Genomic DNA, 62,662 nt, shown 5'->3' on the forward strand with positions numbered 1-62,662 from the left:
TCAGCAGTACTAGCTTATGCTGTAACAGTTATATGAATATTATTCAGTCTTACAAATTGACCGCATTCATGTTTCTATTCCACGGATGTAATTTGCTATTATTGCCACTTATTTCGATACAGTCACATGTTTCATCTATTAAATCTGTCCATACTCAACTCTATAGGTTTATGGTTAAAAATAACTTCTTGAGCTCGTACTAGAGCAGTTTTCGCAAACGTTATATTCAGCTGAAACTACTTGTATAGGTTTTACAGATATAGAATTCGAGGGACCATAATAATATGGATCATGCAAAGTATACGGCGGCAACTGTGTTGATAGATCTTCGTTTTAGGCGTTCAATACAGTTAGCCATGATTTACTTTTGAGAATCTGCATAGTTATGGTGTCGCAGTTGGTGAAATGAAATGGTTTAAGGACTAATTATCAAAGCAATTGGTTGACTAGTTAAATCCCCTTTCTGCTCCACTATTATTAAACTCTGGTGTCCCGCAGGGGTCGATTTTGGGACATATTTTGTTTGTCATATTCGATATGCCAAAATTTGTGAACTCTTGCTCAATATTGATTTAACTGTGCTATCATTTTATAGCTTTGAAGGCAATTTTTGAATCCCATCGCTCACGCCCGAGTAATTACTTACACATTTCCGCCAGTTAAACAAAAATACACAAAAATCTCATCCTTCGCACGGTTATATTTGACCCACAACTTCACATTTTGCAGTCAAATATTACAATTATACTAATTGCTCTTTTTAGCTGTTTTGATTTATTTCCTTCTTTTCGCTTAGAACATGAGTTCGTCCATTATGAAAGTTTTCCATTGTATATCAAAAGCGCCAGAAAGTGATTAGGATGACACATCCTTGCATGTTCATTAAACCAGTTAAAAAGCTAAAGAATCTTTAATCGCATATGAGAATCAAACGAAAATCAATCACTTCAATACTCCGAGAGATATGTCAGGTAAAATAATAGTAAGTAATAAACGTAAAAATAAAGCAATTGAAAGTCTAATGGTTGCAGCCCTATTTTTTATTCAAGTTGAAATCCAGTTCTACAATTTAAGAACACCATAAATAGTACACATAATATATATGACATTCGTCGATTGTTCTATAACTACTTTCAACTTGAAAACAAACTTAGAACCTAAAAAAAAGTAGGGAAGAAAATTCATCAAAATTCAAAAAAAAAACAACGGAAGAAGGTAACAGCTAAAAGGTTTTATTAATTGATAATCATTTTCATGTTGGTTTTCATGAATTTAGACGGTAGTGTATTTAAACGATCAAAATAAAATGTTTCATATAAAAATGGCACTCCTGATTCGAGATGAATGCGATAATTTTGTGCATAATATGCCTTAGGCTCTTAATCTTCCATTCTTATCGTATCATAAATATTGTAGAAGAACGCCAGTCAAGAGTTATATTGATATGATGAATCACATACCCTTATTTTACGTATAGCCCGCATATGTTTGAGAAGTGTATCTCTTATCTCCCTCTATATACCTATCATTCTATCGCATGTCGTTACACCAAACTTAGCTTACCTATCCCACATCTTAGCCTCTGCAGTGGCAGCATTGTCCTCCGGGTAAACACATATGCGGGAAGGCCTCTGCACAAATGGAATGCTCATTGCAGGTTGGACTATTGTAATAGAAAGGAATACAAAATCCACCATTTATTTCGCAATCAGTTGTTCCTGTAAGAAATTAATGTTTTAAAATTAGTTATGCCTGCTGTAGCAGATGCACACTGATTTGTGCTCTAACAGAAAAATATATTTTCTATTTTCTGAAAACTTTATAATTATGACAAATACTTACGATGCCTTTCTTCATTACGGTTCTCACGTTCTGCCACTTTTCCACATGTTAGTTCAAAAATCACGAGAAACAAACAGATTATAAATATACCTTTCATGACGATCTAAAAGATAACCACCACCGAAGTCAATTACTTGCCGCGCTAGAGACGCAAACCGCATTATTGAGATCCCGTTTTGTGCGGTATAAGACTAGCAGCATTTTCAGAATTTATTTTGCACTGTTTAGGTACGGGGATACCTTGCTTAATAACTTTAAAACAAAATTAGGGTAAATTTTTCTATAATATATTTATATTTCAAATAATTACGTCCATGCCAAATGCGTCCTGTTAACAAAGTCATGCAGGGATGAGGCAAAAAGGAATGCATGCACTGCTTCAAATCCAACGTCTTTTCGCTATACTTACGGATCACAACATTATTACATATACTTTTTCTGAGATGAAAAAAACACATTGAAATTTACTCATATATATTATTTCTAGTGAAATCCCTTCGTAGTAAAATGTAATCTATTTACTTTCACGTCCATAATTGCGTTGAAGGAATATTACACAACATAGGTAGACTTATCCATGCATGTGGCAGCCAAGATGGATGAAAATATCAACCAATATAAATAGAAACTTTACTCACATTTCCTTTTAGTTTCTTTTATTGGTTCCGTCTTTAGTAAAAGCCTTCGTGCAGCCTGTGAAGTGAAGTGAACAGAATTAAACCTTGCAGGTTTCCTCAGCTATATATATAATCGTTGCAAGGTTAAAAAAATATCATAAATTTGCCCCGCCGTCATTGAATATGACATCTTTGCGTTGAGTCAAAGCTCGAGAACAGTCTGTCTATTCTTAGCGTGTTTAACTAAATATAGGAAAATATCGGTATAGCGATGTATTAATTAAGCCGAATGACTAACTAACTAAGAAGAGAGATTTAATTTATCGCAATAAAAGGTTATTGCATGAATTTGTGGTCTAAAACACAGATTTTCTCATCAACAAAATAAAATAAAAATAAGTAAAGTCTTATTTTGGCCTAAATGAATTCCCCGCCAACACTTATGTCGTATATTCGACCACTAAACAACAGAAGCGCACTTAACTTGTCCATCAAAATAATGGGAATCGACCTCCCGTATTGTTGAAACTAAAAATACGAATGACCGTTATATCTTTGCAGAAGTCCATTTTAAAAGGTTATTATAATGTAGCTGCGGTATTATAACACAAGGTGACCTTTGAAATTGATATTCGCCACAGTAGCATAACAAAACCCCAGTCATTTATTGTCCTACTATGTTAACATTCATTTACTGTGAGAACACGAATTTCTAAAAGAACGAATAGTTGAAATACCCTTAAATGAGTGCGTATAGTGATTCAAGATTGTTGGGCTCGCTACGTTACTAATTCGAGGATAATGCTACCTAGGTTGTACAACAATCACTGTTTACTCAAATACCACAGTTTCATCATTTCGCACCGCACATAGTTAGGACCTTGTAAACAACGTTTACATCGATTTTCATTTTTGTGAATTGAAAATAAACATAACTGAGTGTCATCACATATATGAAAATACGAATGACCATTATATCTTTGCAGGGGTGCATTTTAAATTCAAGGTTATTAATAATTACGGTATTATAACACAAAGGGACCTATGAAATTGATATTCGCCACAGTAGCGTAACAAAACCCCAAATCAATTATTGTCCAACTATATGTTAATATTCATTGACTGTGTGAAAAATAGGTACGCAGCGCGTACATGTGACTACCGCTCTGTCTTTGTCATCTGAGTGGTATGATGGATTTGGCTGGCAGAATAACTAGTGCTAATACTGAGTTGTACCCGTTTGTCTTGCATTTGGAGTTCGAAGTCGCACCATTCAGTTTACCTTTTTTCAAAGATGACAGGTTGTGTATGTAGCCAATAACGGCCGGATTATTTCTTCTCGAAGCCATGGATATCGTCTGATTAAACTGATTCACTGAATCAGCACGGTAAACTGGGTGTGACTTTTTATACTAATACGCTTGGTTGACACTACTGTACAAGGTTTCTCCAAAAAAAACGCGATCACTTAAATATGCAAGAATATTAATATTGTTCGGTTTTGCACCATAGTTCATCTAAAATGACTTTATCAGCATTTTAAATGAAGGATTAAGAGCCATTTTCAATTCCCAGAGGTGCGTATCTATTGCGCTTTAGAGCTGTATTGATGTTCTGCATATTTAAGTGATTGCGTTTTTTTTAAGACACCCTGTAGTCCAAAGAATGGGCCATGTCATTACCGGAGGTCATTGGTGCATGTGTAAAATCCTTTGTCAGTCAGAGAAGAATACAATGGATCAGTGAGGATCGGCATATTATTATCACTTTTCATTGCTGATGATTAATGAAGGGGCTCATTCTTTCCTAAATAAGCAGGCTATTTTACTCATTATGCCAATAATTACCACATTCATTGATCATATTCAATGATGGCAGTAAAGCTAATGCTGAAGTGAATGACGATGCGTGACGATGTATAAAATGATTGGGATCACGTTCAGACCTGTTCAGCCGAAGCATAATTTTAGATAGAATGACACGGCCTTTTATTTTGCGTTCCTGCCTCTACTTATGTTTACAGAAACTGTGCATGTGAGCTATATGCTAAAGTTTCAGCAGACAACAATCACATCTACAAATATTACATGTCACTATTAAAGTATAGAAAGTGCATTTGGTTTTGCAACGCATCTGCCGTATTGATTAACTCCAAATTTCATAAAATATGAGCGATTAGCCGTTTTCACATCAGAAGACGAACAAATCGTCTATAGACAAACAAATCGCCTGCTGTAGGCGGTCTGCAGGTGTTCTCTAAATACTGTAGCTGTTTTCACACTAGAAGACCATATGTGTCGTTTAAATATTGATTATTATATTTGAGTAAGACGTGCAAAGTTCAAACAGCTCAAAAATGTAAGCAAAACAACGTACGTATAGAAAAGCTGTGTTGATACTAAAATAATTTGCATTTGAATTGCATATTTGATTGCACCGGAAGCGTTGGCGATAAATGGGGATAAATGGCGAAAACTGCCGAGTGTGACGTAGTGCTGAGTGTGACGTCATGGTCCAAGACAAGCATTCAAGAAAGCAAGCAAGCAAGCAAGCAAGCAAGCAAGCAAGCAAGCAAGCAAGCAAGCAAGCAAGCAAGCAAGCAAGCAAGCAAGCAAGCAAGCAAGCAAGCAAGCAAGCAAGCAAGCAAGCAAGCAAGCAAGCAAGCAAGCCTTTGACATAGTGGCTACCGCTTACGCGGTAGTCACAAAAATGAATTTCTAAAGAAACGAATAGTTGTAATAGCCTTAAATGAACGCGTACAGCGATTCAAGATTGTCTGGCTGGCTATAACTACTAATTCGAGAATAATGCTACCTAGCTTGTACAACAACCACTGTTTACTCAAAGACTACAATTTTTGCCGTCATTTTGCACGGCACATAGTTACAGTGTAGGACCTTGTAAACCTTGTAAACGTTTACATCGAGTTCCATTTTTGTGAAATGAAAATAAACATAACTGAGCGTCATCCCATAAAATTACATAAAAATACGAACGATCATTATATCTTTGCCAAGGACAAGGTGCATTTTAAATCCAGGTTATTAATAGCTGCGGCATTATAACACAAGGTGACCTTTGAAATTGATATTCGCCACAGTAGCATAACAAACCCAAATCATATATTGTCCTACTATGTTAATATTCATTGACTGTGAGAACAAAGAATTTCTAAAGAACGAATAGTTGTAATAGCCTTAAATGAGTGCGTATAGCGATTCAAGATTGTCGGCCTGGCTAACTACTGATTCCATTAATACCTAAAGCAATTAGCGCACCCGAAAACCATCCGCAAACCAGGGAATTACTTGCCTCTCGAGACGAAATCCCCATGAAAGCTATCAGCACACGAGAGAAGCTTACAGAACTAACAGCCTCGCGAGGTCTTTAGTTCAGCTAATTACCTAATAGCTCCTGTTTGTGGTGGACTTAATAAATATTTTTACGCCAGACCACCGAATATATGGCGATATGTATACACAAAATGTTTAATTAAACTTTTTAAAAAATAATTGAAAACATACCAAATCGCGATATACATTTATATCAAATATAGTTTTAAACCTGTAATAACCGCATAGTATAAGAAACATGTTAAAAAGTTTAGGAACTATATTTAAATACCACTCTTTGCAACATCGTTTCCCGTGCATGTTATGACATCTACTCATCAAGCGAAAACTCGAGAATAATCTAACACGCAATATTGTTACGTGTAATTTATGCAGAATAGCTGAGGAGTGTGGAGAAAAATGTTTTAATTAATTGAAACGAAAAGCTACTAAATAAATTTGCCAGCAAGAACACGAATAAATCTTTTCGACAAAATAAATTTAAGTCTTATTAGATCATGACAAATCTCTTTCCAACTTCCTCTCTCAAAAGAAACCTTTATGTTGAATACAATTGATAAAAATTAATGTCCGTGTATTCGAGCACAAGTCGACAGAAGCGCAGTCATCCCTTTTTCGATCAGAGTGATATGAATCGAACTTCCGTACCATTCACATTAAAAGGAAAAAAAGTCTTAAAAACAGTGTATGATTAATGTTGGCAAATATTCAATAGAGGTGAAAAGATTTAAAACAACAGGCAAATAATTCCTACACATAGCATTTTGGCGAAAAATTCATCAAGTTGATCTTCGCTATGGCTACTGCATGTTCGCGATTGATACACTGTAACTCATGCAGAGGAACTTTCACACTGAATAAGAAACCATGCATTTATCACTGGTTAAGAAGCGCAAAAGAATGCATAATTCAGCAGACCATTGCAGCATATGCAAGCTGAAGCCTTATCACGACGCTGATCACTTTGATCGAAAAAGTGAATTCTGCCGTTTGTGGCAGAATATTGCTACGACATTGACGGATTTTCTGTATTAAAGATCTTTAGTAGCTGGAAAGAGTTTTGTTCGTCTCTGTTATAAGACCTACATTTATTCCATTGATAAGAATTTTCATGTTTTATCCGGCAAATTATATGCTGATTTATGTTTCACTTAATTAAAAATATTTCCCTCATTCGTCGGCTTTCCTGCATATTTTTACTCGTCACTACCATTCCTGTTTTCGATTAATATTCTTCTTGTGTTTTCGCTGGATGAGTAGATGTCATAACAATTATGTTCTTTCAAGAGAGGACAATATTTTGGATAGGCAAGTTCAATGTAAGAGATTTCTTCATCATTAAATTTTTTTATAGTTAAAGCAAAAATTAATCATGCGCTAAGAGTTCAAAATACTTCGCAAACGAAAGTTCAATGTTGTTGATTATAATATTTTTGGTCTCGCGTGGAAAAGTTTTATTACTGCATGACTGGTCCATGCTTTAGACCATCCATAACATGAATGCTTATCGTTTTCATATTATTTTCCTTAATTAAGTCCATGTTTTACTATCAATACGAGTTACGCAACGATGCTACTAACCAAGTCCATGTTTTGCAAATGCATGCATGTGTCAAGTGCATGTAGCTAAGGAACTTAAAAATTGACGTGGCATTTACATTAAATAGTCTGGATTGTGTATCATTGTCATAAGGCTTCAGCTTGCGTATGCAGTACACGTCTGTTGAATTGTACATTGCAACAACCTTTCACTTTTCTTAACCAATGATCAATGCATTGTTTCTTATTAAGTGTGAAAGTTCTTCTGCATTAGTTACAGTTGTATAAACTATCCTGAACATAGCGATTGCGAAGATCGATTTTAGTCTCAATGAGATGTGTAGGAATTGAGTCCCTCGCTTTTTTGATGCAACTCAGAAACTATTTTGCATCAATATTTAAATATAAAATTATACCGTTTTTAAGATGCTTTTTTCCTACTAATCAAAATTGTACAGAAGGTCGATTCGGTAAAGATAAATGTTGGTATACTAAAGTCGGGTCGGTTTTGTTGTGCTCTAATACGACTTTAATTTATTTTAACGATAAGACTATATTTGTGTTTAGCCATATAATAATTCTTGGAGGACTTGCTCTTAGAGGACTTGATCTTTAGCCGCAAAATACGAGGACAAGTCAAGATGCCCAAGTATTTTTCCGCCAAAAAATAGTAATTTTTACGATTGAAGTTGCATAAGAAACTATATACTCCAGGGATATTAAGTATACCTTACTGTTCCAATTACTGCTTGTTGCTGGCAGGCATCGGCAAATGTACACGTCAGAGCTGATTCATAAAGATCCTAGCTTTATTTACATCGTATTTTAGACGTTTAAAAATAGGATTAAATGTTGTCCCTAATGCGATGCGGTACATCAATTTCGTAGATTGATTTTTGATCACCGTTATTTTCTATTATCTTCTCCTCTGATACAAGCGGCACTGATCTAAAATAATGAACTGAAAACCTAACCGCATAGGCCCTAGCACCTCACGCTTACCCGCCTGCATTTCTGGCCATGCGTGTCAAATGCATGTAACTAAGAAACCTATATTTTGACTTGGCATTTACATTATTTATCATGGATTGTTTACCAGCATCACAAAGCTTTCAGCTTGCATATCTTGCACATGCCTCCAGAATTGTGCATTCAAACATTATTTTTACTTTTCTTAACAAGTGATCAATCCATGGTTCCTTGTTCAGTGTGAAAGTGTTTCTGTATGGGTGAGAGTATAAAGTAAACTAATATTAATAGCGATTACAAAGTCAACTTGGTAGATTTATACGGTTATTATAGCTGAAATTTCAATGACATGTGTAGGTATTAATTGCCTTACATTTTAGATGCAACTCAGAACCTATCATGCAGCAAAATTTGTACACATGCTGTTATCAAAGACGCTTTTTCATGATCAGTTCTGATGTATGTAAACACAACGCAAGATCGATTTTTATCACTTTGATCGACAAGGTGAAGAACACGCTTCTGTCGTTTGTGGTAGAATATTGCTACGACATTGATGAATTTTTTGTATTCAATTACAGGTCTTTAAGTAGCTTGAAAGAGTTTTGTTCGTCTCTGTTTTAAGACCTACATTTATTTCATAAATAAAAATTTTCGTGTTTTATCGGGAAAATTTATGTTTCATTTATTTAAAAATATTTTCCTCATTCGTCAGCTTTCCTGCATAATTCACTCGTCACCACCATTCCTGTTTTAGATTAATATTGTTCTTGCGTTTTCGCTGGATGAGTAGATGTCATAACACGCAGCTATTATGTCCTTCCAAAAAATAGAAAATAATTTGGGAAGTCAAGTTCAATGTAACAGGTTTTTTTATCATTATATTTTTTTATAGTTAACGCAAAAATTAATGATGCGCCATACTAAAATACTTCGCAAATTAAGGAAATTTAAATGTTGTTGTAACATCATAATTAATATTATATATAATGTTTTTGTTTAATTAAAGACAAAATTAATCCTGAAGCAAATAGTGATTTATCGACATGGCTTAATTGGTGTTTTACTTCTTTAAATAATGTACATGCAAAACCGAGACTCTAAAACTTTGTTAACGGGTTCCATTTACTATGTGGTTATAATAGGTTAAAATATTCGTCAAAATTATGGCGATGTTCAGTGGTCTGGCGTGGAAAAGTTATTATTACTGCATTACTGGTCCTTCCTTTAAGCTATCCATAACCATGCTTATCGCTTTCATCTGATTTTCCCTACTCAAGTCTATGTTTTACTATCACAAAAAGCAATGCACTGATGTTACTAACAAAGTCCATGTTTTGCTAATGCATGTGTCGAGTGCATGTAGCTAAGACACTTAAAAATTGACGTGGCATTTACAAATATCATGTGACTCATGGAGAAGAACTTTCGCATTTAATAAGGAACTTGCCCTTGAAGGAGTTGATCTTTAACCGTGCACAAAATATGAGGACAAGTCGAGATGCCCCAGTATTTTCCCGCAAATAAATATTAATTTTTAGGTTTGAAATTGTAAAGGAAACTGCATACTCCAGGCATTTTGGGTGTGACTTAGTGTTCCAATTTCTGCTTGTTCGCTGGCAGGCATCGGCAAATGTCCGCTTCAGAGCTGATTCATAAAGACCTCAGCTATTTTACATCGCATTTTAGAAGTTTAAAAATACAAGTAAATGTGCTCCTATAACACGTTGAGGTATTTTTTCGTCTTGGTTATTGTGTTGTCCTTCTCGGCTGTTCGTAATAAATTATTTCGTTCTGAAGCGAATGCTATCTGGAATGATATTTTTCCCTTGCGGTTTTCCGCAGTTTTTATCGGTCGACCGTTGGTGTTCGTTGATTGTGAAAACAATAAATTTCTAAAGAAATTAGTAATGATAAAATTTGCTTAGCATGACTAAGTTGTTAGTCTGGCTACGCCACTGCCGTAACCGAAACCCAACCGCAGATGCTCCTCTCAAAATTTATGCTTAAACACTGAGCCATGCTGTATCCTTTTTTTTGCTACATCGTAATGGCTAATATAGATATGGTAGCTAAATAAATATTGTACCTAAATGACTTCACAGCGAGTTGGAAAATAATGCTTATAATATAGCATACATTCCCAAATTATTCCAACATAAGTGGGATTTTTAATTATTTTTTTCACGAAAATTTATACACATAAAGATGTTTCCTTTGAAAATTAATTGTTCTGATGCAGTTTTCAATGAATGAGTACATAATTATGTGTTGCCACTCAGTTATGTTCATTTTCAATTCACATAAATGAAACTCAATGTAAACGTTGTTTAGAAGGTCCTAACTATGTGCCCTGCAAAATGATGAAACTGTGGTATTTGAGTAAACAGTGATTGTTGTACAACCTAGGCAGCATTATCCTCGAATCAGTAGCGTAGACAGCCCGACAATCTTGAATCGCTATACGCACCTATTTAAGGGTGTTACAACAATTCGTTCATTTAGAAATTCATTGCTCTCACTGTCAAAGAATATTAACACAGTGGGAGAATAAATGATCGGGGTGCTGTTACGTTACTGTGGTGAATATCAATTTCCTAGGTCACCTTGTGTTATATTACCGCCGCTATCAATAGCCAGGAATTTAAAATGCACCTCTGAAAAGATATAATGGTCATTCCTATTTTTATATATTTGATGATACTCAGTTATGTTTATTTTCAATTCACAAAAATGAAACTCGATGTAAACGTTGTTTACAAGGTTCTAACTATGTGCCGCGTGCAAAACGATCAAATTGTGGTATTTGAAGAAACAGTGTTTGTTGTACAACCTAGGTAGCATTATCCTCGAATCAGTAGCGTAGCCTGCCCGACAATCTTGAATCGCTATACGCACTCATTTAAGGGTATTACAACTATTCGTTCTTTTAGAAATTCATTGTTCTTACAGTAAATGAATGTTAACATATTAGGACAATAAATGATTTGGGTTTGTTACGATACTGTGTCGAATATCAATTTCAAAGGTCACCTTGTGTTATAATACCGCAGCTATTAATAACCTGGAATTTAAAATGCACCTCTGCAAAGATATAATGGTCGTTCGTATTTTTATATAATTTTGTTATGACACTCAGTTATTTTTATTTTCAATTCACCTAGGTAGCATTATCCTCGAATCAGTAGCGTAGCAAGTCCGACAATTTTAAATCCCTATACGCACCTCTTAAGGGTGTTACAACAATTCGTTCATTTAGAAATTCATTGTTCTCATGCACAGTCAAAGAATATTAACGTAATAGGAGAATATATGATCAGGGTGTTGTTACGCTACTGTGGCGAATATCAATTTCATAGGTCACCTTGTGTTATATTACCGCTGCTATTAATAACCAGGAATTTAAAATGCACCTCTGCAAAGATATAATGGTCATTCGTATTTTTATATATGTGATGATACTCAGTTATGTTTATTTTCAATTCACAAAAATGAAACTTGATGTAAACGTTGTTTACAAGGTCCTAACTATGTGCCGCGTGCAAAATGATCAAATTGTGGTATTTGAAGAAACAGTGATTAATTTTTGTACAACCTAGGTAGCAATATCCTCGAATCAGTAGCGTAGCCTGCCCGACAATCTTGAATCGCTATACGCACTCATTTAAGGGTATTACAACTATTCGTTCTTTTAGAAATTCATTGTTCTCACAATCAATAAATGTTAACATATTAGGACAATAAATGATTTGGGTTTGTTACGCTACTGTGTCGAATATCAATTTCAAAGGTCACCTTGTGTTATAATACCGCAGCTATTAATAACCTGGAATTTGAAATGAACCTCTGCAAAGATATAATGGTCGTTCGTATTTTTATATAATTTTATGCGATGACACTCAGTAATGTTTATTTTTAAATCACAAAAATGAAATTTGATGTAAACATTGTTTACAAGGTCCTATATAACTACGTGCTGTGCAAATTGATGAAATAAAATATTGTGGTGTTCTAGTAATCAGTGATTGTTGTACAACCTAGGTAGCATTATCCTCGAATCAGTAGCGTAGCAAGTCCGACAATCTTAAATCCCTATACGCACTAATTTAAGGGTATTACAACAATTCGTTCTTTTAGAAATTAATTGTTCTCACAGTCAATGACTGTTAACATAATAGGACAATAAATGATGGGAGGGGTTTTTACGCTACTCTGGCGAATATCAATTCCATAGGTCACCTTGTGTTATAATACCGCCGTAATTAATAACCTGGAATTTAAAACGCACCTCTGCAAAATATAATGGTCATTCGTATTTTCATATATGTGATGACACTCAGTTATGTTTATTTTCAATTCACAAAAATGAAACTCGATGTAAACGTTTTTTACAAGGTCCTAACTATGTGCCGTGCAAAATGATGAAACTGTGGTATTTGAGTAAACAGTGATTGTTGTACAACCTAGGTAACATTATCCTCGAATTAGTAACGTAGCCAGCCTGACAATCTTGAATCGCTATATATATACGCACTCATTTAAGAGTATTACAAGTTTTCGTTCTTTTGGAAATTCATTATTTTCACACTCAATGAACGTTACTATAGTAGGATAGTAAATTATTGGGGTTTTGTTACGCTAGTGTGGCGAATATCAATTTCAAAGGTCACCTTGTGTTATAGCTAATACCGCAGCTATTATAATAACCTGAAATTTAAAATGCTCTTCTGCAACGATATGCGCTCATTCGTATTTTTAGTTTCAACAATACGGGAGATCGATTCCCATTATATTGATGGACAAGTTAAGTGCGCTTCTGTTGTTTAGTTGTCGAATATACGACATGCGTGTTGGCGGGGAATTAATTTAGGCTAAAATAGGACTTTACTTATTTTTATTTTATTTTGTTGATGAGAAAATCTGTGTTTTGGACCACAAATTCATGGAATAACCTTTTATTGCGATAAATTAAATCTTTAGTTAGTCATTCGGCTTAATTAATACATCGCTATACCGATATTTTCCTATATTTAGTTAAACACGCTAAGAATAGACAGACTGTTCTCGAGCTTTGACTGAATGCAAAGATGTCATATTCAATGACGGCGAGGCAAATTTATGATATTTTTTTTAACCTCGCAACGATTGTATATATAGCTGAGGAAACCTGCAAGGTTTAATTCGGTTCCCTTCACTTTACAGGCTGCACGAAGGCTTTACTGAATAGGAGACCATCAACAGAAACTGCAAGGAAATGTGAGTAAATTTTCTATCTATTGGTTGATATTTCATTTATCTTCGCTCCCACATGCATGCATGCATAAGTCTACCTATGTTGTGTAATACTCACGCCAATATGAACGTTAGTAAATAAATTGGATTTCACTAGAAATAATATATGAATAAATTTCCAACTTCTTATTGTACATTACAAGTTAAGTAATATATTGACTTGCATGATTTTGTGCTTAATGTGTTTTGTTATCTCAGCAAAAGTATATAAAATAATGTTCTAAGCTCAACTCATGTTCTAAGCGAAAAGAAGGAAATAAATCAAAACAGCTAAAAAGAGCTAGTATTCTAATTGCAATGTTTGACTGTAAAATGTGAAGTGGTACAGAAAATATAAACATGCGAAGAAGGCGATTTTTTATTTTTGTTTTACGGGTGAAAATGTGTAACTATAGCTAATTACTCGGGCGTGAGCGATGGGATTCAAAAATTGCCTTCAAAGCTATAAAATAGTTACAGTTAAAAATAGTTACAAATAGCACAGTTAAATCAGTATTGAGCAAGAGTTCACAAATTTTGGCAAATCGAAAATGAAAACAAAATAGGTCCCAAAATCGACCCCTGCGGGACATCCGAGTTTAATAATAGTGGAGCAGAATGGGTATTAAACTAGTCAACCAATTGCTTTGATACTTTAGTCCTTAAACCATTTCATTTCACCAACTGCGACACCATAACTATGCAAATTTTAAAAAGTAAGTCATAGCTGACTGTATCGAACGCCTTATACGAAGATCAACACAGTTGCCGCCGTAAGCATACTTCTAAAATGAAGATTTAGTGGGTATTGAGGATGACGATGATGTAACTAGTATTTTGTGAATGACACAGCAATCTCCGAAATTATTAATGCAAAAAATCATACGTCTGGTGATGACATTGGTATAATTCTTCGAGAAGTGTGTGAAGTTCTTCCCAAAGTTTTAAAGTCATACGGTATACAAGTTCTAATGAAATGAGAAACTTTTAAATCGCTGTTATCAGGCAAGTCCTCGAATATGGTGCGCAAGTGTGGCATGCAGGAATAACAAAGGACCAATGTAAACAAATTGAAAATATATACAAAAACGCGCACTGAAAATTATCTATAAATGCGATTACCACGAGAAAAATCTCCAAACTGCAAAGATAGAAAAGTTAGACAGTCGACGAGATCGCCTGTGTGGTGAATTAATGAAGGATATGACGAATGTGGACGATAAATTGCAAAAAGAAATTGCCGCAAAGACTGAGAAAGTTAGATCGAGGGAAACTAGATAAAAAAGTTAATGTTCTATACCAATGTTCAAATGTTCTATAATTAGCAACATGTAGAGACAATTGACTAAGATATTTTCATCCCGCAATTACAGAGCTTGTTTATTCCTGTTGATAAAAAAACACATATTCATGGTTTCAAAAATGAGGAGAAAACTATATTATAATAGTCATCACGTGAAGAGTTTACTGTAGATATACAGGGTGTCTCAAAAAAACGCAACCACTTAAATATGCAAGAACATTAACACTGCTCTAAAGCGCAATAGATAAGCAAATCTGGGAATTGAGCATTCTCTTAATCCTAAAATGCTGAAAGTCATTTTAGCAGAACTATGGTGCAAACCCGAACAATATTAATATTCTTGCATATTTAAGTGGTTGCAAGCGTTTTACCCGAAAACTATTGAAATCACTCATTGTTAAAATTTGAATGCCGTGTTCACGAAATTTAGCCCATGCATGGGGATTTAATGCAACTTATAACATGCTAAATACAAAAAAATTGAAATTGTGAATATGATTAAATTTAAACAAGACGCCTATTCGGGCGTTAACTCCGGCGCACGTGCCAGTCTTTAATATAGAGCTTGTGAACATAAACAATACAGTTCATATTCGCATTTAGATGTCTTGCAAACCTAAATGTTCTATCGCGAAATTCAGAAGCGCATCGCTCTTTAAAAAGCATAGAAGTTCAATTGTTCAAAAATGTAAATAAACCAGGCGCATGATATACATTTGCTTTGTCTTACACTTTGGCTTTGGAATTCGTGCTTATATAGTTATATTAAATCTTCAATCCTGTGCAAACTACAACGTGTCAACGCGCCCATACACGACCACATCATCTTGTTAAACGCCGAAATAGCAGCCATATTATTAAAACAGGACAAGAATCTACATGTATTAAATATATTCTTACCTCAATTCAATCTAAACTTAATCGAACAGCATGAAAACCACGGTTTATATGTTCTTCTTGGATGAATTGCCGTATCATGCGAGCGAAATCGAATCGCGCATCGGAAAATTAGCCAAAGCTGTGCACCACAACTCTTGGGAGATAAAACTGGGACGTAATTACAATAATAGATAATTACGATTACATACACATTTCAAATAGTAGAAAGTTTCGCACCATTTCAGACTTGCGACGACGAAAAATAAAAAAAAACCAAAAAAAACCGGGGAGAATTTTCAACTCCGTCGCTGGCGCCGGAGTAATTAGCCTTGTTATTGCTTCGAAAGAAAATGGTACAGCTGACCGCAGAACAACGAGTGTTTATTGTGATATTATCCCAAAAGAGTGCTTAGGCATTCAAACTCTAACATTTACATTATTATTGGTGATTTCAATAGTTTTCTTTTTATGAGACACCTTGTAGTTTTATTATAATACTAATATAATGGTTCAGTTGTTTTGCTTATCGCTAATTCCCTCTACCTGGAGGAGGGATAGATGGGTATTTCATCGCAAAAATCGGTCAAATTAAATGACATGACACCAACGCACAAATCCTCGATCGTTTACAGTAATTTTAAGGTATTATCGTGCGCACCTGTTTGCGTTAAAATATCAATTTCCTGTCTGCTGTAAATAACACTAAGCGGTCGCATCCACGTCGTGGATTATAGACTGATGCAATTTAAACTTGCTATTGTGAATGACTGTGACCGTCCAACTTTGAAATATCTCGTAAGAAAAGTATTCTTCCGTTGACGAGTTTCCGCATAGCAACCTAAAAATGTATAGCTAGTTAATTATCGGGAACGCATAGCGAGCAAGCATCAAAGAAGTCAACATTTGAATGTTCCTAAAAATCGGCTGGTCACTAGCTTTAAGATCGATGCATCACCATCGTATTTAGTCATCGATTTCTCGAATAAACTCAAAGACTTAGCTACATACGGTGGCGTATGGGAGACGATAATTAAGATTGGGGGCACATATTCATATAATTATTCTTGTTAACAGATCTGTAAGGACAATGGATTTGAAAAGAAATTAATCTTGCACACCATGAATATATACCACTTATTAACCGAATTTGAGGTCCGTACTAGAAAAATATCAGACCGAGGTCTTGACAGTACGGACCGAGCGATAGCGAGGTCCGTACATAAAAGACCGAGGTCTGATATTTTTCCAGTGCGGACCTCAAATTCGGTTAATAAGGGATTTATTATATGGCATACAGTATTATTTTAGTTTATTTTTTTATACAATGCGCTGAAGCATTCTTGCCGGCTCTTTCGCCAGCCTGTCGCCATGCAAGCACTAAAGTGGCTTACAAAACTTTGTTTTTTACTCGTTAAATAAGAAATGATATTATGATACAGTAATATAAACAAAAATCAAAGATGAATAAGTATAATATTCACATGTACTAAATAATTAATGCTCTTCTTCGTCCGTTCTCCGTCGATATTTTTCGTGTCAAAAATAAAAGTGCAAGCTTGTTTTTGTTCAAAAATACGAGAGTTGGACCGTTACTACGGCAACGGTCTAATACTGGGGGATTCCAGACCGGCAAAGAACCAATCAGCGCACGCCATTTTAGTCACGAGACCGCGTGCCATATAATAAATATGAATATTGACCATGTATTACAAGGCCAATTACAGAGCTTATTCCTGTTGTATCAGCAAATGAGTTGAAGGTCACTATGTAATAATACATTATTTTCAGTCTATATATCGTACTGAGCACTAATGTATGCTATTTTTAAAGGTCCTGCATGAACTTGATATTGACACACTATAAATAATTATTATAAACCATGCATGTACAAATATGATTATTTTGCACAATTGATTTAATCTGTATCCCCGCGATGTTCAGTTTTTCAACCAAATGTTAGCAAGAAACTACGTCGAAAAATGGGTCATCAGAGTTTTCAGACCTGACATAAAGCTAATTTGTATAATTTATTATTTAGGTTACATGGGATGGACCATGGTGTTAAAATGAATCACTATCTGAAATGTTATGCATAAAAAATGTCCGACAGGGAAGTGTGACGCTGTCATGGTTCAACTCATCTGGCAACTATACAACAACATCCCTTTATATGTCTGTGGACAGGTTAATATATCTTCTCCGATGCAATTCACTTCGGACGAACGAATTGTATATTATAGTCTGGTCCCGCATGCAATAGTATAGTAGCTATAATATGAATGTAACACGTTTATAGTTTCAAAAACGAGGACAAAACTATATTATAATAGTCATCACCTGAAGAAGAATACCATAAGGTTTACTGCATGTAGATATAGTTTTATTATAATACTAATATAATGGTTCAGTTGTTTTGCTAATCGCTAATGGCCCTCTACCTGGAGGAGGGATAGATGGGTATTTCATCGTAAAAGTCGGTCAAATTAAATGACATGACACCAACGCACAAATCCTCGATCGTTTACAGTGATTGTAATTAGTACTTATCAGGATTGTCATTTGGTATTACCGTGCGCACCTGTTTGCGCTAAAATATCAATTTCCTGTCTGTTGTAAATAACACTAAGCGGTCGCATCCACGTCGTGGATTATAGACTGATGCAATTTAAACTCGCTATTGTGAATGACTGTGATCGTCCAACTTTGAAATATCTCATAAGAAAAGTTTTCTTCCGTTGACGTATTTCCGCATAGCAACCTAAAAATGTAGAGCTAGTTAATTATCGGGAACGCACAGCGAGCAAGCATCAAAGAAGTCAACATTTTAATTTTCCTAAAAATCGGCTGGTCACCAGCTTAAAGATCGATGCATGACCATCTTATTTAGATATCGATTTCCCGAATAACCTCAAAGACTTAACTAAATACAGTGGCGTACGGAAGACAATAATTGGGGTTGGGGGAACATATTCATATAATTATTCTTGTTAAAGGCCGGCGCACACTAGAGCTATGTGCTTAGCAAAAAGTCAATCGTCATCCCAGCCAAAAGTCGCCGGAAATGTCGCCCGCACACGAGAGCAACTGGCTTACGCCAATGGCCAAGAACGACTTTTTGCTAAGCACATAGCTCTAGTGTGCGCCGGCCTTAACAGATCTGGAAGGACAATGGATTTGAAAGGAAATTAATCTTGCACACTATGAATATATATGAATTTTGGCAATCTATTACAAGGTCAATTACAGAGCTTATTCCTGTTATATCAGCAAACGAGTTGAAGGTCACTATGAAATAACAGATTATTTTTCTATTTATCGTACTGAGCACTAATGTATGCTCTTTTTAAAGGTCCTGCTGAGCTTGATATTGACACACTATAAAAATTAAAAACAATGCATGTACAATTATTATTTTGTATAGTGGAATTAATCATCCGCGCGCTGTTGAGTTTTTAGCACAATTGTTAGCAGGAAACTGCGTCGAAAAAGCTGCCAAAGTAAGTCAATGAGTATAATTTTGGATGAAAGATAGATGCGCAAGTCAATATCAATGTATCGGGTACTAAATGATTATATTCAACACCGAATTTCAAAATCTTGTACATTGGGATTGAGAAACCTGCAATCTGAGAAATAGATCTAATGATTTGGCTCTAGTAATAGCGAGAAGGGAATTTCTTGAAAAAGTTTGAAATATAGTGGGGCGAAACTTTGGAATTGGCGTTCCCTGGGGGCTAAGTTAGCTACATCTGAACATGTCTTTTAAAATAGTAATAAGTTTTCGGTCGCACACACACACTAAATAGCGTGATGTATGTTCAAACAAAATGCGCCATACAGTCAGATACCTTTTCATCTAGATACCTCTGCGGCTCAGTGGCAAGAGCATATTGCACCGGTATCGCAAAAGCGTATGATCCTGGTTTGAATTTGAAGTATGTGTAATTCCCCTCGAAATTAAGACCCTTTGAACCTATAGAATTTTTCCTGCATCGGATGAGCGCCAAAAATCATTATTGATTTACCCTAATCTATATAACACCATATTTTTTTGTTGTGCTTCAAAATCAGTACAGACTAGGGCTAATCTTAAACCACATTGATCACCGTAATTCAAGAATTAGCTATATATACAGGCATGCAGATAGAGAAAATTGTTGATTATTAAATATCAGCTGTATGATATTAGATAATGAACCGTTAATGATCTATATATAATAATATGATCTATATAATAATTATATTTCAGCTGAGCCTAATTACCATAGCAGGTAATTATTATATGAAGTGCGATCAGAGTGACTGTAAAATCGAAAGAATTGATCCAGTGGGGTCTAATAAAAAATATTTAAATAGTAACGTAGAGACAATGAACTAAGATATTTTATTTAAATTCCGCAATAGACCCTTCTTATAATGACGTGAAACGCGGAAAATCTGATGTTACACGAAATTTGATTGGCTCAACAAAACTATCGAGCCAATCAAACTTCGTGCAACATCAAACTTTCTGCGTTTCACGTCACTATTAAAAGGTCTGTTAAAGAGCTTATCAGTTAATTCTTGTTCACGACCCAGACCGGCAAAGTCAAGATACAAGCAAACGAGTTGAAGGTAAGTCACTATGTAATAACACATTTCTATAATACTGTACAGAGCGCTCTTTTTAAAGGTCCTGCATGAACTTAATATTGACACACTGTATTACTATTATAATATTGAGTATTTAGCACAGTGGATTTAATTATCCCCGCGCAGTTGAATTTTTTACACAATTGTGAGCAAGAAATTAACTGCGTCGAAAAATTGGCCATCAGTTTTTTCAGTTACATGCATGTGATTGGCCAGAGTTTTAAAATGAAGCAGCATCTGAACTGTCATGCATAAAAAAATGTCCGACAGGGAAGTGTGACACTGTCATGGTTCAGGCAACTCATCTGGAAACTATACAACAACATCCCCTTTTATAAGTCTGTTGACAGGTTACTATATCTTCTCCGATGCAATTCACTTCGGACGAACGAATTGTGTATTATTCTCTGGTTGCGCATCTAATAGCATGTGACTATATGTAACAAACTTTTGTTTTTTAAAACGCGGACAAAACTATATTATAAAAGTGATCACCTGAAGAGGAATACATAAGGTTTACTGTGTAATTTATGTCGGTGTATTATCATACTAATATAATGGTTCAGCCGTTGTTTGGCCGTAATTCCATGGCTGTCAGAATACGGCTTACGTAACTCAGCGTTGAGCAAAAACTACAAGAGGTACAAAAATAAAGACTGTGTTGGCACTCCGTCTGTACTCATCCAACGAATAAATAATTGAAAGAAATGAATGTTTTATTTCGTTTTCTGTAATGCTCAATGTGTATTTGCATGGTGAGGCCGACATTACATAGTTTTGTATAACAAGTATGTAATACACTCTTTCGAACTTAAAGTTTTATTAAATTTGTCTTGGTACGTCAGATAGGCAAATAAACTTTCGCTAAAACGGTAGCCCTGTATCTGGAGGAGAAAGAGCTGTGTATTTCATTATTATAGTTGGTCAAATTACGTCACATGACACCACCGCTCAAATCCTCGCAATTAAATTGGTATGACCGTGCGTACCTGTTTACAAATTTACTGAAATATCAATTTCCTGTTTGTTGTAAATAACATTAAGCGTTCACATCCCCGTCGTGGATTAGACTGATGCAATTTAAACTCGCTATTGTGAATGACTGTGACCGCCCAACTTTTAAATATCTCATAAAAAAATCCCAATTCTTCCGTTGACGTATTTCCGCATAGCACCCGAAAAATGTTGAGCTAGCCGGTTAATTAAGGGAAAGCACAGGGAGTAAGCATTGAAGAACATTTTGATCTTCCTAAAAATCGGCTGGTCGCTCGCTTTATAGGCGATAATTGGGGAGGAATGGTACATATTCATATAATCATGTTAACAGACCTGTAAGGACAGTGGATTTGAAACGGTATCTGTACTGTTATGCATAAAAAAGTGACCGACAGGGAAGTGTGACGCTGTCATGGTTCAACTAATCTGCAAACTATACAAGAACATCCCCTTTTATAAGTCTGTGGACACGTTACTATATTTTCTCCGATGCAATTCAATTCGGACGAACGAATTGTATATTACAGTCTGGTCGCGTATGCAATAGTATAATTATGAAACACACTTGATTATTAAATATCAGCTGTATAGCTTAATAAAGAACCCTTTATAAATATTAAGGATAATGTTCAAGAAGTTCTACTGAAACGATTATAGTTTCTTGTCAAAATACTTTTATGTAATTCAATGCAATATCAATTAATTATCAATTCAAAAGTAATATCAATTTCCTGTTTGCTGTAAATAACACTAAGCGGTCACATCCACGTCGTGGATCTACTGTGAATGAAATATCCGCCGAACTTTGAAATGTCTCGTAAAAACTATTCCTCCGTTGACGAATTTCCACATAGCAACCGAAAAATGTAGAGCTAGTTAATTATCGGAAACAAATAGTGAGCAAGCATGGAAAACATTTTAATGTTTCTAAACATCAGTTGGTCTCTATATGCATCGCCATCTTTATATAATTAGCCATCGGTTTCTTGAATAATCAAAGATTTTACATACTTACAGTAGCGTACCGGAGACGACGACTGCGCTTTAGATTAATTCTTGAAAAAATGAATCATCACAGCTAGAAAGCTCTTATACTTTGTTAGGGTAAATGCAAGCTTTGGCTGCGAAATATTGTAAAATAGGGAAAATATAGCCATGGGAAGTTGGTAAATTTTGTATTCTTTTGCATTTGTGCGGAAATGTGTAAATAATTTAGTTACAAACTTGCGGTCGTAATACAAGAGTATATACAAAATTCGTAAACTTCGCACGGCAATATTTTCCGAAAATTAAAACTTTTCGGAGCCGAACTTGGCAGTTTTATTAAACGGGGTAAGAAATTAGTCTAAAGTGCAAGTTGTCCATGGCACATATCCATATATTCATGTTACAGACCTGTAAAACAATTAATCTTGCAGAACATGAATATAAATTATGAGTATGTGCTCCCGCAATTATCGTATCCCGTACGCCATTGCATACTTATGCTTTATATTTTTAATATTTTGTAGTAATGGTTGCTTTCACAGCGACTCGACTTCTCTGTGGCCTAGTATTCACACTAGGTAAGTAGTTTTTGCTTCCTTGATTTCTTCTTGTACTTTGTTTGTGCATGAAATCAGAATCGAATATATGTGGCTGCGATGTCGCATTTAGTTTTTGGTGTTACCAACTGCTTTAAGGCAGAAAACTGCGACAAGTTGGCGCCTTTTCTAATCCGTTACGTACTTACATTACATAAAACCACATTATTTGTCCACAATAAAAGCCCAACAAAACGTCAAAGAAGGCGCATGAGTACAATCAACTTCATATATAATTACAGCGCTCCGATTAAAGTTGCGTACTATAACTTGGCACAAACGTCTTCAACCAGACAATCGTCAGAGTTCGCACCTGCTTGTTCAATGCTAACCAAGTTCCGTTGAACTGTAGAAATTTGGTGGATTATTATTGATGTTGTTAAACGGAACAAGTGGGTGGGTTGAGTTGAGTCCACAATTTAGATTCGGCAGACGACATTTAATAAAATTAGAGTGCTTCAAGGTTCGAATGGATATTGAGTCACGTTCGGGAGTTATATATTTAATTTTCATTTGATGCTTAACTCTTAAAAGTAAATAGCGTGCTTGAGTATCGTTAACATGATTTAAATTCTTAACCTGTCATTCACATTTGATCGAGCAATCAGTTTTGACGTCACGGATTAATAATTATATAAAATTTATGAGACCTGGTATACACTGAATTATTGTAATCAATCTGATTATGCATGATCGCGACATTCTCTCGAGTTATTTTAACATCGCGCCGACTTTCGGTTTGAAGATGTTATAGTCTTCAGATTATGTCTTGTTTTGTATTTTGTGAAATTGTCAGATGCAGGCATTGGTTTCTTATCTCGCTTGTGTCCTATTAATTTTTCTGTCATAGAGTCATAGTAAGTAAGCGTAACATCGTGTACCTTTTTGTCAAGATATTAAAGTGTACTTCATTGTATGAACTATAATATAAATCGGGATTTGTCTTTCTTCTTTTAAAGGTACCGCCACGTCTTTAACAACACCAGGTAAAACTTCCTATTTCTTTATGAAAAGTAGCTCTTGAAATTAAATCAAACTTGAAATAGCGTTTTCATTGCAATACATTATTTCTCTCTTTTCTTTCAGGTCCATGTGGTAATAACCATCTGTATACTCCTGCTACACTTAAAAGTCCTCTTTATCCCAGTTACTACCCTAACTCTATAGACTGCAACTGGACTATTTCTGACACCAATGGATCAAGGATTCTGTTAACGTTTTCATCTTTTTCGGTAGGTCATAATTAGGTAACTCTCTCAAAGCTTGACCCCACCAGTGGAATAAAACTTCCTTTTAATGTACTGAAATACGGCCAGCAAAGTAGTTTTATTTTTGTTTCACTTTTAGTTGGAAAGTCATTCACGTTGTAAATATGATTACTTGGACGTTTATGATGGTGACTCCTCGTATGCTCAAAAACTTGGGCGATATTGTGGAAACCAATTAAAACTAAGTCTGACATCATCTGGATCCCACCTCTTTATTGCGTTCCACTCGGATGGTAGTCATCAAAAAGAAGGATTTGTTTTGAATTTCTCAAATAAAATTGGTAAGTTTTACGTAGAAAGTTAACGCTAATGACGAACATTGAAAACGCATACATGTAAACAATCTGATTTTTCAATAATATAGTGTTCGATCATGCATCGATGATATCATTCACTAATTAGACAATTAAAGCCATGCTGTTTCCATAGTAACCGGATTTTTAAAATTTTTCTAGTCATACTCGCTTGTGAGTACGAGTGACTTACATAAACTCTAATCATACAATGATAATCAACATTTCAAATGAAAATTGAGTCATGTTTGGGAGTTTTTAGTTCGGACGTTTTCACATTTATTTCAAACCTTCCCCCAAACACAAACATATTTATTTCCTTTGATGCTTAACTGTTAATTAAGCAAGCTATATATTTTTAATAAATATCGTTTAACTAATTTAAATTCTTGACGTAAACCAAGGAAAGAACTATAAGACCTGCATGGTACTAAATACATAAAAAATGTTGTAGCTAATTAGCTCTAGTCAATCTGATAATGTTCGCGGAAAAAATTATCACGACTTTCGGTTTGAAGATGCCAGTTTCCAGATCATGTTTTGTTTTGTATTTTGTGAAATTGTCGGTTTGCATTATTTTCATCTCTCCCTTGGGCCCTATTAATTTTCTGTCATAGTAAGTAAGCGTAATATCGCGTACCTTCTTATCAACATAATTATTAAACATTACCCATTGTATTAACTATACAGGGTGTCCCAAAAAAACGCAACCACTTAAATATGCAAGAATATTAATATTGTTCGGGTTTGCACCATAGTTCAGCTAAAATGACTTTTAGCATTGTAAATGAAGGATTAAGAGCCATTTTCAATTCCCAGAGGTGCTTATCTATTGTGCTAGCTTTAGAGCTGTATTAATGTTCTGCATGTTTAAGTGGTTGCTTTTTTTTTGGGACACCCTGTATATAATATAAATCGAAATTTTTCTTTCTTCTTTAAAGGCACCGCCACGTCTTTAACAACTCCAGCTTATTAATGACTCTGAATTTTTTTATTAAAAAGTACTTCATAAAATCAAATCAAACTTGAAAAAGAGGTTTCATTGCAATAGATTATTTCTTACTTTTCTTGCAGGTCTATGTGGCATTAGCCACCTGTATGCTCCTGCTACAGTTAAAAGCCCTCTTTATCCCAGTTACTACCCTAACTCTATAGACTGCAACTGGATTATTTCTTGCACCAATGGGTCAAGGATTTTGTTAACGTTTACATCTTTTTCGGTAAGTCACAATTGGGTACATTACTTTAATTCGAGAGAGGATATATAGCCCTTTTATCTTGCAGAAATCAAGACGCATAAATATTATCTAGGTTATGAATAATTTCGGACTGAACCGCTCCAGCGCCGATTTTTCCAAATGAAGATCAACAAACATACCTGTTTGTTTACTATATTATAAACATTATATCTCTCGTCTAAAAGTCTAAATTCAACCTTAAAACATTAGTTTTTTAAGGTTTCAAATGTTATTAATTCTTTCGATATGCACATTCGTCCTTTTTTCGATACGGCCAGCAAAGTATTTTTTCTCACTTTTAGCTGGAAAGTGATTCCCGCTGTATTTATGATTATTTGGACGTTTATGATGGTGATTCCTCGTATGCATCAAAAATTGGGCGATATTGTGGAAGCCAATTACCACGAAGTTTGACATCATCTAGATCCCACCTTTTTATTGCGTTCCACTCGGATCTCAGTCAACGAAAACCAGGATTTGTTTTGAATTTCTCAAATAAATTTCGTAAGTTTACGCGGAGCTTTAACTCTAAGATAGCATGACGAACATTCAAAATCCATACATGGAAATTGTCTGATTATTCAATAAAGTAGTATTATAAGATAATATGACTACTATCAATGATGCATATCATTGACTATATGATTAGACAAATTTATGTGTGTTCCATACTAACGGTTTTTTCAATGTTTCTAATCGTCGTTAACTATACATACACGTGCACTCTAACTATACTAAGATAACTTAAGTATTCCCCGTTTATACTACACTCGATTTAATTGCACTGCACGACTAAACTGGGTATCCGTGCCCAATTTTATAGCCGCTCATGTCACCAAAACAAAGGCCAGGCACGGAGGAAATATGCACGGGTGCCCATTTTAACCGCGTCGTGCAATTAAATTAAGTGTATAGTGTGAAAAAGCTTTAATGTCTTTTCTATAATTTGTTTTTTTTCAGCTAATTTTTAATCTCATGTTTTTTTTCAGCCAAATTTTAATACTTAATTAATAACATTTTTTATCCCACAAAACGTGCTTTCGCATAATGCAAACGTTATAAACGCATAAAGAGTTTTTAACGACTCGATAATTTAAAAAAAATGTTTATTCGAAATTTTACATGCACCTATAAGGTGTCCATTGAAAGGCGTGGCTATTTTTAAGACTTGTTGTATTGCTTTGTGCTAAATTTTCAGTATGAAAATAAAATTATTTGATTTCTGATGGTGATTCTTTTTCTTCTGATGATCAGCTGCTTTTCATCGCAATTCCACTGAACTTATATAATATGTGTTTCTTTTTAAATAAATTTTGGTCAAAAAATCATTTTAATATCACTCCAATGCACCCCAAAACAAAAAGTTGTAAAATATTTATTATAAAGTCATTACGTTGCACCACTTGGCTCATATTATAATGTACTGATACGTTTTAGGTGGAAATAAAACACAATGCCAGAAACGAATCGATCTTGGATTTCTATTGGATAGTTCTGGTAGTATCGGGCTGACTAATTTTGGTAAAACAAAATCTTTTGTGAAAGATCTTATTGCCTATTTCAAAATTTCGCAAAATAACACAAGAGTGTCCGTGATATCATATGCGTCAACGTCAACATTGCATTTCTTCTTTTCTCAAAAATTTGTGTTTGCACAAGATCTTTATACAGCAATTGATAACATTTCGTACAGTGGTGGTGGAACTAACACCCACGAGGCGTTGATGCAAGCCTATAAAGATATGTTTAATGGCGAAAAAGACGTCCAGTTCCCAGGTTTGTAAACTGTCAATATATCAACGAGGTTTATAATACTGCTTATTGTACACAGCAAGCACATTAATCCATTCTGTTTTTATATAGTTATAATTAAAGTGTTAACACGTTATTTTTAATAGTGCTTAATTTTTCTGTATGCATGATATGTTATGTATATATAGAATCTACTATTATAACCTCACATTCATCAGCGCCGCGATCAGTTCTGTCCTTAATTCGCATATTGCGTGGCAATTGTGTAGCGATTTATACTTTCGAATCGACAACAAAAGTTTTTAAATTTCTTTGAAATTATAATGTCTTTAATACGCCCACTGTATTCATTAAAAACCTTCATTTCAAACAATGCATGTCAATGCATGTAACCACTTATGAATGCGCCCTAACTCCAATATCTTAGCATTTCAGTTCAGGGAGGGGCCCCCAAGTTCCGTAGTTATCACAATAATTGGCGTAGTTAGCACATATTCGTATACTCATGTTAACAGCCTTGAAAAGACGATCGATTTGAAAAAAAATAAAAAGAAATTGATCTCGCACAACATGAATAAGAATATGTGCTTTCCAATTATCATACTTCCTCACTACTGATCCTCCTCCTCCCAATTTATTAATGACTTTTTTAAATCGTAGCTAGCTAATCTGCCTTGTATGCCTACCAGTATCCTATCTGAAGAGGAAGAAAACGTGGGAAAATGCTTGTGGCATATTTCCCACCGCTTTATTCTTGTTGAATTTTTCAGAAACAAAGAAAATTTTGATTGTTTTTACTGATGGCAAAAGTCATGGAAGTGTTGAACAACCTTCAAAAGAACTAAAAAACATTGGCGTCGTAATATATTCAATTGGAATTGGATCTGGAATCGATGTCTCGGAGCTGGAAACAATGGCTTCTCCTGCTGCAAAAGATCACGTGTTCTTTTTGCGAAACTTTTACGAATTATCTGCTTTGGAAAAAAATATCCCTTATTCGGCTTGCAATGGTAATTTTTGGAATATGTTCAGGGGCCGGTTGTATCAAGCCCGTTTATCTTAAACGGTGGATAAGTCAAAATTAAATAACACTCTTACAACTCTCTTGAATGAGTCAACTTGAATATTATGCACTGAATTGTAGTTGTAAACAGTATCTTTGTATTAAGGTCAAAAACATTTTGTTTGCTTCTTGAATAAAACGGCAGACTTGCTCTCTATTTTGAACTTATCCACCGTTTAAGCTAAACGGGTTTGATACAACCGGCCCCAGACTGATAACTAATATACGGAAAATATTTTCTAGTTTATATTGTATAGATCTCCTCTCTGAGTATATTGTATAATCCCCATTGGAAAATCTGGACATTCACAATGCAAGTCATTTAAATAATAAGATATTTTGACCTCGCCGCACCTATAGTATTTTAATTTGTTGCGAATGCACATATAAACAAAGGAATTCTTGCAATTTAAACGTACAGGAATTAAAAACTATTAGGTTCGGTGCTTCATGGTTCGGCGCTTCATTTTGCAAAATGGTTTTTCGTGTATAAAGCAAAGTTACGTGCTTGTCCTAATGCTTGGCCTAATGCTATTATTCTAAAAAGAGGGAGGTAAATGATGCACATATTTCAGAGTGCATGACGAATATTGTATAGTACGTAATTTGAAATTTTACGTTACGAGTTTCGTAGCAAAACGAAAGGCTGTAGCGCGCGTATGACCAGTATAAATGAAATTACAATAACGAGCGACAGCCATACCGTCACTATAATTTCCGCAAATGTATTGTTTTCAGAAAAAAGTGAATGCTACAAATGCCATAAGCAAGCGTCGTGTATTAATACCAATAGCACGCTCCACTGCTCTTGCAACAACGGTTTCACTGGAAATGGATCTTCATGCACAGGTGCGTTTCTCTTTTAGTGATAATTTATTACATATTTTCTTTACACTTCATACTTAGATCGCCATGACATCGCAGGAATTGGTATACTTGCTGGTTTCAGGCTTTGTGGGAAAAATATTAATAAATACTCATTCTTGCTTCTTAATATTCTTGTAATTTGCATGGTGACTACAAGTAAATGAATTAGCTTGTAGGCATACCACGTAAGTATTTTATGCTGCAAAGCTTTCGATCCGTTAACCCGGACCTTCATCAGTGCAAATAAAATTAAAACACATTAGGTGTAAATCGCACTGATGAAGGACCTGGTTAACGACCCCTAATTAAGTTTTGCATTGTTTATTGTATTTACCTGGTGTCCCTACCGGTTAATTTACCTAAAGTATTTCGTGTACAAAAGATTCTAAGATTGCACACGGTAAAACGAATCATCTCAATGAATAACCTTAGCTTGTGTATACTTTAAGCCTCAAAATGGCCAATTCACAGCTGTCACATGTATATGATGAGGTGTTAAAAGATTGCAGAGTCCGTTTTCATATTGAACTTTTTAAGCTATTCAATAATTTTATATTTGATAGTGATACATAAATATACAACCGTGATCCATGATTAAATTTACGGGCTGAAATTTTTTTCACCAATTTCTGCGGTGTTGACCAATATTGATTTTGTTTTTGAAGCTATTATATTTCTAAATCTTTTTCAATATATTATATTTCAGATGTCAATGAATGTGAAATTGGAACAAACAACTGCAATGGCAACGCATCGTGCAAAAATACTTTTGGCTCGTTTAACTGTGTTTGCAATATTGGATTTATTGGCAATGGAACGACATGTAAAGTACACATTTTACTGAAATTAAGGATAATATTCATCAAGCTAATACAAAATGTTCCGGCTATTTTTGTTATTGTGTGTGATGCGTTTACATTTAACCCCGAAAGATAGAATTGAGGAAAATTCGCATAGAAGCTAGATCTTGCAATGAAAGGAAAGCTGAATGACGACAAAATTAGTCAGCCTGTCACTTACACTCAATTTCAGTTTTATGAAATTAAAAAAGTACTAAATTAATGATTGAAAGTTATACTTCCACAATTGACTTAACTTTTGTAAGGAAATAGTAGTTTAACCGGTCTATTACAATAACAACCACATTTAATTGGCGATTCATGTAAAATATTATATTTTAGGTAAAGAAATAACAATATGCACAAAAAACATCGATCTTGGATTTATATTGGACAGTTCTGGCAGCATTGGTCGTTACAGCTTTGATATAACGAAGTCATTTGTGAAAGATCTCACGAAATATTTCACGATTTCCCAAAACAGCACAAGAGTGTCAGTGATGTCATATGCGTCACAGACCACACTGCATTTTCACTTTTCCCGAGTATTTGGAACCCGACAGGATCTTTATTCAGCAATCAACAACATTCCATACAGTGGAGGGGGAACGAACACTCATCTGGCGTTATTGAGAGCGTATATTGATATGTTTAATGCCAAAAATGGTTCCCGTTTTTCAGGTATCGTTTAACGTAATGTGTACTTTTCATAATTTCTTTCACCATCCTTAGCAATTTATTCGTACCAAAAAAAACAGCTATTGTCGGAAGAGTTAGTCAATCTTACTAACAATACTCGCGAATTTTAGGCAGTGGTCGTACCACATTTTTTGCGAAGCTCTTTTAATTTACCTTCCAGAATCGATTCCTCGCACGGCACATTAATTTTATTGTAACCTACTGCGACAAGACAACGCTTCAAGATTTTGAATAGCAATATAATTATTTTACACCCCTCTACTTTCAACCCTTCGTTTACGTTCCTATTATATTGTAAAATCCTATTATATTATAAAATATTATAAAATTTATGATAATAATTTTTCTTCTCTTTGAATAATTATTCGGCGTAATACCAGTGAATAATCTTTAGGTTTAAAGAAAGTTTTGATCGTTTTCACGGATGGCAAAAGCAATGGAAATGTACACCCACCTTCTCAACAACTTAAAAAAATCGGTGTTGTAATATATTCCGTTGGAATTGGGTCTGGAATTCATTTGTCAGACTTGAAAACGATGGCTTCCTCTCCTTCAAATAAACACGTGTTCCATTTGTCTAATTTTAATGATCTATCAACTTTGGAGAAAAATATCTCAAACTCTGCTTGTAATGGTAATGTATCAAAATGTGTTCAAATTTATAACTAATACGAAGAATACATATCCCCAATTATGAGTTTTGTTCTGGCTGTCCATGAAACAATGAAACTCTCAGGAAAAAAAACACTCAATATTTTGCTTTAAAGTGCCTATATCACTTGTGGGATCTTTACGGATTTGAATAGAGCTTGAAAAATTAGTTTATAAGTTCTTCAACATTTTTTGATATAATTAAATAGTTTCGAAAATACGTCGGTTGGGGGAACTGGGACTCAGGAATGATTTGCAAACACGCCGTCTTTTATAATGTAAACATGAAAAGTTTCACTGGCGATATAGTTTGCGCTTTTGAAGAAAAAAAATGCGGGAACGGTGTGTTGTGTATTGCTGTAGCAACTGGGCGAGTTTTTCTTTGAATATTTTACGTTATTGGAAAATCGAAGTATGATTACATTTGATTATATTATGTTTGACAAGAACTCGGTTTCTGAGTCCCAGGCCCCCGAGCAAGACGGAAATTTAGGCAAATCGTCATGTTTACATGTAAATATTTCCGAAACTATTTAACTATATCAAAAAAAGTTGTAGAACTTATAAACTAATTTTTTAAGCTCTATTCAAATTCGTAAAGATCCCACAAGTGATATAGGTAGGCACTTTAAGGCATACGCCTGTATTCTAAAAGCTCACTCACACTCAAACTCATTGAGTGGGAGATCTTAATCTTCTCATACAGTTTCAATGGCGGTATTTCCAGCCGAACAGGGGCTTGATTTTCAGTGATTTACCTTATATCTTTCCATCTATTCAGAAAAAACTTTCTCATTGATCAGCATTAACGAAAATTATATGTCACACTCGATGAGTATGAGTGTGAGTGAGCTTTTTGAATACAGGCGATAGAGTCTTTCGCCTGTATTCAAAAAGCTCACTTACACTCATACTCATCGAGTGTGACATATAAATTTCGTTAATGGTGATCAATGAGAAAGTTTTTTCTGAATAGATGGAAAGATATAAGGTAAATCACTGAAAATCAAGCCCCTGTTCGGCTGGAAATACCGCCATTGAAACGTTATGAGAAGATTAAGATCTCCCACTCAATGAGTTTGAGTGTGAGTGAGCTTTTAGAATACAGGCGTTTAAGTATGTTGTTATTTGTGAGAGTTTCATTCTTAAAATTCCTCAACATAATATTATCCTTCCCGTCCTCAAACTCTTATACCTGCAAAATTTTGTTAAACCAAAAGACATCGCGACGGGGTAATAAAGTTATCAAATATGTCATACAGGAATTTCTCAGCGTTTCTCTTCTTGTCTTGCGCAGGGAACACTATTAACAGCAACTATTTACCAGTTACAGTTATATCCATTTACAAAAGGAAGGAATTAATTTTAATTTCCATTATTTCTGCAAGTAGTTTGGAATAATTTCATTATTGCATTTTAGATGATTATGAATGTTACCGCTGCGATATTCATGCATCGTGTCTTGAAACTAATGGCTCACTTCACTGCTTTTGTAACGTTGGTTTTGTTGGAGATGGATATTCATGCGCAGGTATAGTCACAAGCTAAAATTTACGCTGGGGTTTTCGCGATATCTACTAATTAATTAATTAATTTACTAGAAATACATGCATGCAGCAACCCCTCGCCATTTTAAACGAAGCAAAATATTTCCTGCGCTACCCAGTCCTAACTTTTTACGCTAATATTATAAAAAAACTCCTGCAAATTTTTCGGAAACAAAGACAGTCGTAAAGGTGAACAGAAATCACCTGTTTGCCTGCTGCATTACGTTGCAGTTTAAGTGAGTGTTAAACTTTTCTATAGCCAAACCTTCAAAACATCAAAACAGCACAAATAATTATAATAACCATACAAGCACTAAACGTCGAATGTTGTTTTTCGTCTATTTATCCCCGAGCTGGTGCAAAGCACCGAACGAGGGTACTAATTCCGCCCGGAGATTTTAATTACGCCCGGGAATACAAATGCGAAATGAAAGTTGTCCGCCATTATGTCATGGACGTTGGGCGTTTTGTAGGTTATGCGCATGCGTGAGTATAAGACGAGTTAAAACTGGTAACTAGCAATAATTTATAACGTGCGATTGGCTAAATTAAAATTTGGGTCACGTCAGCATAACTGATATTTTGAATTATAAAACTTTTTTTAAATAATATTTTTCATTTGGATGGTCTTAAAGATATACGAAAAATTGACTCATAAAATTGATTAAAATATAATGTGAAAGATGCCTTTGGATAGAAAAATTTTCATTCAAATGGATGGTAAGAAATCTACGATTTTGAAGCATTTTTAAAGTGTTTTTGAACAGGTAAATGGGTAGATTTGTGTTTTATAAAAGCATACAAGCATTTTGTAAGTTTAATATGTGTGTGAACTTATTCGTCAATTTCGTTAAAATGATTTTGATTTAGAAAGTATTTATTTTCAAAGGTGAATTGGTTTAAAAAGTAATTGAAATTTCGCTAAAAATTGTAGTATTTAAAACTATTCGTAGCACAATTATGATTATAGTCGAATTTGATTGCTCGAGAGTCGACTTTATAATTGTACCAAGATATAAGATTTTACTTTACGACTTCGATCATTCAGCAGAAACGAGTATTATAGGATTTCAGTGATGGAAATATAAGTTTATTGCTTCAGGCAAGGGGACTTTGCATGCAATGTATTTCTAGTTTTATTCAATGATTTTAGCGACTATATAAGCTGCCAAGGAATATTTGTTTTATCAAAACTCTGAAGTACACTTTTGAGAACTCTTTTTAAAGTGATGATGTAAAGCCTTAAACGGTCAGTTAGCTCCTTGTAAAACGACACACCAAGCTCGTACTTGTCAAAATAACAATGCATTCTTACAGCAAACACTGAATAAGCAAAATATAGACACCTACCACTTCAAAGATTATAAAATACGAGTCGTCCCTATTTCACCAACTGTTTCTGTGCTGTGATGACCTTTAAATATTTTATTATTGTTTTAATATTTGACTCCATGATTTCAATTTATATTTTTTGAAAAATAGTTTGCAAAATGACGGTTAAAATGCTGACGCTCTCATGCTTGCTCTCTTTTTGTCTTAGCCATGCTTGCTCTCTTTTTGTCTTAGCCAATCAGCAAATTGTAGACGACCGTGTATGCGCAAAACTACTATAACCATTGAACGTCCATGACATTTGGGCAACTTTGGACTCGCCTATGTTCTGTCAGAATACCCGGGTGTAATTCCTAATCTTTTCCTAATCTCCGGGCGGTATCAGTACCCTCGCACGGCGCTTCGCCCCGGCTCGGAGATAAAAAATTTGTTTGTATTTGTTGCTGATTTTATATTTCAGATGTGAATGAATGTCAAAATGGGACTAACATTTGCAATCGTAACGCGTCGTGCAACAATACCATTGGTTCTTTTGACTGTCTTTGCAACACCGGCTATTTTGGTGATGGAATAACATGTACGGTAGATAAATATTTGCTTATTCTAAATATAGTTTTTTAAATCTCAATTATGCATGTATTTCAAATAATTTTTTATGCGTTACAAACCTCTCAAAACTCATTCCCATCCAGTTCATGTGTTTTGACATAGGCGCGTGAACATTCAAGACATTTTGTTTTGCAAAAAAAATCACAACTTGGTATGTTCTTGCATGGAGTTTGCCTCCTCCGCAGGCGCTACGGAGCGTTTCGTGCGATTTCAAAAAATTCGGGTTACAACGTCTATTGCTTTCGTTTCTAAATTTCTGCCAATTACTGCCCGATATATTTGCCCGGAAAAGGGCCTGGGTATGAGGTAGGCATCAAATAATAAGATAAAATGAGCTAAAAATTTTTTTACAAAGCTCGGAAAACTTAAAAGTTTCCCTTACCAACCATATTCTTAACTCATTATAGGTGAAGAAGTATGCACAGAAAGGATTGACCTCGGGTTCATTTTGGACAGTTCTGGCAGTATTGGGGGATATAATTTTGCTCTAACCAAATCTTTTGTGAAAGATGTAACGGACAATTTCGAAATATCTCAAAAGTACACAAGAGTGTCAGTGATGTCATATGCGACAAGCACAAAACTACATTTTAAATTTTCTCGAGTATTCCGAACCCGACAAGATATTTATGCAGCAGTAGATAACATTCCATACAGTGGAGGGGTGACGAACACCCATCTGGCACTTACGAGAGCGTATACTGATATGTTTAATGCCAAAAATGGTTCCCGTTTTTCAGGTTTGTTTATTAATATTGCTATGGTCTTGGGTAACTGAGGCAGGGGGGAAGCAAGAACTCGAGCTTGTTTTTCTAGAGGTGTTATAATGATTTTTATCGCATTGAACCAAACGTCGGTCGACTGAAATTATTGATAAATTGGTTAATTTGTTCTCGTCACTCGAATAAGTTTGCTGAAATCATTCGCCTTCCCCACCCCCAAACCTTTTTATAGGCCTGTACGCCTATATAATATTGCTATCAGATTTTATGTGTCAAATTTATATATTCATTTGTTTTGTGGTATTGCAGATGTAACCTTGAACATGTTAGCGAACTACCAGCTTCCACTCTGATTTTCATATATTTTGAACTGCATAGATTTGTCTTGATTTTTTGCAGCAGCATTGAAATTGAAATAATAAAAATCAAGATAATATTATAATTTGTAGGCTCTGGTTTGCCTGTGCTTTTGTTTTTCTCTGTAATAAATCTTTGAAAAACAATTGCGCCTAACCAAATAGTTAAATATCTTTACAGGTGTAAAGAAAGTGTTAATTGTTTTTACGGACGGCAAAAGCAGTGGACATGTATACCAATTATCCCAGCAATTAAAAGATGTCGGCGTTGTAATATTTTCTATTGGTATTGGGTCAGGAGTCGATTCTTCAGAGTTGAAAACAATGGCTTCCCTTCCTGCAAGTGATCATGTGTTCCTTTTGAGCCATTTTCATAAACTATCAACTTTGGAACGGAATATCTCATATTCCACATGCAATGGTATATGTTCCGACTTTTGTTCAAATTTAAAACTGATACGAAAAATATGTCGTACCTCTGTATACGGTGATGCGCTCCCTCAGATTTATGTCAGGGATCTTAGGATGCTCCAAATCTACAACGCGGACGTTACATGAAAACCCGGATTGTTAGAAACCCAGTTTTAATTAGTTTCACATACAGTTCTGACCTTGTTTGCCAAAAGGAGTCCATAATTTTCATTCCTGCTGTGAAACTGTGGAAATGAAGGCTGTTTTACGTACTTCATGGCCGCGTCGTCGATTTGGTGTAACTAAAGGCTTCCATTTTTCCCAAAATCTAGGTTCATAAATTCTTTCTGATTTCTGACCATGAACATTAATTCTTAATCAATCAATTGCAGCCTTATTTACCTCAAAACGATTAACTGGATACCGAAAAATACTTTTTTACAGATTTACATGAATGCTACCACTGTGATATTCACTCATCTTGTATAAAAACGAATGGCTCATTTCACTGCTTTTGCAATATCGGGTATACTGGGGATGGAATGACATGCAACGGTAACTCTTTAAGAATTTATGACATAAATATTGCACGATAAACCACGGTTACTTTTAAATTTTTGGAAAAGCTGATGATGGTTTTCGTCGTAAATGTTCCATTTCAGATGTGAATGAATGTGAAATTGGAAGAAACAACTGCAATAGTAACGCGTCTTGCAAGAATACCGATGGCTCTTTTAACTGTCTTTGCAACACGGGCTATTTCGGAGATGGAATAACATGTAGAGTACATTTTTAATACATTTAAAATCAATATGATATTCATCAATATTATCAAAAAATTCGATTAGCAAGTGCAAATCTTCCTGAGAGCAAAATTTCCTCCGCTTTTCTTGTAGCATCTGTCTGCCTAAAAATACGTATAAGACAAAATGTTCGATAAACATATTTTCACAAATCTTTTTGAAAAAAATTCTATATGTATGTTTACCCAACAATGTCGCTGAGAAAAGCCGTAGTGCATACGCAAATGCAATGATCGTCCACAGATTAGAAAAGCTTATAAACATAAAAATTGTACTCGTCATTGATAGGCTAGTTCCAAGATTAAAAGCAGCCAGTTAATATAGGATATTGCCAGATGCTATACCCTCAACCTCTCGGCATAGCACGGTTAAAAGGCGTACCAATGCGAATTTCATCCATGCCCGGCCTTTGTATTGACATATAGACTGAGCACATTAAAATTTTGTACGGAAACCAATTAGCCACTTCCTAATGCAACAGGATACTTGATCTAGTCCATGATCTAAAGCCTCTATGGATGGTTTGGAGAGACAGGAAATAATCATTTGCAATCATTTGTCCCTCCAAACAGTTCATAAATACTTTGTGGTTTTTGACTAGACCCAGTACCCTGCTCGATTGGGAAAAGGCTAATTTTAGACTTGTCGTGCCAATAAAATTTTCATTTAATTTTAAGGTGAAAAAATAACGATGTGCACAAAAAAGATCGATCTTGGATTTATATTGGACAGTTCTGGCAGTATTAACCGTTACAGTTTTGGTAAAATGAAATCTTTTGTAAAAGATCTCGCAAACTTTTTCACGATTTCTCAAAACAGCACAAGAGTGTCAGTGATATCTTATGCGACATGGACCACACTGCATTTTCCCTTTTCTCGAGTATTTGGAACCCGACAAGATCTTTATTCAGCAATAGATAACATTCCATACCATGGAGGAGGAACGAACACCCATCTTGCGTTGTTAAGAGCGTATACAGATATGTTTAATGCCAAAAACGGTTCCCGACTCACAGGTTTGTTTGGTATCAGAATGCTGCAAATTGCATGTTTATAGAAATCAAATAACCGGAGCGAATTGAACTTTTGTACACCACTAATTTTAACATTTTTAAACTTTCTAGATACAATATTTATTAAATTTTTAGTCTTTTCTTTTGCTCTCTCTCCCTTTCAAAATCTCTCCAATAACTTGTAAAATAGTAGTGTAATACAAGCGAAATATCTTTAGGTGTAAAGAAAGTTTTGATCGTTTTTACCGATGGCCATAGCACTGGAAATGTATACCAACCCTCCCAGCAACTCAAGAATATCGGTGTTGTAATATATTCTATCGGAATTGGGTCTGGAATCCATTTTTCAGAGTTGAAAACAATGGCTTCTCCTCCTGCGAATAATCATGTGTACCTTTTGCGAAATTTTTATGGACTATCAACCTTGGAAAAGAATATCTCATATTCTGCTTGCAACGGTAAATAAATGTTTTAAAATGTGTTTAAAGTTTTATATATGGCTTATTATGGGTTGGATGGATGCTATCTTTCCGAGAGAAATATTGTTGCTATAATTATGCTGTTGCTATAATCCAGCTTTTTAAAGGAAAAATCATAAATTATCATTTACATTGCTACGACAATTAGTACATTCTAAACATTACCTTCTAGATAATTATGAATGTCACAGCTGCGATATTCATGCATCGTGTCTCAAATCCAATGGCTCTTTTCGCTGCTTTTGTAAAATCGGTTACACTGGAGATGGATTATCATGTAATGGTATGTTTTCAGAAACTCAGAATTGACATTAACATTGCATTATACTATATATGCATTATACTATATATCGAAATTGATGATCAATAGCTTATAGCCAATGTTGTATTTCATGCAGATGTGAATGAATGTGAAATTGGAACTAACAACTGCAATAGTAACGCGTCTTGCAACAATACCATTGGCTCATTCAGATGTGCTTGCAATGTCGGCTATGTTGGAGATGGAATAACATGTACAGTAGAGATTTAATATAATTAGAAAAAAATTAAGTGATATATCTGACTAAAGTACAGCAATTAAAGTACTAGCTGTTCAAAAATAACCTAACAAAACCGCTGTAAACCTACGTCAAACCTCGGTCTGATCGCGGTTAAACCGAGGCCAGACCGAGGTCGAACCGCGATGAGACGGAGATTTAACCTCTGCCTAACTCGGTCTGACAAACATTTCTTAAGATGTTTTCGATATGATTATTGTGTTGTCGTTCTGAGTTGTTCCCAACATTTCGTGTGGAAGCGAACAGCAACCGCGATATCGTATTTTTTCTCTTGGGGTCGACTGCGGTTTCTATCGGTCGACCGTGACCGAACTGCATCCGAACCGCAACCGCAGTGTTTGGTTATTTCTGGACAGTACGGTACTTATTTTTCCGTGACTACAAAAAAAACTTTCTCCGACGGTCAGAAAATCATCAGAATCAGGATTTACGAATCTGTTGCAGAAAGTTCAATGCGTTTCACAAACATAATTACAAATTTTTTGATTAAATATTTTTTATTAGAAATAATTACTTTACTGTTTTTTTAAAAGCATTTTCGTTTTCTTTCTATAAACATCTTGCCGCCATTTTGAAAAATCCGCTTGGGACACTTGAGTGATAATCACGCAATAACCCGAGGTCGCTCGACCGATCAGCGGCCAAAATTTTTATTTATCACCTGTTTAATTATACTAAATAAACATTAATCTATTCATAATTCCCATAATAACCATCTAGAGACGAATCTGTATCTTTTAGCGTTTCAAAGGCCACTACATGTAACTGTACTATTAGTGTGTTGTCTTAATGCCGTTATCTATACGTTTTACAGGTAGAGACGTTACAATCTGCACCAAACAGATCGACCTTGGGTTTGTAATGGACAGTTCTGGCAGCATTGGACGTTATAATTTTGAAAAAACCAAATCTTTTATAAAACATTTTACGGATTATTTCAAAATTTCTCCAAACGAAACAAGAGTGTCGGTGATAACGTACGCGACAACGCCAACATTACATTTTGGATTTTCTCGAAAATTCAGGACACGACGGAATCTTTATTCGGCAATAGATAACATTCCATACAACGGAGGGGGAACGAACACCGCGAGGGCTTTATCAGAAGCATATATAGATATGTTTGATACACAGAATGGTGCTAGGATTTCAGGTATTTGATCATTTGATTTTCGAATTATCAATCCATTTTCTCATTTTCTTTTGAAAAGCGCGTGCTACTATTATATTTAAGCTTGTCTTACAAATATATAGGTTTTAAAAAAAAATAATTCCGATACAAATTTCAAATTATTTTTTTCTTTGGTCTAGCTAGTAAATATGTTTAGTTTTGAATCGTAAACTATTACTACTTTAAATCATAATATTTCGAGAAACGAGACGTTCAAAAGGATGTTGGCTATTTACTTCTATTTAAAGATATTGGAATCGCGACCAGGATTGAACGTAGCGGAAAATTGAAACGTTCTCTGGTTGTAAATATTTCATCTTTAACAATCTTTCATCTGCCAGACTGCAGCCTTCAACAGGTAGCTAAAAATACAACGACTGACAACAAATACCAACGGTTTACAATACCAAATCACGCCTAGGGTTGATAATTACAATATTAGGCACAACATACAAATAACAAATATCAAATTCGCCTACATATAATTCTAGGAACTATGTAAAATGTTCTATTTCTTCAATAAAAACCGGCATAGATATTGTAAGGGAAATGCATGTCATTTTTCTCAGCATTAGTTGTGAGTGCGGTATATGCCACGACTCAAGTGTCGCTCTATTTCGGTAGTATGATTAGCAATATTTGAGCCTGTTTTATGTGTCACGACATTCCTGGTGTGTTTTGGCTTTCTAGTGATGAAATCCCGCCCTGTCTCGCCGATGTAACTCCACAAACAGTCCGCGCAATTTATGTGGTTTAAATAAACTGATATATTTGTCTGTTTTTCAGGTTATGGTCTGTCTTTCGATGATTTGTTCAAGCGTGTGTAAAGGTTTATTCGGGACTCCGATTCCGTATTGTTTAAGGAGACGTTTGAGAGGTTCTCTTAGTCCTTTCACGTATAGTAGAGTAGCGTAGTCAACATTTCTGCATGGTTCAACGTTTCCAAAGAACTTACGAACAAACTCTACTTGTGACAGGGTCTTGTACCTTATTATTGCGCCCGTTTCTTATATACCTCTGTCAAATTCTATTCCGACCAGAGAAGCTTGTTCCTGAGTTCTTTGGAAGAGTGGTACCATACAGAAATGTTGACTACGCTACTCTACCATACGTACTAACAGAACCTCACAAACGTTAATTTCTTAAACCATATGGGATCCGAGTCGCAACAAAACCTTTACGCACGATTGAACAAATCATGGAAAGACAGAACATCGCCTGAAAAGCAGACAAATTTAATTTATTGCATAAATTGCGCTGACTGTTCGTGGAGTTACATCGGCGAGACAGGGCGGGCTATCATGAAAAGAAAGAGAGAACACACGATCTATTCGAGAAATGTCGTGAAACTTAAAATAGGCTCAAAGATTGCTCTGCATGCTTGGTGTTACGACCATAAAATTAATTTTAATAACAGCCAAGTTATTGACAAAGCTAACTGCCGACATAGAGCGACACTTGATTCGTAGCATACCGCACTCACAACTAATACTGACAATAGTGCTAAGAATTTACCCGATCAATATTAATGCGGGTTTTTATTGAAGAAATAAACCATTTTACACAGTTTTTAGAGTTATATATGTAGGCGCATTTGATATTTTGTTATTTGTTTCTGTCATATTGTAATTATCAACCCTAGGCGTGTTTTTGTAATTGTAAACCGTAGGTATTTTTGCAGTTGCCGTATTTTAACAATACCCGTTGTAGCCTGTAGGCTGCAGTCTGGAAGCCGAAAGCTCGTTACAAATTAAGTATTTACAACGAAAAAACGTTTCAATTATTTGTTTTTACTTATAGTTTATAGCAAATTGCAAATGGCCAGGATTTAGTACAAAAGTTCATATTATTAAATTGTATCCTGGGGCATAATTCTACTATTTGTCACCTGCCATCAAATCCTGTGTCAAACATATATATCAAATCTACGAGTTTTGCAAGGGGAACAAAGGGATAAAATATATTAACGTGCCAACAAAACACAGAAAAACAGCGTTGTCATATAACATATTTAACGAAGGCAGATCAGTAAATGTAGTTGTTGCAAATCTTCCGTATTTTTCTTCTTATGCTTGCTAATAATATTTAGGAATAACGAGAATTTTAATAGTTTTTACTGACGGAAAAAGCAGTGGAAATGTTTATTATCCTTCTCAACAACTCAAAAACATGGGTGTCGTAATATTCTCAATTGGAGTTGGTTCAGGAATCGATGTCTTAGAGCTCGAGACAATGGCTTCTTCTCCTGCAAAAGACCATGTGTTCCTAATCCACAATTTCAATGAGTTTGCTGATTTGGCTCACAATATGTCATTTGATGCTTGCAATGGTATGTTATTAATATCTGTTATTCATTGAATAGAATTGGTAAAATGGTATTATATCTCCCATGTTGAAATTAAACGGACCCCTTTCTGTTACAGGCAACACCACAAACATAACGCGAGGTAACTTTTTAGAACAATTTTATTATAGTCAAGTAATTTTAAAAAACTATATATAGAAAATGGGTAAAAAATATTTCAGTTATGGGTATTTCGGTAAAAGTATTTAACTAAAGGAAATAGATTAAATATCTAATATATTAGAAAGAAGAATGAATCCGTATAAATTTATTTTTTCTTCTTTTTACGGTCTCCACCACGCCAGGTCCCATCACACGAAGTCGAGGTACCATATGATAACTCATTTAGTGAATAACTTAGATATGCGAAAAATATTTTAAGTAACTTAATATTCGCCGCAACTAGAGTTTTACCCGTTTTACTTTCCTTTTTTTCTTATACGAGTTCATGTGGAAATACTTCACTGTATACTCCTGGCAGACTAACAAGTCCATTTTATCCTTACTATTACGCCAGAGACACGGATTGTACTTGGATTATTTCTACTACCAATGGAAAAATTATTTTAGTTCAATTTTTATTCTTCTCGGTACGTAACATTTAGCAACCTTCGTAATATATCTTTTTCAATTGCCATAATAAGTATATTATTTTTGCTCTAGCCTTAAAACCTAGCTTTGCTATGGGTTTTCCATTTCATCAGTTTTTTTATTGCGAGTGCGCGATAAGTGTCGTCAAAGATAATAACCTAGCATTTTTTGTCCATAGAAAATATTAATAAATAACAATGATCACTCTAAATTCTAAAAATAACGTAATAAACTTTTCTAATCTTCGCCTATTATTCCTAACTATTCCCACATAAAACAAAATTTCAACCAACCTTGTTTTTAAATCTACTGTTTTCCCAATTACAAATAACGCATGCTAGTTTACGAGATTGAAACAAATTTTCACCTTTTCCTGACCACAACGAAATGATTGAAAAAACAAATCAGTGAATAATTTCAGCCTCGTCCATTTTAAAATGTAAGTGGCCGTGGAGGATCCTTAACTGCATGGCGGCGCCAAGATTCATACATTCACGTTTCCTTTATAACTCAGTGTATTCCTACTCTGTTCACAGGAATATATGATTATCAGCCCCCACCCTCGGCTTCTTTTGTCCTAGCTGTTGCTTAATTTTCTGTGATATACCTAGCCGTATCACATTATGCATATGTTCTTATATATTTCTAATATATGTATGTATTCAACAACCCACGCCAAACATGTCTTTTGTATTCATGCAAAAACTATAACTACAATCATTTCCTGCTTTGTCAAATAATAGTCTGTCAAATTTATGTCAGTTCATATCTAACAGGCACATTTATTGATTGAGCTACAAAAATTTTGAATGGTGGATTAACAAATTCGTCAAAAAATTTATAGCTGGAAATCGATTCGAGTTGTCGACATGATTATTTGGACGTTTATGATGGTAATTCTATGAACGCAGAAAAACTGGGGAGGTTTTGTGGGGAGCAATTGCCAAGGCAATTGTTTTCAAGTGGTTCAAAGCTCTTCTTCGTATTTCATACGGACAGTAGTGTTCAGGAACAAGGGTTTGTTCTCGACTACACAAGCAGAAATGGTACGAAATGGTTTACTTTTATTCGTTTGTACAACTGAAGTTTTTTACAATTATATTCTTATATTTTGATTCAACTTTATCTTTATGTCATGCATTCTTACATTACCAACAAATTTCCCGGATAAAAATTCACCATATTCGTTTCTACGAGCGCTTCCTATACGGGAGAACGGAAATTCTCGCAATGAATTTTTAGTATTATAGCATCCAAGCTATAACGTGTTATATTTTCTTATATTATTTATGATTTCCTCTTGCCTTGGGCAGGCTTACATATGCATTTTTTTTATCCTATAGTTGAAAAATTTCTTGAACATTGTCTGTTATCATCTGATATTTAGTTAATAGTGAAGAATGTGTGATGGCGGATTTTCAAAAAAAATTGGTTACTTAAACCACAAAAAATGAATGCTGAAAATAACACAAATTTAATCGACTATTAGTATTAAAAAAACTAGCGTGTAAAATTTTACCCGTTCTACTGAACATTTTCTCTAATTTAGATTCATGTGGAAACACTTATCTGAATACTCCTGGCAGACTCACAAGTCCTCGTTATCCGTACGTTTATTCAAAAAACACGAACTGTTCTTGGGTTATTTCTAGTGCCAATGCAAAAAATGTTTTACTGCAATTTTCATTCTTCTCGGTATGTCATGCACATTTATAGCTGCCTTCGAAATATATATATTTTCAACTTCGATTGTATGGGTATATTATTTTTGCACTGTGAGTGTGCGCGCGGTAAACTTCGTCAAAGATTATAATCAAGCAAACTTTGTACGTAAAAAATATTGTTTCAATTAAGAGGTTTTAAATGGTGGGACTACAAAATCTTCATGAAATTTCTTTATTTATAGATGGAAGGCAGTTCAAGATGTCAACATGATTATTTGGACGTTTATGATGGCAATTCTGTGTATGCGAAAAAACTGGGGAGGTTCTGCGGGAAAAACATGCCAAAAACTCTGGTATCATCTGGTTCAAAGTTCTTCATCGTATTTTATACCGACCATAGTGTTCAGAAACAAGGGTTTGTTCTCAACTACAGGGACACAAATGGTATGAAATAGTAAAATTTTTATTCCTTTGGTTGTTTCACAGTTACTTTATCTTCATGTCACGCATTCTTACTATTACCTGTAAATTTACCAGATAAAAATTTACCACTTTCGTTTGTACGAGATTATCCTGTATCCATGTTTTCTATTTCTATTATAATGTAACTCAATAAAAAGATATTGTTCAAAGATTATAATTCTATTCAATAACAAATTCTCATTACATCGCAACGCTTGTTAAGTTCGGCGGGAAAAGTCTCGTGTTTCCATACAGTTGTAGCATGTCGAGTATTCGAGTTACGCTTCTCGATCAACTAGCACGCGCGTTCTATAAATGTCATAAGTTGTGTTATAAAAAAAATTGGGATTTTGGGCGCTTCACTCGATGCACGAAAATTCTAGGGTTTAAACGGGCTTAAGTTCGAGTGGAAAGCTATAAGTCCTCTGGCAGGAATCGAACTTCGGTTTTGCGATGCCGGTGCAATGCTCTTGCCACGGAGCTACAGAGGTAGCTGACAATAGCAAACGTGGTAAATGTGTATACTGTAGGATTTTCATGTGTATAACGTGTTATATCTTTTATTATTTAAAATTTTCTCTTGTCTTGGGCAGATTTAACATTGATCATTGAAAATTTATTCTTTTCCTATAGTTGAAAAATTTCTCCAACATTGTCTGTAATAATCAATCACTATTAATTGTGTAATTGGATAGCCTTTATAGCTGGAAAATCTATTTGGACCTCAGAACTGGTTATTCGACCGCTTACGCGAAAGCTGTACTAGTATTTTGAACTTTTGGTATTTGAATGGGACGTTCATCATTTCGGCAGAGAAAGTAGAAGGAAACGAATCCGGAAAATAGCACAATATTAATAATTATAAGTATTAATAATTTTAAACAACTAATGTAGCTATACATTGTTTTATTGCCTTTAAAGATACCAATAAATGTTCTGGAGCTTCATGTGGTCCCTATGGAAACTGCGCACAAATTAATGGTTCGTACATTTGTGTTTGTAAACCTGGATATAAAGGAAACGGAACAAACTGTACAGGTATTACAGTCACCTGGCTATTTCTATATCAAGTTCCATTACAATACGTTTTGTCTGCATGTGGACCGATTCTATCATTAATTTTTTGATGCCCTGCATGTGTCCAAAACCACTGCGAGATCGTAAAAGATTTCACGTTTTGAAAGATTATGTCACTATCCACAACCCTAGTGCATAGTGTACATTGAACAAGTTTCTGAAGAGTCGGAGGAAACCGAAAGCTTTTTCCTAATACGAATTTGAGGTTTCGGTGCATGTCGCTGCATGCATGGTTCGTTTTTTTTCTCGACGGACAAGCCGTGATTCTTTGGTCCTAAATAAATGCGTTTCTCACGCTTCAGACCTTCCTGAGTAACATTATTATATGCATGATTAAAAAAATTAATCGGTGTCAAAATAGAAGCGTAGGATTCGTTGTATAGTAAACCGCATGAATTAAGAATTGAAATTCTTAATATTGAAATGTAAATACGTATAAGATTATTAATAATTATTAACCTTCTCTGACAAAACAGAAGAGGAGAATATGATACGAATGATGTAATCATGCAGTAGTGTAACCAGCCTGACAATTTGTTCCGATTTAGCACTAGGGCGTGGACGTCAAAAGAGGACGTGAAAATGGTGAATAAATGGCGTGACGAGTCTATAAATGGACACGCCGCGCCATTTATTTGCGATTTTCACGTCGTCTTTGCTTTGACGTTCACGTCCTCGTGCTAAATCTCCTTATTGATACATATACGACGAACTGGATTCTCATTCCTTTTTCACATTGTAATGAATGTACCGAGGGTGCACTGCATAAACACTTTTGGCTCATATTATATTGTTATTGTCGAACTAGTAGTAATATATAATAATGGAATAGTAGTGATAATAAGTGGATTTAGAAGAAATGGAATGAACTGTAAATGTACGGTCATGCAAAAGGAAAGAAAAAAGGCTAGCGCAAATTAAACGGCATGATTCGCAATTTGAAATTGAAAGAACGGTGTTCATCTCTGCCTAACATTCCACAAAGTTCCCTTAAGTTGAACACTTTTTATTCTTTTGTGCTGTAGAAAAGAATCCCCGATTTAATAGTAGCTACCAGTGAAACATACTGATTCTACGTTCCCTAGATGCAATTTGGAATAAAATCTACCCGTGATAACTCCTTCCCATAAATATATGAAACTGAATTTATTCCAGCAAGGATTTTGTCGATTCTTCATACTATAGGAATATTAATCCATTTTAGATTAATCACTCTTCTGTTTAATTTTAACACTTCAATAATTTCCTCGTGATAGATATAAGTTTTATCGGAGATAAAAGTTAAATCGATAATCACAAATAGCAGAAATTTTCTCTTGTCGTAGATGAGAAAATGCATGAGAATTTTTTTAGGAAATATCAAAGCCTTAGCAAAATGAATTTTATACATCTCCCTAGATATCAATGAATGTCAATCAAATCCCTGCAATGTGAATGCAACTTGTGGCAACATTGCTGGTTCGTATAAGTGTACTTGCCGTGTCGGTTTTGAAGGCGACGGAAGGAGGTGTACAGGTACACATTATCAGTGGCGAAGCCAGCCTGACGATTTAGTCATGCTATGCAAGTTTTATGTTATTATCATTATGTATTCATTTCTTTAGAAATTCATTGCTTTCACAGTCAATGAACACCAAAATTATTAGTATAGCATGACTAAATTGTCGGGCTGGTTATGCCACTGCATATTATGAACAAAAACTACGATTATCATAGTACATAACCAGAAAAAGTCACTCCATAATGCATGTCTAAGCCGGGCTGTCGCCGTAACCATAATTGGAGGGTGCTTATTCATATATTCATGTCCGTACAACCGTAGTGAACAATAGCTAGTAAAAGAAATCAGTTGCATGAGCATAGGACGAGTTTGACAATTCAATTATTTCCTCGTCATACTTTAAGTTTAATTTTTCCCCGAGTTAAAAGTTTTACTCGATAATGACAAATAGCCGAAATTTCTTTCCTCTGGCAGAATAGGAATACATGAGAATTTTTTTAGGGAATATCAACGTCTTAGCAAAAAGGAAAATGAATTTTATATCTCTCTAGATATTAATGAATGTCAATTAAATCCCTGCAATGTAAATGCAAGTTGTGGCAACATCGCTGGTTCATATAACTGCACTTGCAATGTCGGCTTTGAAGGCGACGGAAAGAGGTGTACAGGTACACATTATGAACATAAACTACGATTATCATCGCGCATATAACCATAAAAAGTCACTCTATAGTTATAATGTAATACAGCCTTCTCTATAAGCTTTTAGTATAATTTCAGTATTGAAAAATGACCTTTGAGCATTCTGATTGGCTCCTTCAGCAGTAACTATGAGGCAATAGTTACTGCTCAGAGTAGTCTGAGCAGTAACTATTGCTTTTCCCCAAAAAAACATGGCTGAAAATACTCAAAATCGTTTTGGAAAAATTTCGGAAGCAGAAATTGAGAACATAAATCAGTTGTATTTAAAAATAAAACTTTTTCAATACTGAAATTATACTAAAACAATTAGTCGCCTCAGGCTCGGTGATTACAAGCCTATATTCACTTCGCCTTCGGCTCAGTGAATATAGGGTTGTAATCACCTCGCCTTCGGCGACTAATTGTTAAATAATTGAGGGGTGCATAATTATTCTTATTATATAGGTGCTGTGTATTTTAAATGTGATTGGTTCATGTTCGTATATAGTCACATGACTTTAAATAAATGCAATGTTTCCCGTCAGGGAAACAAGTGAAAAATTGTTGCCCGCATATTTGTCATAACAAAGTTTTTTGAAATGAAATTGTCGTGTAACATGTATGTTTTTGTTCCTATATAACAAAACACTTAATGTTCGCTACACCTCGGGAAATAGTGAGTTTTGTTTTTTGAAAACAAAATGCTCCTCGGGAGCATACATTAAGTGTATAATATACATGCAGGGTGTATCAGAAAAAAGTTTATATATTTCGGAAATGACTTCTAGACGTACACGCACACATCGTTAGGGAAATCGTTTGGTATGTGTAGGTATTTTGAGCCCCTCAAACACCTCCGGTACAAAAGGTTTGTAAGAAACTGTATTTTTGAATGTAAATATTTTTTGGCGGTCAATTTAGAAACGGTTTGCGAACAAAAATTGGTAACTGAAAATACTTTGCATTTTACTTACTTTTGCATTTTAACCCTTAAAATATGATTCTTGGCGACTCACAGCTCGTTAATCCCAGTTGTGAGTGATTTGCATACATGATAAAATCAACAACGTCAACAAACTTAGACGTTAGTTTACGAACTAAATTTCTGTTAATCTCAAACGAAGAAGAGCAGAACTAAACTCTGTTTCGAACAAAACTAACGAAACAGGAGTCTTCCACATTCTTAGACTAATATTAACTTTGTTCGTGAACTAACGTCTATAACCGTTGCCCTTTGGGAATAACAAATGAAACGTTGATTACTTTTTAATGTTTGCAAATTAGTTTCATCTGGAATTAATGATCGAGTTTCAGTCGCCAGAAAATCAGATTTAAAATTAAGACGCAAAAATGCGACCGCACGCGCTAGCTTATCCCTGCAGCAAATTGTCTGAAACTTTCAGTGGCGTACCCAGCCTTACGATTTTGTCCCGCTATGTAAATTTCCAGTTATTATAATTATTCATGTCTTTAGAAATCTATTGTTTTTACAGTCAGTGAACACTAAAATATTAGCATGGCGGGACAAATCGACAGGCTGGCTACGCTACTGGAAACTTTAATAACTTATAAGAAACCTTCCATATTAAATTTTTAGGCCTGTCAAACCAAACTGCATTTTCAGTCACCTATTATTGTGCGTGGGCTGTTTTTAAATCGACTACTAAAGGCACGTTTTTTACTCGCAAAACACTGTTTTTTACAGACTTCTTCACAGGAGGTGTCTAAAGGGTTTTACCTACACATACCAAAAGATTTCCCCAACGACGCGTGTGGTGCGTTTAGAAGACATTTCCCAAGTGTAATTTTTTATACACTCTGTATTCATGTTGGTGCACAATAGCTAACAAAATAAAGCAGTCGGGCATAAGACGAATATATAAATATGCACCCCCCAATTAGGCTTCTAGGCGACGGCCCTGTGTCTATTTCGATTATATCACGGTTAACTCTTAACTGCGATGGTAGAGAAGTGGACACATGCGGAACGATATCTATGCTAAGCGACCAAAAGAGATTTTCGTTTTGAACCGATCACCTAGTTTGTTTACATCCAGGGGCGTAACTAGAACGATAATTGGGGGGGGGGGTGAATATTCATATATTCAGTTCTGCCCGACGGATTTCTATTGTAAGCTATTGCAATTACAAAATAAATCCGTAGGGCAGAACTGGATATATGAATATTCACCCCCCTGATTATCGTTCTAGTTACGCCACTGTTTATATCTTTAGTAAATTTGAGGTAAAAAGGTTCATGATTTACCATTGATTAATTTTTACGTGAAGGATTAGAAATTTATGTATTCTGATTGGCGTGAAAATGTAAACAATTATGCCGAATAATTTAAAAACGAAATTCCACCTTGTTTGCTAAGCGATCATAAATAAAAATACCAAGAAATGCAAACCTACTTGCACAAATTTTTAGTTTGTCAGCATAATATGTGACTTTTTCTCGAGCTAGATTTGTGCCGAAAAAACTCTTGTGATGTAAATGCAAAGTCTAAGGCAAACAAAAAACGTTAAATTAGATTAGTAGAGCTGATTGAGTTAGGACTCCAGCTAGTATACCTATATGGTTCGTATCTCTTTTAAGATATCAATGAATGTAATGGCCCTAATAACTGTTCCCCGAACGCTGTCTGTCAAAATATAGTCGGGAGGTACACGTGTGATTGTATTGATGGATATCACGGTGATGGAACTCGCTGTGGTAAGTAACTTTATCCTACAAAAATATCGCATGCCCAAATCAAGATATTAAACCTAATGTATAGAATACATAATCCCCAAGCTGGTGCGAAGCACCGGGTGAGGGTACTAATTCCGCCCGGAGATTTTGATTACGCCCGGGAATGCAAATGCGAAGTGAAAGTTGTCCGCTATTATGTCATGGGCGTTGGGCGTTTTTGTAAGTTATGCGCATGCGTGAGTTTAAGACGAGTTAAAACTGGTAACCAGCAAACGTTTGCAAGCGTGCGATTGGCTAAATTAAAATTTTGGTTTGCGTAAGCATAACTGATATTTTGAATTATAAAACTTTTTAAAAAATATTTTTCATTTGGATGGTTTTGAAAATATACGGAAAAATTCACTCGTAAAAATGATTAAAATGTAAATTAAAATGTATTTTGTATTTTAAAGCATGCAAGTATTTCGTAGGTTAACTTGTATATTTATCAACAAACGTACGACACCTCTTTGAATTTATTCGTCAATTTCGTTAAAATGATTTTGATTGGGAAAGCATTTATTTTTAAAGGTCAATCTGTTTAAAAAGGAATTGAAATTTCCCCTAAAATTGTAGTATTTAAAACTATTCGTAGCACAATTTATAATGAATTACGATTTTAGTCGAGAGTCGATTTTATAATTGTACCAAGATATAGGATTTTACTTACACGGCTTCGATCATTCAGCAGAAACGAGTATTATAGAATTTCATTGATGGAAATATAAGTTTATTGCTTCAGGCGAGGGGACTTTGCATGCAATGTATTTCTAGTTATCATATATCACACGGGGGGCAGTAGATATGGATTTTATGGCAAAAAACAATATCTCACGAGTGAGCGCAGCGAACGAGTGATATACTGCTTTTGACACGAGAACATAATTATATGAAACACATATCTTCGAGCGAACCATGCTCTGTTTATTATATGGACTAAGTTATGAGTGAAAAAAATACATACAAAGAAGACCAGCAGATAAGCCGTGCAAGACCATTAAAAAAGCGAATATTAGCTAATTATAAGCCTAAATATTAAAATAGAATAAATTTTACTTATCTAAAAATGTGTTTTTATTATGTTGTTATTATTTCCATCTTTAATTTCGTTTTATATACGAACCATGGAACATTCTTATTTTAACAAAAGCAACAATAAAAGTAGAGGAAAATTTTTGACTCGTTTTGTCACCCCCAAACGTGACATACGGAAAATATCCGCACTGCAATCCAGGTGTATAGTGACGCATGAGTTCTACGAGTGTTTTAGTTCTAAGTATTAAATACTTCCATCCGTATAATAAAAACAATAGAAACTCAGGAAAAATATAATTTTCAAAATGTTTATATATAAATTTAAATATAATTCTTAAAACGCGTTTGTATTGCTTACCCAGTGGTTCCCGTAATTTAATATGCTTGCAATGTAGCTTACTCCATTTTGTCGATCGTTGTTAAATGACATTCTTTCACAAAATTCCCTCACCAAATTTCCCCTTTGGCCCCAGGTTGCATCGAACGACAAATTCCGCTTAGAAGATGTCTGTCTGGTTTAAACACGAAACGAATTATTATTGTGTGTATATATATATATATATATATATATATATATATATATATATATATATATATATATATATATATATATATATACACCCATTTGCAAAAACGTTGGCCGCAGATAGATAGATAGATAGATACTCGAAATCTAATTAGAATTGCATATGTTGTGTAATATTATAGAAATCCCATGCAAATGTAATCATATGCAATTCTAATTAGACTTCGAGTATCTATCTATCTATCTATCTGCGGCCAACGTTTTTGCCAAATGGGTATATATATATATGTATATATATATATATATATATATATATATATATATATATATATATATATATATATATATATATATATATATATATATATATATATATATATATATATATATATATATAGATTTATATATAGCTATATATTCTTACTTTATAGACGATATAGATGAATGTACTGAACGATCAAAGAAATGTACAGGTGCAGGTGAATTGTGTACAAACTACCCCGGGGGATACCGCTGTGGGTGTATCAGTCCAGGCCAACAATATATTGATAACAAGTGTACTGGTATGTATCAATTATTCAACAATCTTAGATGACTTCAGATATTTACCAATGTTCAAATGTAGGCGGGTATAATATTTATCGCATGTAAACAATGACGACAAAATTAGAGACTTACCTTACGCTAGACTTTCGCGGTGTGTAGCACTGAAGAAATTCATTTCAAAATTCAAACCCGATAGACTGATTATGATGTAAATTAGCAAAGCACATAAATAGAGCGCCTTAATGTTCAGGTTCATGCAATTTTTTGAATACAGATAGATTATGCTTATTATTTAATCGCTGCTTTGCTTCCCGTGCAATCTTTTACTCTTCTTCATAGATATTCAGGCATCCGTCCAAGGCGAATTCCGAATAATAAATCGCCAATACATCCCTGCCTTTAATAATAAAAACAGCGCAGAGTACTTCCAATTTACTGAAATGTTAATTAAAGAGGTGTGTATCATGTAGTCAATAATTATAATTTATTTATACTACAGTCTACAATTACCTCAATATCGGGTAATACAATAACCTTCCTTCGCATTTCCCAATTGAGAAGGGAACCAAAAGAATGCAGGGTTTCGTGGGAGCTTCTCCCTTGCCTCTGCATCGTTCCTGTGTCCAATTTGGTGGTTTTAATACTTAATGCATTTTCATTTAGCTAACAAGCCTTTACACCAAGACACCGAAGCTACATTCCACCTTTCGTTCAATTGTCATATTACGACTATTGTAAGTACTATTACCACTATCCATTTTATTTCAGTTCCCGCTTGCAGTTCAGTTTCCACTTGCAACACCCACCTAAGCATAAAAGGTTAATTGGGGAGGGGGGGGGTTGTTTAATAATATATTCCTGTTTTTACAACCATAGCAACAAACGCAAAAAAAATCGGTCCGACATAACACGGTTATATGAGTATATATGCACCTCCACTGCCAGCCTTCAATATATAGCTTTTGAACATAAACAATACAGTTCATAGTATTATTTATTTAGATGTTTTGCGAAACTTTTCGACATTCAGACGCACATTGTACTTTCAAAAATATAAAAGATCCGCATAAGTTTCCATATGACGTTCACTTTGTTTTACACTTTGCCTTTGGAATTCGCGCTTATATTGAAGCTTTTGTTCATATTATAACCTAAGAGCCATATTAACCATTAATATGCGTAATGTGTTCATAAATAGCGATATTAATAAAAGTAGTATATTTCACGCTAAAACACACTTGCGACGACGAGAAACAAAAGAGAAAAAACAAAAGCAAAAAAAACCTACGCGAATTTTCAACTCTGTCGCTCACGCCGGGGTGAATAACAAAAAAAACAAAAACGAAACAAAACTGAGGCGAATTTTCAACTCCGTCGCTCAGGCCGGAGTAATAAAGACAAGTTCGTATAGGTTGTATAAAAAACTGCAACCCACTTATAATATTCATATATGTGTGATTCAATAACAAAAGATCGTAGGCGTCTGTAAATTATTAAAGTTGCGGGGTTTTTTATACACCCTGTATATAATTATGATAAAATTTTCAAAATAATAATGTTCAACGATTCGAATCCTTTTGTGTTATCATTAAACGTTAAGTAGCCTTAAAGATTTCTTGTTCGACATGTATAGCTCAATAGTGAGAGAAATTAAAAAACGCTTTAAATAAGAAAATTCTAAATTCTAGTCCTGGGTCGGTGTGCCTCGATTACGTGGCAACATTCAGCGATACAAAGGGCATAGATGTAAAAAATATTCAGGATGAGTTGGCACAATCGCTACAAGTCACACAAAATGGAACATTCCTTGGCAACGGTCTCAAAATAAGCGAGAGTACGAATATCACTGAAGTCGCAAAACATCTAAGAGTTCAAGGTAAGAAAGAAGAGCAAATCAATAAAGTCAAAATAATAGAAGAAACAATGCAGGCGGGATCATTGAATTCCGAAATGCATCTTTAATTTCCCCCGTTTTGCCCACCACGTGGAACATTATTGCACTAGCAAAATTTTCTTCCATTGCGTCATGGATATCTCAGCGAAGCGAAGGAACAATATCTCCGCGAATAATATTCAATTTATTGTTCATATAAAATTATTCCGTCATACGTAATTCATCCTACAAGTAGGCGTGGTAAATTCACACATCTCCAGTTCCCTCGATCAGTGGAATGAAAACTAGCACTACTCCTTAGGCCGGTTTCAACGAAGTAGAATTTTTCGATCGAACTCTCTAATAAGAAAAATCGCCCTTGTCAGATTCCTTTAAACGGTATTAATCTGCCTAGTGAACAATGGCCTTTAGAAACATTGAATAGGCTGAATTCACAGAGGTTGGAAAGTTTTAACTCTCCAATATGAGAATTCGCCCCTGTCCAGTGGCGGATCTAGGGGTGTGCAGAATAAATTACTACGGCTTAAAATCGGAATCGCATTGGTAGATTTTAATGTAAAAATATTATTTTCAAATCTCTAATCAATAGCTTTGTTATTAACCCCTAAATCCGCCACTGCCCCCGTCAGATGCCTTTGAACGGTACTAATCTGCCTAGTGAACAACGCCCTTTAGAGAGATTGAATAGGCTGAATTCACAGGGGTCGGAAACATTTATTTAGGAGAAGCACTTGATGGTGAAACATAAAGATAATGATCCATTCAGCACATGTGAACGATGTGCCGTATAAAACAGGCTTTCTCCTTACAATGATTGTCAAACTCAAAGAATGGAAAAATCAATGTGTGTCATAATGCAGTATTTTTTCTCTCAGATTACGACGAATGTAATCCTAAAAATAGCATCCATGCTCCTCCCTGTGGCAACAATGCAACTTGTATCAACACAAACACAAGTTACGATTGTGTTTGTGATGTAGGATTTGTGAAAAGTAGCGCTGTATGTGCTGGTAAGATACACTCTGCAAGTGAAAATTTTTTGTGAATCGTTCTCTGTGAATTGATTTAATGACCATTAATATATTTTGTCACTATCGTTCTAAATTTGAGGATGCGGAGGCTTATTTGTAAATCATTAGTCCTACTTGATAGCACTTACGCAGTTTATTCCTAATTCCCTCTATACTGTCCTTACCACCAAGCTTTGCTTAATTATAATGCTGTATACCTTGTTTACACTAAATGCGAGACTTGGTTAGAAAGACAATAACATAGCATGTGAAGAAATTCCCCTATGTGCTATTCTACCCTTCTACGAACCATATCTACTATAGTAACGGTGCGGTTTGTAACAGTACTGAATGTTTTCCTATAGCTCGGAGAGGTGTGTTTAACGATGGCTTACGCCATGTAAAAACAAACATCATTTATAGACCTGGAGTGAGGGGCATTCGGCGAAATATTTCGCGAAGTAATGATATTTTCCGCGGGCTTTGCCATTATTTTCAGCGGGTTCGTGTTGTCCTCGGGAGAAATTGCGTGAGAAAAATCTGCTATCACAGCGTGATAAATTTAATGTCACACCCCTGGTACACCCTAGCTCGGAAATAGGCGATTTTTGTGCGATATTGTGAAAAATCTCCTCGTCACGTGATACAATATTTTTTTGATTGGACAATTTGAATTTGAGGTATAATATAGTCATTTAACGCAATTTTAGATATCGACGAGTGTTCCGAGGATAGTAATTCCTGTCCGGCTAATTCTGAATGTAAAAATACAATCGGATCTTTCACGTGTTCCTGTAAATCTGGATACGTTCGTAATGGAATTATTTGTAAAGGTTCGTTTACGGATTTTTGTTAACTTTATTAGTTCGAAGATATTTTCGAATCAAATTATTTTGAGAGAACAACCTTAATTAATTACCCTTATCCAATGTTCCTTGCATAATTGCAACTTTTCCCCGAAAGAAAATTACTGCCAAAAATCAAATAATCATTCTAATGAGTATATTCACGTTTCAGAAACATCGAAGGAGCCGACTGAGCACGGAACTAAATGGTATATCTTCGTAATAATAAGTGTGGCTGGGATTGTAATCGGGCTCTTAATTGCATGTATTGTGGTATGCCAACGTCGTCGATTTTTGAAAAGAAATGTTGAATTTAATCCGGATGTTCAACATTCATATCAGAATTCAGTTTACGAATTAGATGCTGGGAAAGGTGGAAAGACAACTTTTATGAGTCGGAGGGAACTGCCAGACACTAGAGTTCCGAACAGTATTAACTAAGTAAAGTAACAGTTCCCGAGAACACTTATTAAAGTCTAAAATAGCTCAATGCCGCAAGCCGATAAAAGCACGCTTCTTATAATAGAAAAAAGAACTTTCACTGAACTTTGAGACAATGTCTTACAAAATTAGGTTAGCATGCACAATTATGATTTTTTAGCTAAAATATATAGTTAACGTTAAAAGTAAATGTTCGTAATTAATTTTGACGAAAACGATTTATAAATCAAGGGAAAATAAATGTATTCTGATCAAGAATCTTAGATATTATATAGTCAAATACACGTATTGCACAATCAACCCTATAAAGGTCAAGTTAATTTATAACAATTTTGATGAGAACCGAACTCATGCAGATTTTTCAAATTATAGTCATGTCTATGTTTTGAAAATCTACACATGTTATATATCAAATGAAAGCTTAAAGAGAGATGAATGCAAATGTGCTAATACATATATTAATATTTCATGTCATCTATCATAAAAATTGTTTTAAAATCTCATAATTGATTCTCTCGAACACATGTTTACAAATGCCTAGAGCAAAAAATAGAAAGAGGTTCAACTTCCAAAATGTTTTCTATTTCACCATATTATAGGAAATTTGTCTAGGTCTCCAAAAATATATGACATGCCTATGTAACTAACAGTATTTCATAAAATATTTCCCTGAAACGTGCTCATATGGTATGCATTTTGTTCCTAGATTGTATAGTATTTGGGTAAAACAGTACAACACATTGTTTGAAATACATCAAACATTGTCACTGATTAGACATTAGGGTTTTGTGTGACACTGTCTAAAACATGGTGCTGGGCAAAGTCCAACTTCACAATCAGCACACCAATGGGTTGACTTCTTAGAGCAAATTGAACATCTTCGCTGCATCCTGTTACCACTCTTATTATTAGGCAGACAACTAGGAAAATGTCTTTCAGTAAATCTAGAAGGCATTTCCAAAGATCTTCTCCCAACAACCTTTCTGCTGGAAAAATTTCCAATCAGCTGCTTCACTAAATCAGAACGAAACAACTTTTGGGGACGCTTTGTATGGTTTGGGGATTCACATTCCAGTAAATAAGCATTGATAATGCATCAGTCGATCATCTCGTAGAAAATTCTTGGCCACCATTTCTTTGAATTGACAACTATTTGATAATATGACGTTAGTTGGTCATTTTTGTTAGCACCACGCATAAATGCATTATACTGTTGAATCATCACTGGACAAGGTACAAGCTGCTGGACACCATCTTTTTTTCTTCGTTCACTTTCACAATTGGATTTTCTGGTTCAGGCAAAGTTGACACAACATGAACAGATTTGTTGTCAAGCCAGGTTACTGCCAGGAGTGGCCTTTTCCTCATTTCAATGGTATCTCCCATTGATAATGTCTTCAACTTTGTTTTTTCAAATAACTCATTTGGGAGGCCACGGCGACCGGCTCGAATTGTCCCACAAGTGTCTTGTTGGCAAAAAGATCTTGACCAATATCTATACTGGTGAAAAAATTGTCAAAAAATACTTTGTGCCACTTTCCATAAATTTGCTGACATAGGTTTTGTTACAACTTTATATCCCAAGCAATTTTCAATTGCATCAGCAGTTTTACCAGTATAAATATCAAAATCGCACAGGCATCCAGTTTTTCCATCACCACGACGCCACATTTTTATTCCACGTTTTATAGGTTTTTTAGGCATATACTGCTTCAGGGTTGTTCGTCCTTTGAATCGAATCATTGCCTCGTCAACAGATTGTTCCTCATGTGGATTGTATTGCACTTTGAAATTTGCTTTGATACTGTAAATCAATGGACGTACCTTGTATAGTTTGTCATATATGCAGGGTCATCTCTTGGAAGCATTTTAGAGTTGTCGTTGAGGTGCAAGTACTTTATAATTTCTCGAAATCTTGCAACAGGCATTATACGAGCAAGGGGTGAAATCCCGAAGACCCAATTTTGGGACCAACAATCGCGCATACACGGCACCCTTTTCAGGCTCATTCCGACCAGTATTCCCATAAAGGCTAAAAATTCTAGTACAGTAACCTTTTCCCATGTTTCTGGGTCTTTGTCATGGGCAATAAATTGTTGATAGGCAAAACGATTTGTTTCCAAAATAATTGATTGATAACATTTATTGATAGGAGCAATTTCAAGAAATCTAAGGCAGAAGCTTCCGTAGGTAAAATATTTGTGGGTCCTACCTTTTACTTGAACTTTCCCCTTGCTTTTGAGGAAGATTGATCCTTCTCAACTTTACTAGACCTTTTGGCTTTTGAAAAGTCATAGGCAGAAAGTCTGCCAGCCTGTTTGGATGGTCTATCAACATCAACAACATCAATCCCATGAATGTTATCAAAGTCAGAAGTTTCATTACCTTCTAGTTGCCCTCTATTATCCGTATTTTCAGCCAAAAAATGAATTTCCTCTTCTTCATCTTCTGTGTCTATATCAGAGTCTGCCCCGTCGCCAGGAACATCATAATTTTGGTCCAAAATGTTCAAAACCTCATCGACAGTGAACACATTCTGACTATCATCCATTTGTTTACATAATTATTGTTCGAATTTAAAGAGACAAACGCTCAAAATGACTAAATCTTCAAAAAAAACCATATCGGTGGCCATATATTTACAAGTTATACATCAAACGAATCCTTACAACCTCACGAGTATTTTGCTAACACATACGGGACATGACAGTGCTTTGTGCGGCGACCACTGACCAAAATGTGCACTGACACGTGCTGTCCTATATACAGGACGCTGGCCTTTAAAGCCCTGGGTATTTGTTTTAAATATATATTATGCAAGCGATTTGGTTAATTTACACAAATACAAGTTGAATAAATTGTTATGCATGGCACTTAAATTATAGCTATTGATGTTTATTTTAAATCTTGTCAAATTATTATTCATAAATCGTGGAAAGGAAAGCGTTAAGCAATAAACATGCTCTGAAATACGGTGGCGATGGAAACTGATCTATATGTATTGTTTGACGTTGAATACCAATTTGCATGACACTTTCCGCACCGATCTAGGTCTTCATCGAGGTCTTCTACGACTATCTTTGTGGGGCTCAAATTAATTCGTTTCAAATGGTGTTGTTTTCAGCAGTTTTTAAAGTAGATTTAATTGACCTTAATTAAGCTTTTAATTGCTTTCCATATCACGTGTACATTTACATTTACGTTCATAACGGTTGCACGTGGACTTCATTTTTGTTGGACAATAAAGTTTTTCCATCTCTGGTGATGTAAGGACAAGAGCGTTTTCGGATCTTGTTTATTTCAGCTGGAGCATGTTCTAAGAAAAACAAAGTCATCATTAAGCTTATCGAGTTTGGAGTTAACGTCATTTGGATCTGTAATGATAGGAATAAGCCTTTTATCTAGATGCAAGGTTAGCAGTGAACCTTTCGCCATCGTCGTTTTTATAGTAGCTTTTCCCTGTTTAGATGTGATAGACTTCGTGTTGAGGACTGTATACACCGGCAACTGATCACTTATTATACTATATCCATGCATGACACCACTTTCATGGGTAATACATGAATACAGCAACCCCTTGCCATTTTAAACGTTCTGAATGTCATCCGGTGGCGCTACTGGTGCATCAACAGGAAGAGGCTGTTGATAAACTGCTTGGTCTTAACCAGGTTTGCCTTCTGGAATAACGTCGTCATCTCCAGCATCGGGAAACTGTATCTGGTTCGGACATGATTTTCGGGGTGGTAAAACTGCTTTAGGAAAAGTCCATCCCGCTCATTTATCTGCTGGAAGGAAACCGAGCAGGATCTGAGGTATCTAGCTCCCATACGTACACTCCTCGTATTGCCGTGAACATGTATGCTTGCCCAGCCAAGCGTATAATAATTATATTATAATATGCAGTTTTAATTTTTACTTCGCGTAATATCATTATTTAGCCTGGCGCATACTGGTGCACTTAAGCACCCACACATGTCACTCGATCGTGACAATTGTGACCTACACATATTCCAAGGGAGCCAATTTGGGATATATATATATATATATGTGTCATAAACACAAATATCAAACCTCTTTGATTTTTTCTATCATGCACGCGTGACAAATGTGCATGCCCATGCAGTGTGCGCTAAACAAAATTAATGCAATTAAATCATGCCGCAAGAAATAATATGGAAATTAGAATTACAGTAAAAAACCTAAACATGGAGAACGACAGCTAGTGACGCGCATTTGCCTGAAGACGAGGAAATTCTGTTTTTCCTTTCGCTTATGCGTCCACGGCGGAGAAAGTTGCAGAAAGTTCAAGATCCAACCTTTCAGCAGTTTATTTTATGGTTGATTAGTCACGACATTGTAAACGGCCGTATGGTGGTAAAGCCTTGGAGCATATTCTTCTGAAGACTGAAGGAACAAATCTAAACTACTCTTCGGACAAAGAGATTCGCGATAGACGATGCACTAGTGAACACGAAGAAACTTGCAATATCATGCATGATTTTGCAATGTGAGCAAACCAGGGGATCATCGGTAAACATATAGAAATTAACGTGTTCCCATAACCTGTTTAATAGCGTTTCGGACAGTTTCCAATATATTTTTAATATTGGTTAAAGAGTTGAAAACTATACCCACCACAAAATACAGATACGAA

The 62,662-nt window shown here is 35.0% G+C and overlaps 2 protein-coding genes and 1 long non-coding RNA gene across 3 annotated transcripts; 2 read left to right on the top strand and 1 right to left on the bottom strand.

The window, feature by feature from the left end:
- Positions 1–1,063: 1,063 nt before the first annotated feature.
- LOC114515596 lies at positions 1,064–2,548 on the bottom strand. Its single transcript, XR_003686205.1, has 4 exons — positions 2,481–2,548; positions 1,843–1,945; positions 1,564–1,718; positions 1,064–1,157 (listed from the first exon to the last, which is right to left on the bottom strand). It is a non-coding gene; the product is annotated as an uncharacterized LOC114515596 (long non-coding RNA).
- A 17,786-nt stretch (positions 2,549–20,334) lies between these two features.
- Positions 20,335–26,783, top strand: LOC114515558 (neuropilin-2-like). Its single transcript, XM_028534841.1, has 8 exons — positions 20,335–20,387; positions 22,913–22,966; positions 23,944–23,970; positions 24,071–24,216; positions 24,332–24,533; positions 25,620–25,765; positions 26,086–26,191; positions 26,773–26,783. Exons 2-8 carry the CDS (start codon positions 22,915–22,917, stop codon positions 26,781–26,783), a joined length of 690 nt encoding a protein of 229 aa, XP_028390642.1. The 5' UTR covers positions 20,335–20,387; positions 22,913–22,914.
- Positions 26,784–27,425: 642 nt separating this feature from the next.
- LOC114515559 lies at positions 27,426–58,008 on the top strand. The gene is made up of 35 exons (XM_028534842.1): positions 27,426–27,559; positions 28,306–28,545; positions 29,337–29,447; positions 30,172–30,288; positions 30,647–30,985; positions 31,398–31,637; positions 33,075–33,185; positions 34,994–35,110; positions 35,550–35,882; positions 36,402–36,641; positions 37,076–37,186; positions 37,294–37,410; positions 38,112–38,450; positions 38,666–38,905; positions 39,099–39,209; positions 39,325–39,441; positions 40,301–40,639; positions 42,747–42,986; positions 43,081–43,104; positions 43,307–43,329; positions 43,448–43,591; positions 44,437–44,638; positions 45,142–45,287; positions 45,499–45,700; positions 46,640–46,756; positions 48,194–48,310; positions 48,848–48,964; positions 51,577–51,693; positions 53,704–53,835; positions 54,158–54,273; positions 54,482–54,552; positions 55,507–55,694; positions 56,588–56,722; positions 57,433–57,555; positions 57,740–58,008. The coding sequence occupies exons 1-35, from the start codon at positions 27,508–27,510 to the stop codon at positions 58,006–58,008; spliced, it is 5,757 nt and encodes a 1,918-aa protein (XP_028390643.1). The 5' UTR covers positions 27,426–27,507.
- The last annotated feature ends 4,654 nt before the right edge of the window (positions 58,009–62,662 follow it).

Source organism: Dendronephthya gigantea, unplaced genomic scaffold (assembly GCF_004324835.1).
Source record: "Dendronephthya gigantea isolate DGI-Jeju-01 unplaced genomic scaffold, DenGig_1.0 000004F, whole genome shotgun sequence".
Lineage (NCBI taxonomy): Eukaryota > Metazoa > Cnidaria > Anthozoa > Malacalcyonacea > Nephtheidae > Dendronephthya > Dendronephthya gigantea.

What these genes read in the sequence shown, in the direction of transcription:
- LOC114515558 (XM_028534841.1), top strand. Translation starts at nt 22,915, where the DNA reads ATGGTTGCTTTCACAGCGACTCGACTTCTCTGTGGCCTAGTATTCACA. An exon ending in TGGCCTAGTATTCACACTAG is followed by an intron (nt 22,967 to 23,943) that starts GTAAGTAGTTTT and finishes CTTCTTTTAAAG; the next exon opens with GTACCGCCACGTCTTTAACA. An exon ending in TAACGTTTTCATCTTTTTCG is followed by an intron (nt 24,217 to 24,331) that starts GTAGGTCATAAT and finishes TTTCACTTTTAG; the next exon opens with TTGGAAAGTCATTCACGTTG.
- LOC114515559 (XM_028534842.1), top strand. Translation starts at nt 27,508, where the DNA reads ATGCAAGCCTATAAAGATATGTTTAATGGCGAAAAAGACGTCCAGTTC. An exon ending in CTCAAACTCTGCTTGTAATG is followed by an intron (nt 31,638 to 33,074) that starts GTAATGTATCAA and finishes ATTGCATTTTAG; the next exon opens with ATGATTATGAATGTTACCGC. An exon ending in AAACGGTTCCCGACTCACAG is followed by an intron (nt 38,451 to 38,665) that starts GTTTGTTTGGTA and finishes AAATATCTTTAG; the next exon opens with GTGTAAAGAAAGTTTTGATC.